General features: G+C 50.5%; 2 protein-coding genes across 2 annotated transcripts; both read right to left on the bottom strand.

Moving 5' to 3' along the window:
- Nucleotides 1–6,043: 6,043 nt before the first annotated feature.
- On the bottom strand, nucleotides 6,044–8,156 carry CHST14 (carbohydrate sulfotransferase 14). Its single transcript, XM_056494118.1, has one exon. The coding sequence runs from the start codon at nucleotides 8,109–8,111 to the stop codon at nucleotides 7,041–7,043; it is 1,071 nt and encodes a 356-aa protein (XP_056350093.1). The 5' UTR covers nucleotides 8,112–8,156; the 3' UTR covers nucleotides 6,044–7,040.
- Nucleotides 8,157–19,134: 10,978 nt separating this feature from the next.
- Nucleotides 19,135–54,055, bottom strand: BAHD1 (bromo adjacent homology domain containing 1). Its single transcript, XM_056494109.1, has 7 exons — nucleotides 53,771–54,055; nucleotides 32,763–34,406; nucleotides 29,296–29,657; nucleotides 27,586–27,745; nucleotides 26,587–26,663; nucleotides 24,518–24,609; nucleotides 19,135–22,335 (listed from the first exon to the last, which is right to left on the bottom strand). Exons 2-7 carry the CDS (start codon nucleotides 34,387–34,389, stop codon nucleotides 22,146–22,148), a joined length of 2,508 nt encoding a protein of 835 aa, XP_056350084.1. The 5' UTR covers nucleotides 34,390–34,406; nucleotides 53,771–54,055; the 3' UTR covers nucleotides 19,135–22,145.
- Between the last annotated feature and the right edge of the window lie 6,489 nt (nucleotides 54,056–60,544).

The following is a 60,544-nucleotide window of genomic DNA, read 5'->3' as shown; positions in this document are numbered from 1 at the left end:
TGCAATTCTGGAAGCAATGCGGGAGATCCAGACATTTCCTGCAGCAGGGATAGAGTCACCCCACAGCCCCTGGCAGCAGAGAAGCTGGGGTGCTGCTCCAGGCAGATCCCCAGGCAGGGGGTGGTTGTCTCCCCCCGGATGCTCCAGCCCTTCTCCCGGCGGGGATGAGCGGGATGAGGCCGAGGCCACGGGCACTAATTCCGTAAATGAGGCGAGCGCTGATTGCCACGCAGGGAAGCGCTGCAGAGCGGCTCTTGGTTGCCATAGGAACTCATCAGCCCCCCCTGGGAAAAGCCAAATTGCGGGATGGAGGCAGCTCCTCTGGCGGTGACAGTGGGGGCTCTGCCTGGTGACACCCTCCCGCTCCAGGAGTGGAACCAGAGCAACCTCAGGAGGTGAAAGATGGCAGTGAAGGTGCCCAAGGCTCCAGGGACACCTTGGAGCCCTTCCTGTGCCTAAAGGGGCTCCAAGAGAGCTGCAGAGGGGCTTGGGACATGGGCCTGGAGGACAAGGGGGAATGGCTTCCACTGCCAGAGCTCAGGATCAGAGATTGGGAAAAAATCCTTTCCTGTGAGGGCGGTGAGGTCCTGGCATGGATTTCCCAGAGAAGCTGTGGCTGCTCCATCCCTGGAAGTGTCCAAGGCCAAGTTGGACAGGGCTTGGAGAGGAATCTGGTCTAGTGGATGGTGTCCCTGCTTAAGGCAGGGGCTGGAATGGGATGGGGAATAAAGGGTCTCTGCAGATTTTACCAGAGCTCTGAAGGGAAAGTCTGCATTGCTGAGACCATGCATGATTCCAAAGTTCTGGACTAGAATCCTCACAGCTCTTTATCTCAAAAATGAGGCCAAAAAAATGATATTGCAATAATCCCACTGAGCTGCTACAAGAGCTGGGTGAAGCAAAGGGGTGAATTTTCAAGATTTACCCCCAAACTCACCCCAAGGCACAGCCTACTGCTTCTCACTCTGCCAGGAACCATGACCTCCTGGGCCACCCTGAGCCTGAAGCAACACCTGGAAATATCCAGGCAGGTTTCCTGACGCTCATTCCTCCTGCATTAACAAGAAGTCTTAATTTCTCCCCTTGCCATGGGGTGTTTCCAGGCTGCCAGCTCCCTCCTTCCACGGAAGACGACACAGTTCCTGGGTCTCCATAATTATTTACATGTGGGCTGCGTTTATTGGCAATTAAATGGTTCGGTGGCTCCGAGACATTAGTCTCCTCTAAACATGTTGTCTGCCAGATTGCTTCCTGCCAGCAGTCCCTGTGGGATGGGGAATTCTGCCGAGCCCTCCGGGGCTGCGTGTGGATGGGAGGGAGCAGCTGGCAGAGCCCCCCCGTTAAAATAAAGCTCTAACGGAGCAGGTTTGGAATCGGGAGCCACGGGGAGGGTGGGGTTGTGTTAAACACTGCCCAAGCAGGCGGGGCTGAGCCCTGGGAGAGCAGAGGGCTGGCAGGGATGGGGTGTGCAGGAGCATCCCAGCCTGGAGCCGTGCAGCGTCCCCACCAAGGCAGCCCAGCCCGGAGGACACCCGCACTTACAAATCTTCAAAGATCCACTGGAACGCTGCAGGGCTCACCCTCGCTAAGGCAAGGCTTGATTAAAGCGATTTTTAACAAGGAATTGTGTGTGCAGCGAGCGGAGGGTGGATTCCCGCAGAGCTGCTGCAGGAAGGAGCCGAGTGCCCGGGGCTCGCAGACTTTGTGTCTCAGCATCCCCCCGGCAGCGCCAGGAATTTGCTGCCGGAGCCAGGCCTGGCTCCAGGGGGCTCTTTGTGAGCGCTCAGCAGGACAGACCCCTCAGCCCTGCCCTGCTCTCAGGGCTCTGCCACAAACCAGATGTTTTCGTGGCTGCCCCAAGTGTCCCCAGCTCCTCATCCCCAGCTGCTGCTTCCTCCAAAGCCCCCAGCCCCCAAAAGCTTCCTGGCCCCCATGATCCCACAGAACACCTTGATTCTGGATGGGGCTTGGAGCAACCTGGTGTCGTGGAAGGTGTCCCTGCCCATGGCAGGAGGCGGGACTGGATGATTTTTAAGGTCTGCTGCCACCAAAATCATTCTGGGATTCTCTCCAAAGGTCAGGCTCGCTGGGCTCTCATCAGCTTAACATGCACTTGGACTTGCTAATGATCAGGAGGTGGGATTGAGGTGTGGGATGAACAAGCAGCATGGGGATCCAGATATTTATATGCATTAACTATGTTTTTACATTTTAAATCTCCAGTCTTTGCTGTTCCCCCTGCCTTTCCAGGGTAGAAATGAGCCTGAACCTTCTCAATTCTGCTCAGCTGCTGGCAGGGGATCTGAGCCTACACCCAGCCATGCTCATTGTGCTTTGCTCCTCACTCTGGCACCTTAAAATGCCTTCAAACAGTGGCAGCTTCCACAGGGATTTCCTCAGGCACCTGTGTGTTGCTGCTGGTTCCCACATACCTGTTTTCCTCCTCACCTGATGCTCCCCAGCAGCAATAAAGAGGATTTTTACTCTGAGCTTGCTCCCAAGCCCCTGGTGCTGTCAGGAGAGCAGAAGGATGTGTTTAGGCCCCAGAGTGCCCTGTTGTTACCATTCCAAGCTCCCACCAGCAAATATCACTCACCAGAGCCACTCACCAGGTGCAGTTTCCACACTGAAGAGCTCTGCAGCTCATGGACAAACCCTGATGGAGATTTATTTTAGTCCCTCTCACAGCTCAGCAAGGATTCTGTGGCTCCTATTAGCACTTTGGAAAGGTATAAATCAAATTCCTCAAGTTTCTTGATTCGAAATCATGTTTAGATTTGCTGAAAGCCAGAGAAGATGCAGTTTATAATTGTGGGTCTGCAAAGGAAAAGGCTTTTGGAGAGTTTAAAATCCAAAGGTGTTTTTGTCCCAGAAGAAAAGGAAGCCACCTTGTCTGTCTTTATAGGCAAGTGGAAAACAGACTTGGAAGATTCCTGGACATGAAGAAGAGGTTGGATACAACTGAGACAGGAGACTCCTGCCTGTTACCTGAGATGGGAATCCAGCTTTGGTTCCAACCCCACTGCATCCTTTGGGATCCTAAATGTGGGGTAGCGCTGCCGAATTTACCAGCACTGGAAGTTCTACAAGCCCTTCCCATCCAGTCGTGACACTTCTGATTTCTCCTCTTTTAACCCCAAGGACGGACTGCCGAGGATAAGGAAAACCATGGGCGCTGGCAGAAGGTGCGTGACCGACAAGGTGCTCCCTCCTCCCTCCCGCTGGCGACGGGCCTGGACATATTTTGCTCACGATGCAACTTCCATTATTTCCATGGCAACCATCCTTTGTCGGGGCTGAAGACTGGAGATTTTTTAACAACTCCCCGTTTGCCAATTCAAGTCCCAGAAGGAAGTGGGGAAGTTCTCATTCACATGCAAAATAGCTGCGATAAAAGCCGAGGGGTGCAGGGAGGGGGCAGCGCTTGGGCACGGCGCTTTCCATCCCAGCCTTCCTCAACTCCTTGGTTTACAGCGGCAAGGAGCCTCATCCAGGGATGTGTCTGACACCCTCTCAAACCCACCCATGGCAGGGGGCTGGAACCTGACGATCTTTAAGGTCCCTTCCAACCCAAACCATTCCAGGATTCTATGAACACCAAAATATCCCGACACACAGTAAACCCCCTGGAGACGCTTTCTTTCGGCTCTTTCAAAATCCTGCCTGCCAGGAAAGGAACATCCCAAGGATGTTCGTGCCCAACGCAGCCCGTGGTGACTCTGGTCCATCAGGAGGGAGGCTGGGAGCCAAGAGGAGCAGAAGCCAGGCTGGTGTGATGCCGTCTGCATCGTCAGAGCAGCCGTCCCTGGCACCGCTCTCTCCCGCCACCATTCCCAAAGCTTTACTGCCACTAGATCCGGGGTCATGGCTACCAGCCAGCTTGGCGACTGGCAGCCTTAATGTGTTTATTTCAACCCCAGTGCCTGGCCAGGAAGTTGGCTATTCCTGCAAAATTCACAGAAGACCCACAGAAAATAAGAGAATACATACACCCTGAGCTGAGCATGGGGACCAAACCTCTTCCCAGAGTCACACTGCCAAAAGCCAACAGCCTGAGGTTTGGGAAAGGTGGAATGAGGCTTTGCAGGTGTAATGTTGGAATTAGTAAAGAAGAGGACACGTGAAGTGAGATTTTTGGAACAGCAAAGGTTCCTAACCTGTCTCGCTCCCTGGTCTGCAGGGGAATACCAAACCAGCTCCAACTTCCAAGAACTGAGGAGGAGAAGCGACAAATGACAAAATATAGTAACATTGTGGTACATTTGAGAGCATCAGAAGGTTTCTGTGTCATGAGGTGGAATTAAACCACTGGGGTGTCTCCACATCCCTGGACAGGGTTCTACAAGGAGAACACGAGAGCAGCGGGGTCAGGGATATGATTTATCAGCATAAAATTGGAATAAGCAAGTGAGGAAAAATCAGGGACAAATCCTGATGCCAAAACATCGGGTTGTTCACTAGGGGAAGTTTGGGACGTTCAGTGCAGAATTGAGGATTAACAAAATAGAATTCAAAAGGGGAGAGACTCCCTTTTGATTCTGCAGGACAACTCCACATGTCCCAAGCAAAGGTGGGAAAAGGAGCTGCCAGACTCAGATGGAACAGATCCAAACCTGTTCATAACTCCATGCTTTCCTCCCTGCTCCTGCAGCCATCACCCCTTTCCCTGTGCTCCAGGGCATGGATGGATCCTGCTCAGCATCTCTCACCCCCAGCGCCTGCTGTCAGTTCTGGAATCTCCTCCTGATTTATTCCACCCTGGAGAAACACCTGACAAAGGAAAGAAATGATACAGCTGCAGAGGGAGCTGACTTGTTTTTCCACTCTACTCATCCAAAGCTGCCATGGAGAATTGTACCATTGGTCACAGATAAAATGAAGCCCAAATAATGGAAACCTGATAGATTCCTCATTTTTGCTGACCTGCAGACAAGCCTCTTCCCAAGCTACAAGGCTCTACCTGAATTAAAATCCTCCTCATGGGGACATACAAGGAGGTGGGAGCCTGTTTGCTTTATTTAAAGAGAAAAGGGTGATCAGTGATGCCCAGAAAAGGAGTGAGAGAGCCAGAGAAAAGCAAAATCCTGTGCACAGTAAATTAGATTAAGGGGACAAGAGACAGAATTTTAATATAGAGAACAGAAGCTGCAGCAGATAAACAAACAAGTAGCAAAAAACTTTAAAACTACTGAGAAATAATCATTTAATTAAAAACCAAATCACCAAACAAACAGGAAATGTTCCCAGAAGCAAAGACAGCAAAGTCTCACCAATTTCTTCCTAGTTAGGCAGACTTGGAGGTCAGGTTTAATTACAGCTCAGCACACCCCCACACGCAGCATCTGTTTTACAAAACAAAATCCGATCTGCAGCCAGATCTGGTGCCTTTGGCTGGAGATCAGATCTCCAGTTCTTCTAGCACTGGGCACCAAAGCCTCTGGGGGGCAGACAGGAATGCTGCTGGTTTCAGAGCGGGCACAACGAGAGATAAGCCAATTTCTGACCCATTTTTGGCCTGGGATTGATGCCTGCAGATTCAGGATGCAGCCAAGAGCTCAAATCCATGAATGTTCCAGTCATTGCCCTCATCCCTGGCCATGACCCCTTCAGCAAAGGTAAAAATCTCTCAGCCCAAACTGTTCTTGGTCACTTACCCCAACACTGGGCTTGGATGCAGCTCCATGCCCTTCTTTCAGAAAAAGTTAAAATCCTGAAGAAAACAGCTAAAAAAGGGGGAAGGAACATTAAGAGAGGAATCCCAGGAAGTTGCCAGCTCCATAACCTGTCCCTACCACTTTGCACCAATTCCACAGCAATTTGTAGCCCATTCTGCTGCTTTTCATCCCATTTCCCCATGTTCTGTTATGCATTCAGCTCTAACATGTCCCTTCTCCAAGTGTTGTTGGTGCTGTGCTGGCAATTAAAACATTAATTAATCACAACAGGAACAACCAATTCATCCCACCTTTGCGTTGTGGCTCAGCATGAGGGGCAGAGGCCGCTCCAAGGACACAAACAATCCCAAGGAAAAGCACTTACAGGCTAATTTGTATAAAAACTTTATTAGAAATGAGGACATAGCCTCCCAGGAACAACATCCTGTGTCACCTCCCAAAATTTTAAGATTTCAGAGACGTAATTAAATACAAGAGCTACAAAAAGGGTGTGCACAGCTATTAAAGGAGGAAGAATCAATCCACAAATTGCCATTGTTTCAAACATGGCTGGAGGAAGGGGTTTTCCACAGTTGTTTCCACGCAGGGACCCACGAGGTTGCAAGCTGGCACGTGGCTATGGGAACTGTTTTCCATCCTGACCGGGATGGACTTTGATCTTATCCTGAGTCTGTATTGCTTCAATTCAGAGAGAAGAGCAGAATGTGATGGCTTGATATTGCATCTGATGCATGAAGTTGGGTAAATAGTTGTACTTCCAAAATCACCCAAAAAAGGGGTATTATCCTATCTCTAGTTATATTTCAATGGTAAATAATAATAATAATAATAAAAATAAAACCCAGAGGTACTACTGACACAGAAGAAATTACCAGCCTCATTTAAGTACCATCTACAATGAGAAAATAAAGGAAAAATGGGGCCTGGTTTACCTTTTTTTTTTTTTTTTTACTTATACCCAAAATCCATCCGGGACCAGTTTAACAATGCCAATTTTTAGTGCATCAACCGCCACGTCACGATCTCAATTCAACCAACGTTTAGTACAAAACCCAGAAAAGGAAGAAAAATACTTAAAATATATAAATTTCTCAGATTCCCTACAGGAGTTCTCCATGTCATGGCATAAAAAAGGCTTTAGAGCAAAACAGAGATACGAAAGCTACTGTGCTCGAGCCAGCAGCGCAGGTACACGGGAAAGTCAGAGAGGTACGAAAAGGATCCTAAGTAGCAAAGGCAGTAGAGAGAATTTCATACAAACAGTGCTTGCCAAGTATAAAATCAGGAAATAATGCATAGAGGAGCGTGCTTCACACAGCAGCACGGGCCGAGGCAGAATTCCCAGCGCCTCCGGCCAGGAGCCGCTCAGTGCCTGCAGAACTCGCTGGTGATGTTGGGCAGGGGGTAGGCGAAGAGGGAGAAGTCCAGGATGTACTTGGGGAGCAGCTCCCTGAGCAGCCGGCGCTGGGTGTTGCACAGGTAGTAGTGCAGCGTCTCGGCCGTCACGGGCTTGTACCAGGCCTGGCGCTCCGGGAAGCGGACGAAGGATGGAGACTGGATGTGCTCCAGCACGTGGCTGGCGTCGGCGTGCAGCCGCTCGTAGGAGCCGATGAAGTCGTACCTGACGGCGCAGGGCTGGCACAGGTTGTAGATGGGCATCCAGTGCTCGTTCATACGCTCCACGTCCTCGTCCAGCAGGTACTGCAGGAATTCCGAGAAGGACACGTCGTCGCCCGCCGAGTTGCCCCCGCTCTTCCGATACCGCCGGACGATCTCCACGCCGTACCTCTGCTGGTACTCCTTGATCTCCCCGAATTTGTTGCGGTAGGCCGAGAGCAGCCTCTCCATCGGGTTCCGCACGAAGATGAACTTGTAGTAGTGCTTCAGGCGGTAGCTGATCTCCTCCGGCTTCATGTCGCCCAGGAACACCAGGTCGCTCTTGTGGTCCATCTTGCCCCGCGCGTCCACGCTCTCCAGAGCCCCGTCCAGCACCTTGAGGATGCGCTTCCAGTTGGAGCAGGCCACCTTGGGCACGTAGCAGTAGAGGAAGCGGTACTTGTCGCTGACCAGGAGGTGCCGGAGCACGGTGCGGCGCTGCCCGGGCGGCAGCTCCCAGACGCTGCGGGGCATGGAGCGCTGCCCGCACAGGGCGCGGATGGTGCGGTTCCGCGTGTCCCGCAGCACCTCCAGCTCCAGCTCCGCCGCCGGGTCCCGCCCGGCCCGCCGCGACAGCCCCGCGGGCGGGTGCAGCGGCGGCGGCCCGACCTGGGCGAGGATGCCGCGCTCGATCATCAGCAGCAGCCCGCTGGAGGCCAGGATGACGCCGAACATCAGCATGGAGGGCAGCAGCGCCGCGCCCGCCGCGCCCCGGGAGCGCGCCCGGCTGCGGCCCGACGGGAGCGCGCGGCGGGGCTCGGCGGGGCCGCGGGGCTGCATGGCCGGGGGCTCCCGGGCCGGGCCGGGGCTGCGGGGGGGTCCGGGCCGGCGGGCGGGGCGGGGCGGGCGCGGTGACGGCGCGGAAGAGGCGGCGGGACCGCCCCGCACTGAGCCCGCCCCGCCCGGGGCCCCGCGGGGGGACGGCGGCGGCTGGGGCGCAGCGCAGCGCCCGTCCGGTGCCGCTCACCCCTGCCGCGGGCAGCGACACCTCCCACGGCCCGGCCTGCTCCAGCCCCGTCCAGCCTGCCTTTGGACACTTCCAGGCATCCAGGGGCAGAATTTCTTCCCAATGTCCCTCCTAACTCTGCCCTCTGGCAGTGGGAAGCTGTCCCTTCCTTTCCTGTCCCCTCCATCTCTTGTCCCGAGTCCCCCTCCAGCTCTCTTGGAGCCCTTTACGCAGCCTTTACTCCAGCCCTTGGAGCACTTGCAAAGGGCTCTAGAGTCACTCTGGAGTTTTCTCCAGACTGAACACCCCCTGGTCTCCCAGCCTGTCTCCAGAGCAAAGCCGCTCCAGCCCTCTAATCATGGAAGCACAGCATTATCCAGGTTGGAAAAGACTCCTCAGACCACTGAGTCCAACCTGTGACTGATTCTCAGCCAGCCCAGAGCACTTAAGTGCCATGTCCAGGCCTTCCTTGAACACCTGCAGGGACGGGAACTCCACCACCTCCCTGCACAGCCCCTTCCCGTGCCTGACAACGTTCTGCAAGAAAAAATTCCTCCTGATGTCCAACTTGACCCTCGCCTGGTGCAGCTTGAGGTCATTTCCTCGCCTGTCCTGTGTGCCCTGTGAGCAGAGCCTGACCCCCACTTGGCTCCACCTTTCTGTCAGGGAGGTGCAGAGAGCAAGAACGTCCTCCTCAGCCTCTTTTTCTCCAGGCTGAGCCCCCAGCTCCTCCTGGTGCTCCTCACACCACTTATTCCCACTGATCATCCCTCTGGAGCCGGTCCAGAGCCATCCATCCACCAGCACCTTGGCATGTTGGGATGTCAGGCAGGCATAGGCCCGAGCAGCACTTCACACGGCTCTCATCCCAAAACACGTTTAGGTGTCATTCCAAACAGCCCACCAGGCTGCTCCGAGGTTCCGGGCGCTGCGCAGTTCACATCCCAGTGTTTCCAGAGCCTTGTGATAACAGATGGTTTCTGCAACACCAGGCCAAACTACCCATAATTAGGCACTGTGCCCCACTTCATTTAGTTCTATAATTCTATAATCCTTGCTCAGGTTTAGCACCTGGAGGAGGAGAAGACACCGGCTACCTGCAGAGCCGAGGAGGCTGTGCCACCACTGGAGAGCCAGAGGGTGGGATTTTCCAACACTTGGCAGGCATTTCCCCCAAACCACCTCTGTGAATGACCCCAGCCACTCACCTGCTGCTTCAGGCCATCCCCTGGATGCCTGGGGCACTAACCCAGCCATCAGGATGCCATTTCCTCACACAGCCCTTTCCCAAATCACTCCACACTGCCATTGTTCTCCGAATTTTCCTTCAATGAGTTTTCCTAGCCTACAACGGGGCCTGGGCTCTTAACCAGCCTTGCAGGGACTCTCTGTCAGGAGCTTTCTTAACATCAAGAGAAAACCAGCTTCCACTTACTTCCCTTTGATCAGGAGCCAAGAGCATTTTGTCGGCCAAGGCAGACAAAGGACTTGGAGCGCAGCACGAGAGCCTGCAGCTAGATTATTGCACATTTCCCAGTTTTATTTGGATGTAAATAGAGCATTAGCTCTAGGAAGAGACCGATATCCAACCCTGCCACCAGCAAAGCTGCACACACAGAGGTGTTATCAGATTCCTGCTCTCATTTCAGAGGGCAGGTCTTGATCTGATCTCAACACCAGCCCAAATTGAAGTCGTGCCAACACATATAATCCATGTCACGGAGACAAAAATCAATCCCTCCTCCTGGGGAAAAAGGCTGATTGCAGCAAACTCCAAAGCAGCCAAGGGGAATTTTTATTTCTTCGAAGGCGTGTTAGTCTGGCACTGCTCATCCCTTTTTGTTCCTATTCCCCACTAATACCTCTAGATCAGGAGCAGTTATACAGGATAGCCCACTGGCTCTGGAAATGCAGAGAAACAGGAAACTGCCCAAGACGTCAGCAGGGCTATTTTCCAAAAGGAACTTGGATTTAAGGACTGGTCTGAAGAGCAAAGACTCTTCAGCCTTTGGGGTGATGCAAATGACGGGGTGGGATGCAAAGTCTCTATAAGAACAGCACAGCCAAGCAAATACACGGTTCAGGGGCTGGTTTGCAGGGCTAAACCCTGTGTCACCAAGGAAAATTAATTGTGGTTACACTCAGTGTGCCTAATTAACACCGAGAGTGAGCAGTAATTTGATTTCCAAAGCAGTTAAAAGCTGCCTCATGTTCAGAATGTGCAAAACTATGGGAATATCTTTCCCAGACAGATCCATCCCTTCCGAAAACAGCAAATAAAATGTCACAGACGAAACCAAGGAAACTTTAGGCTGCTGTGGTTTACCTACAAGTTTATACAATTCATCTGCAGTAATGGAAGGGTCTGGTTCTCTCTTCTGTGGGAGAAGGGAAACCCACACAGCCCTTCCCAGGGAAATGCTCTGCCAGGCCTCAGTGTGATCTACTACCAGGGGCTGGAGCAGCAGTCTCATCCCTTAAATTCCCACTTACAGGTATAAAAAGATTTTTGCACTTCCCAGCCCTCTTCAAAATGCCTCCAAGCCCCAGTAATCACCTTAAGAGCACCACAGCCTCCACCTTGGGCAACTGGAGCAGTAAATGTCTGGGCCTTTTCCTCACTGTTTACTCACACGAGCAGAAAAACAACATTAAAATACACTATTGTTATAACATTACATGATAATATCAACGACATTACATTGAGCCAGTCCCCCAGCAGCATTTATGCACACACAGTTTAAGGAAGGCTGTAGAACTCACCTTGGCTGTCAGAAATCAGGAATGTGTATCAGTGTGACAAGGAAAAAGCCAGTTCCCAGAGGGGATGGAGAGAAAGACTGAGGTACACCCCTGTCCCTCCAGCTTGGGGTGAGGCTGGACACTGATGTCATCACAAATGCCCTGCCAAGGCTCTGCTGGCCTTTGGGGTGAGATCAGATATTTATTTCAGTCTGAAGAACTGCAAAAAGGACAAATGGATGAGGCCTCTGGAAAAGCTGAGCAAGAGAAAGAAGGTTTCTTGAATAAACATTGGTTTGGGCTGATGCCAGCTTCCCAGACAAGAAACAGGATGGTGATTGCAATCAGAGGAGACCCCCTGGATTGGTTTGAGCAGCTCTGGATCAAAAAGTAAAACAAGCAAAGGAGGAGAGATCCAATGCTGTGGCTGTATGTCCAGAGATTATCCCGTAATTTGGTATAATAAAGCCTCTTATCCAAGGGGATAAGCACAGAAGCCGCTCCACAATCAGCTCACTACTGAGGCAGAGTTTCTTATCTCTGGGGAAAAAAGCCTTTTTAAACAAAGTCAAACATTCTGGACGAATACAGTGAGTAATTCCAAACTCAAAGATCACTGTTTTCAAGGAAAACTTCGTGCTGAAGGATCTGGTTATGAGTTCATTGCTGTGCAGCTGGCTGGACTTGCACAGACCTTGGTCTGAGCTCGGTGCCTTAACTTTGAGCTCAGTTCCTTGTGCTGAGCTCTGTTCTGCTCTCTCTGCTCCGCTGGGCACGGCTGTGGACTCACGTCTGGATGGAGCCATCCCGGGAGATCCAGCTCCTTAACACCAGGAGAACGAGCAGGCACCGCTCTTCCCGCCCGGATTGCGGTGCCCGGGGATGGCACGGAACGGGACGGAGCGGGGCTGCGGGGCAGGCAGCCAGCAGGGCTGGCAGACACCGCACGGACGGATGGATGGATGGATGGATGGATGGATGGATGGATGGATGGATGGATGGATGGATGGATACACATCCCCCGGGCAGCGCAGGGCTGTCACACACGCCACACGCTCCAGCTGGGCCGGAGGTCGGAGCCAGGTCAGGAATACCGCAGGCGCCAGCGCAACAGGGACAGCGGCTCAGGCACAGCTCTCCCGGTTATTCTCCCGCTCCCAGATCTCCCCCCTCAAAAATCAGGTTGACATGCAAAGCCCATTGCCAGGCCGAGCGTATCCAATTTTAAGTCGGTAACAACTCCCTTGCTGCACCCTTTATCCTCCCGCTGACCCATCACTGATCCTTCTGAGCCCAGGGCTGCTGGATGCACTCACAGACATCCTCGGAGTGGCAGCCAGCCGGGGTTTTACCACCAGCGCTCGGTACGAACGCACATTAAATCCAACACGGCTCCCAAACCTGTGCCGCAGGAGAGTCTCCGAGTCTCTTAACTCATTCCAGGTCTATCCGCTGCTCTTTACACGGAGTTTCCCGAGGCTCCCAGGCGGCTCCTGCGGGGCTCTAATGAAGTCGTGACTGTGTGTGTGTGAAGTTCCTGCTGGAATTTGTAGGCAATTAATGTTTTTGTGGTTTCACAGGCAGCAGGACAAGGACTGAATCTGTTCCAACACCTCCAAAACCTGCAGCATCTCATCCCCGACACCAGAAATCATTGCCCCCAAGGCAAAAACCCAACAAACAAACAAACAAAGCAGAAAGGGACTGATAAGGACCCATTTGACTGAACCCTGTTTAGGTTTGTAACATTGTGTGCCAGAAGTGATAATGGCCTGTGAAGGACGTGCTTTGCCCCAGGAAAAGGAATACTGGAAACTGATAGTGGATGGGTGCTGGGAAGTTCTGGGGATAAGCTGAACGAGAGTGGGGGATCTGGCTGGAAACATGGACAAATCTATCCTGGAGGGGACAGTCGGACATTGGAGGAACGGTGCCATCTGTGTGGAGTCCAGGCTGGCTGACTCGCAGAATCCCAGCAGCATTTAATTCCATGATCATGAGGTGCAATCCTCTTTTGTGGTACTGGGGAAAACTTCTCAATATTCCAATCTTTCTCTTGTTCTTCTTGGTTTTACATTTGTAACCTGGATTTTATAGGAATGGGAAGTTTTGTGCCTTCAGGCCATCCTAGGCAGCATGTTATTTAAATTGCTGTGAAATCCCTACAAGCTTTTTCCTGAGTATTCCAGAGGCACTTCCCGAGGAAAGTCTGAGGGTTTATCATCAAGCCCACTGTAAATGCCAGTCGGAAATCCTGGGTCAATGAATCACGGCAGCATCATTCCTATTTTATTATTACTGACACACACTCCATTTATTTTTCCATGTGTGCACAGCAGGATCCTACTGGTGCTTTTAATGAATAAATATGCAAAATTAGTCTGAAATTTTCTCTAAATACAGCATTTTTGGAAAGTTATTTCCAGTGTTTTCAAGCCTGAAATGTATCAGCATCAAGGAGGTCCGGAAAATGAGCACTGAAGGGAAGAAAAATGAGGGAGGAAACTCAGGATCTAGGGGAAGGCAAAGAGCAAAGAGTAAGTGAATCCCATTCCTCATGAAAAATTAATTCTTAGAAAAATGAGTTATTATAAAACATGAGCCATTGTTAATTAGATCAAAGAACATAAGTGACTCCAGCAAGAACTCTGGCCTGACATCTGTCCCAACAGGATTAATTTAAAATAAACATCAAGAAGAATGAAATAAATCAGTCTGTTTGTGTCTCCTCTTGCTCTGGACCATGGAAGACTGTTAAAAAAGTGTTGAAAAGGGTTTTTTCTCCCCTCTCTACGAATTAAAAAAAAAGCATTATTTACAGATTTTAGAAGAAAACTAATGAGAAAGTTAAATTACAAGAAAATTTGCTCAAATATTAGGGAAAAAATGGGTTTGGAGCAAGGGGCCTGCCCCTGGAAATGGGGGGCTGCTGCCTGCCTGGATCCCAGTTTCCAGACCCACACATATCTGTGGGGCTGCTTTTGGGACATCATGTTTCTGAGACAGGGAGATCCCTGGAGGAAATCAGTTCCCACAGGGAATCTCAGCTTTCATCTCGCAGGGAGGCGAGAACAAAACTCAACTGTGCTCGTTAATGTGCCATATAATTCCCTTTTTGTAGACTAATTATTTGATGTGCTACGAATCCAATCCCACTCACGGATCTGTGACAGGGAGAAACATCCCCCAGCCTGGGACAGGGAGAAAATCTGATTGCTAAATCACCCTCACTTGGAGCAGTCCAGAGTCTACTCCTTGAGAAATGCATCTCCATGGCCCAGGGCAGCAGAGGATGCTGTTTCCTTTCCAGAAGGAAAAAGAGGGGGAAAAGGGATTAAGTGGAGGTGAGGGAACGTTCTGTGATCTGAGAGCACAAACCACTGCACAGGCTGACTGGGATGTGGTGACCAGGGGCACCTGCTCTGCTCCTTAAATCTGGGTTCAGGGACCACCCAAAAGATGGAGGAGAAACCAGAGCCAGCTTTGTGCAGCTATATACAATCTCTATGTATCAAAAAGAAATAAAAATGAGATGTTTCAGGGACAAAGGAAATCCAGGGAATTTGCTCTGTGCCAGGAGTCAGGCACTGAGGAGCAGAAGAGTTTACCTGTTGCAGAGGAAAGGAGTTTTCTCACTAGCTCTTCCCAGAGAACTTGATTCTTCCAAAACCATGACATTCCCAGTGCAGGAAGCAAAAATGGTCTGGGAACAGTCATAAACTGCTTCCTCGTGGGAAATCTGTCTGCCTTCCTATCCTTTTCTCATTTATGGAGTGCTAAACGCTGCCAGGTGCCATCATCCCTATCCCAGCTTTTATATGGACTTTTACAGTCACTGCATCCCTGCTCAGGCAGCAGCATGGGAATAGCAGCGAGCGCAGCTACAGAAAAAGCTGGATTATTGATGAAGCTATATGATTATTAATTACATTATTTATGAGTGCAGAGAAAACAGAGCAACAAAGCAAATTCCCAACAACCAGGCTCGCTGAGGAGGCTCCCAACCCTGCTTTGCACCATATCCTTTCAAAAATCCCTCTCCACCAGAACAGCTTGTTTGTTGTTCTCTAATACAGCTATTCCGCTGCTCCTTCCGAGAGCGGAAGAATATTCCTGGAGAGGCAGGTTTTTTCCTGTGCTGTTAAATTGATTTGCTTTTAAGAATCACTGGGCGGTCGAACCGCTCTGGCTCCGGCTTGTTTGTGCAGAACACTCTGGAGAGGTTTATAGAGATATTAAAATTAAATATGAAGTCACGGAATAAATGGGGCCTCCATTCAGTGTGCCTTGTAAATCCAGTTTAAATGGTTCCCTTTATTAAATATCCTTTCCTCTTAAAAATGGATTAACTGCTCTCGCCGGAGGCTGTGACGGAGAAGCTGTTGGATCCCTATGGCAACGCCGTGCTCCAGGAGACCCCTCACTCCGTGCCAGCTTCATCCCAGTTCAGGTATCCCCTTTATACCATCCCCAAATTATTAATCATCATCTCTCACTATTAATTACAACCCTGAGGCTGGCACTGAGGGCTGTGCCACAACTTCACTGCCTCGGTGAGTCCCATCCCGTTTGGAATGCATGAATACAGGTTGGATGCTTTTCCCAGCACACCTGGCAGTGCTCACCTGATTCCTCCTCTGTTCCTCTGATTTTTGGGCTCGTTGTTCTCCTTTTGTTCCTGCTTTTGAACTCAGTCTCTCACATTGCCCAGTGCTGCTCCCAACATGCTCTTAATATGTGTTCCAGGCTGGCATTTGGAATTTAAGGAAAATTCAGATACAAAGGGGTGATTTAGCTGGATTTTGGGGTTTTGCAGGAGGCTGAAGCAGTACAGTCCTGGCCAGTCCCCATATGGCCCCTCAGCACAGCTCCTTTCTTGGGGCCAGATAGAAATTACCTTTCTGCCAAGGGGTTTATCACAGGAAAGAGCCTCCAGGAACGTCCAGCTTGATGTTTCCAGAAAAATGTCTCCCTGCACTGCTGCTCCAGGACCTTGAGGTTTTGGGCACAGGGATGCAGCCATGGCAGGAGCAACTGCTGGAGAAGAACACGAAAAGCTCAACCTCATTTTTATCCAGCTTTGAGTGACACAGGCAGTGCAGGAGCCATTCCAAGAGTGGCTCTGCGAGGCTGCGGCTGCTTTCCCGTGGATGGAGCCTGTGCCAATGGAGCTGGGGGCTCCCTGTGCTGCCACTGCAGCATTTGGAGCAGCATAGGGCAGCGAGAGCCAACGCTGGCACGCAGGGATTAGCAAGCAGTTACCATTATCTCCCCTCAAGCCCCCAGCTCGGTGAGCCAAGTGTTTATCCCATATGGATGGGGTGAGAAAGGCACAGTAAAACGGAATTGCCCATGCTCAGGTCCCTGGATCCACCAGGTTAAGGGCACCTGTATCCCTTTTCCCTGGGCTGGCCCTGCCACTGGTGATGGGACAAATCCCACCCCCAGCCCCTGCAGGGCTCCTCCATGGGCAGGGACAGAGCTGGGCAGTGCAGGAGCGCTCTGTCACATCCGTGTGACAGTCCCAACTGCTCCTGCCTCCTGGCTCGCAGGGATTTTGGCATAATTACAGCCCATTACAATTAGCGGCATTAAAGTCGCTGTTAAACACAAGCAGGAGCTCATGGCTTTCACTCCAGGTGGGAAGAGACTTCAGCCAGTCCTGGATGCTGCTCTGGATCTGCTAGGCTGAGACCTGTGGGGAGTGAGGTGAGGAAGCCCCAAGAAGGCTCCCACAGCAGCACCAGGAGAGCAGCTGGCACTTTCCCTGGAAAAAAGAACTACTCAGAAGCAGAACAAAGAGCCAGCATCCCTGAATCTGCAAGACACTGCTGTGCTTCTCAAAGGATTAATTCCGAAAGGTCAGGATGCACTTTTCAACAGCTCCCACCTCTCAGTGTGCTCATCCTGGTGCCCAAATCTTATCCAAAGCCTCTGGAAGTGCTCACAGCCCCAGCAGCTCCTTCCCAGTACCCCAAGTGCCTCCTCCTCCTCCCTGCAATTGCCACAAGGCTTTGTCACCTTCAGACACTGCATATGCAAATGAGGGAAATGGGATACAGCATGTTGGCTCTGCCAGGTACCTGAACCACTGCTGGTCATCAAAACCTGCCAGGGGATGCCCACCTGGCCAAAGCTGGGTGGGATGCCAATGGCCACACACCTATGGGCAGAGAGCCCACGCCTTCCTTAAGCATGGGGGACTCCAAGGACAACCTGTGGCCAAAAGGACTCTGCCACAGTGGCAGCAGAACATTCCTGGCAGCATCAGTCATGATACAAGAGCAGTTTGCTGAATGTCAGATCCAGGAGAGCTGGATACAGCTCTGCGTGCCTCCCTCGGGTAGCAGATTTCAACAGTAAATCCAATTTTGCTTGACATTAATCCCAACTTTTCAGCCCGATACAGATTATCCTTTTGGTGATGGCTCACCACGCAGGAAGAGTGGGGATGGAAAAGCTTTTTCTTGGCTGTCTTTCCAAGGGACCTCTCTGAGGGAGCATCCATACCTGGATAAGCACCTGAGCCAGCAGTGGGTCATGCACAGGGGGAAGGCTTCTGTTGCATTTCTGGCACCCACATCACTGATGGCTCCCAGCAACCAAGCACATTAAATCCAACTGGAAAATCTCAAATTGGTTCTTCAGCAGAAATCCCAGGCCATGAGGTTGGGAATATCATGCTCAGTGACCCCACACCAGCTCACAAATGTACACGTCCCTGGAAGAGCTCTTTCCTCCACTTGGGAGGAAAATTCCCAGATGAATTCACTTCACCACTGTGGTTTCCTTTTTCAGGAATTCTTTCAGTTTGATCTGCTTCTCCAGGTCTGTGCTTCCTGCAGCTCCCTGTGAGAAGCTGTGCTGACAAGGCTGAGAGCAGGAGGCAAAAGGCAAGGATCCTCCAGCAAAATCCCTAATCCTAGGAAGAAATTTAATCAGGGATTTAAGAACAGGTGTGATGCTGGCAGGGCTGCAAGGGGACAGGGACTGAGCAGCCCCAGCTCATTCGATGGGACCATCTCAGAATCTCCTGCTCAAGGTGACCTGGGAGTGAAAGATGCTGCAAATTTTTGGAAGGATGCTGCAAATTTTTGGAAAGATGCAGCAGTGTTCAGTGGATTATCCAAGGGTTATGGGTGCAGTTCTGCCATGCACAGCTCATCTGCATTCAGCCCACATCACATGTGGCCCTCACTCCCTTCCCTATAATGAGGAGCTAAATCCATATCAGAGATTACTCTTTCCTTTACATTCCCAGAACTCATCCCCTTCCTCCCAAGCTGTGCAAAGGGCCACAGCCCGAGGAAGCAGCAGAACATCTCAACATGGAATGGAAATCATGAAAGCCAAGGAGGAGGATGCAGGACAGCTCCAGAGGAGCCATGGCTCAGGACTGTGTGGGAATGGCTGTGTCACCACCCAGGGCCATGGGAGCTGCTCCCACTGAGGATGAGTGTGCAGGAGCCCCTGCAATGCCCTTGCATGTGCCTGTGCCTTTGGCCTCATGCCCCCAGGTCCTGTCATTGGCTGGGAGAATCCCTGAACAGCTCTCACCTGCATGTGGCTGCAGACATTCCCATCAGGTAGTCCTGATCCCATCATCCTGCTCCTCCAGCAGGTTATTTGACTCCTGCCTGCTCTTCTCCCACTTGGAATCCTTCTGGCCACTTGGGATGTCTGTGTAGATGGCTCGGCTATCAGACCTGTCCTCAGGGCGCGTGTGCCACGGCCTTCTGTGTGAAGACACACAGATGGCAGAAGCTGGTGAAGACAGTGGTCCAAGGGAGACACTTCTCCAAAACAACATTCCCAAATGCTTCCTTCAGGGTTCCTAAAGCCTAGCTGAGACAAGATCTGCCACCACCACCTGCCCTGCCTGAACAGCAGACTCAAATATTCCACTGACAGCGGCTGCCAAGAGCAGACTGGAGAAAAGTCAGTCAATCCCTGCCTATCCTGTTGCCACTTGCTCTATTTCCATGGAAAACCCAACAGATCGCTCATCCCACAACCCTGAGCATCCACATCTGCTCCCAGGCATTCCTAACTCCTGCAACCATCAGGTCCAGGCGGGAAGTTCATGCAGGAATGGGAAGAACAGTCCAGCACTGGTTTGTTTTCTAAATCAATACGATTTTTCAAATTTATTTTTTTAAGAATTACTTCTAATATATCTTTCTCACAGAAGGAGGGAATAGGGAATGTTCTCATTCCATCTGTAAACAATGAAATACAGATCTGGGAAACCAGGGAAGAGACACAAAAAAGTGCATTTTACAAAATTATCAACTAAAATATATTTTACATGTATTACGCTTCAATTTAAATTCTACCGACTGCATTTTTCAGTTTCAAAAAATATTTCCATATCTAATAGATTAAAAAAGCAGGAAATCTTTTCATTAGGGATAAGACATTTCAGTCCATTTACATGCTGTTCGCACAACAGCATCAGCAACCACGTGAACCTCAATGTTCATGGCCTGAAGCAGATTCAACATGAGAAAAGTCAGGTTTGTCCTCTCCAGAGCTGGACCGGAGCCCGTTATGGACCCAGGGCAAGGATAATTTCCCTGCCACCTGGAGAGGAGCCAGGACAAGGTGGGAGCAGGGGGAGATGGGGCAGAAGGAGGAATTTTGGTGAGTTACTGTGGTTTCAAGGCTGGGTCTCACACCTGGGCCCAGCTGCAGCAGTGCTCAGGCTCACCCGGCCGGTGGGTCTTGCAGCATTCCATGTCCAAAGCACTGCCAGGGAGAAATGGCCACAGCAGCTCTCCTGCTTCTGGTTCAGGGGCAAAGGAATCCCCATGAAGCAAAACATGTGGATTTAGGGCTTCCCATCACCTTCCACCCACTGTGGGGTGCAGCTGCTGTGCTCCCCTCATGGCCGGGCAGCTGCCATTCCCTCTGTGCCATTGGCAGGAGTAGCTCCACTTCTCCAGCGTCCTCCCTCCCTGCTACAGGGGAAAACCACTTCATATCCTCCCCTAGAAGCACCAGAGACCACGTTCTCCAATGCCTCCTTGCACCCCTTCATCCGAGTGTCCCCAAAGTGCCACCACTTCCCACACAGCCCCACCACGTCATTCCAAGAGACGCCCAGTGCCAAGCGAATTTTTCAGGAGAGATCTGGGCAATCCCTTTGACACCAACAGTATCTTGAGGTATAAGTGAGAGAAGATGCTTCACCTGACAATTCTTGCTTGCACACCTGGGATCTCCCTTCTTGGAGCTGGGTGTTCTCCCTGGGCTATGCAGGTGGCAATAAACAGGAATTTTCCAGCAGGAATCATCCACCAGCTGCAGGGAGATGCCTGCCTGCTGTGGCAGACCTTGTCATCCCCTCAAGCCATCGCCTCCGGACACGTTCCCCTCTTTGGTATGTAGAGCAAATCTCTGGAGAACTCCTGTGTGCCTGAACTATTCCATGTAAGGAATTGGATGCCATGGTTTTCTCTCTAGGCCGGGCAGGTGTGCGGCCACTGGAGCAAGGTGACAATCCCTGCATCCCCAGGCAGTACAGGGAATGCTGCTTCCACTGATGGAACATAAAGCAGAATGGACACTTCCACCATGGAACACAAGTTCAAAAGCCCCAAAAGACTGGGAAAAAGCACATCCCTCGTTTCAATGAGTGGCTCCAGCCAGCAGAAGTGTGGGTGGCACGGGGTCGGTTCTGTTGTACGTTAGTGCAATCTCGGGCTGAGCTCCCAGCCTGGTGCAGTGACTCCCCAGGATGTGACACTGTCCTTTGGTTTGCTTTGGGATTAACTCCAAGTTAGCATTGAGATAAGCTAAGGTCTGTCTGGGATCTAAGGTCTGTCTGGGATCTGTACAGGTAAGGCAAGAGGCAGGACCTGCGGGGCTCACATGGTCCATGCGAACCTTTCCAGATGCTCAGGTCCTTTCAGGAGCCACAAAGCCACTTTGGTGAGCTTGCTCAGACACCGGTATGAATTTGGAGGAGGAAAGGCTGCTGATGGCTTCAACAGCACTCCCAGGATCAGGACAGTCACACGGGGAAGGAATTTTTAAAAAGCCAAAAACACGCAAGAAAAGGGTTTGCCACTTCCCCCTCTGGCTTCTTCCCACTGCAGACACACAGGGATAAGCAGGGTCTGTGAATGACATTACAGGAAACAAACTGGGAAGAGAAAATCCAGGGCCCCCTGAGCCATCAGAGGAAGAGCAACGCTCAGAAGAGAAGAGGAAACATGCTTCTCTCCCCAGCAGAGCCCACTTTGTGAGCTCCAAGCTTCCAAGTGATGTGTGCCGATAAGTGCTGGGCCTTGGGAATGGGGCAATGGGGCTCAGGATCCTGCGGGCTGGGTCAGGACACCTGGGACAGGACCAGCTCTAAAACTGTTACACTGGGGTGTAACCTGCCACCTGGCCAGCTCCCTCTGCTCCACCATGCAGCAGGTTCCAAGCCTCAGCCTAGGTGGTGAATCATGGAGCAGCGAGGTGAGGGGAGGGAAAAGACGAGGGAGAACAGGGGTCACCTCTTCCCTGCTGGAGCAACACCTATCCAAGCATGACACAAGGAAGGCCACTCTGCACCCAGGCAGCTCCCAAAGCTGTATTTTGAAGAAGCTCTCACCATGGGAATCCTCAGAATCTGTCCTGTGGGACCAAGGAGACTCTCCTGTACTCTGCCAAGAACTGGGCTCGGTTCAGGGCCTGAAAACCACCGACTGTCCCAGCCAGACTCAACCAACACTGCACTGCCACGTCCCTCCTGCACCTCTCCGCCATTCCCCCAGCCATGGCTCTGCATTGCTTCTTGGCTTTTATCCCCTGCAAACCCTCCCAATAGATGCAGCTCTACATACATATATAGATATAGATTTACTTCTGCAAATCCCTATATCTATATACATAGATTTATTTTTTTCGTATATATTTTCATTTATGCTTTTAACGAAGTGCTGTGCTTTCAACTGCTGTCTCCCTCCACGGGCTCCGCTCCTCGCGCGCTCCCGAGTCCCGGGACGGAGCGCTGGGCGCTCCCACCTGCAGCAGCACGAGGTGGGTGGGAGTGCACAGGTGTCCCAGGTGCCTGTCCCAGGTGTCCCAGGCTCCGGTGGCGCCCGTTCCCGCCGCGCTCCGACGGAAGGGCTGTGCTACTGCGGGTTCTTCAGGATGCGCCCGTGCCGGAAGTCGTAGACGTGGCGGCAGAGGAAAACCAGCTCGGGGTCCGTGTCCTCGGGCACCTTGCGGTGCGGAGGGGTGGAATACTCCTCCGAGGGAGGAACCAGGATGGTTTTCCTGCCCGGGATCCCTTCCACTCGACGCTTTGCCAAGGCACAAAATCTGTAGGGCAATCACATCGGGAGAGTTATCAGAGGATCCTGGAATGCTTTGGGTTGGAAGGGATATTAAGGCTCATCCGGTCTCACCCCCTGCGATGGGTAGGAACCTTTCACTAGGTTCCACCTTCCACTAGCCCCCATCCAACCAGGCCTTGGACCCTGCCAGGGATGGGGCAGCCACAGCTTCTCTGAGCCAGGGCCTCATCACCCTCATATTTATTCCTAATATCCCATCTATCCCTGCCCTTTGGCAGTGTAAAGCCATTCCCCCTCGTCCTGGCACTCCATGCCCTTGTAAACAGTCTGTCTTTCTCCATTTTTCCTGTAGACTCCCTTGAGGTACTGGAAGGGGTAATGAGGTCATTCCGAAGCCTTCACTTTTTCAGGATGAGCAATCCCTATTCTCTCAGTCTTTCCTCACAGGAGAAGTGCTCCATCCCTCTGATCAACCTGATGGCCTCCTCTGGACTTGCTCCAACAGGTCCGTGTCCTTCCTGTGCTGGGGGCCATGAACTCATTCCCTCTCCTGCTGCCTGTGTCCTGCTGGGAGCCTCAACTGCAGCTGCTGGAGGATAAGGGGAAGGGAAGGAATGTGACAAAGCTTTGTTCAAAGAGAACTCCTGCAGGAAGCAACATAAGTTTGTATTTCCATACTGGGGGATATTGTACAGCACCAAAGATGATAGCAATTAACCACCTTGTTTTTACTGCTCTGGCCTTGTTTTTGTTAGTTAGCCCCTAATAAATGTTTATGCACCAACATTTAGGAAATCAAAGAATTCAGGATGCCCTCAGGGAGCATCTCTCAAAGGTGACCTGACCCACAAGCGCATGAAAAAATTCCTGCCACTAGCTGTTCCAGAAGACTGGGGTGTTAGAATGGAAAGGAACTGCTTTGATCCAAAGCTTGGGGATGGGGGATTTTGTTTGGTTGGCTTTGTTTGGATTGTTATTGTTGGGTTAGGTTGGTATTTTTTTGTTTGTTTGTGGTTTTTGTTTTAGTATTCTCAAAAGAAAGATCAAAATTCAGCTTCTAAAAAGTTTGTACACCAGTTTGTTTTTAGAAATTCCATGAGCAGAGCCCTGGGCAAGGAGCAGGTTGAGGAGGAAGCCTCAGGCATCCCCTCTGTGACAGGACTGCACAGACCACAAGATGCACCCAGCAGAACTGAGGAGATTTAAAGCACTGGTTTGCATTATGGGTCTGTGCCCATTCACTTCCTATTTTCCTTCAGCCCTGTGTATCCATCACAGGATGGCAGGCTGGAATATGGATGCTGGGAAGTTCTTACTGACAAAGCTGCAATTCAGTCAGCAAAAGCTCAACTATAGCAGCCTGAGTCACTGCTCCAAGAGGTGCTACTGCCAAAATCCCATGATCTGGTGTCCAGCACAAACACTGGCACTTGTATCAGCAGGTTTTTGGGTAGTCTGGCACCTGTGTTCCACAAGGGATGAATATATAAGATCTCTTCCTAGCTCACTTAGTTTTTAGCTCCAAGTTCCATGCTTTCCTGCACACCTGTTCCTGTCTTCCTTGAAACCATGTGCAGTATCATACAAGCATCAATATTTGAGAGTCCCTTGAGAGGAGAACAAGAGGCTGGGAAAGGGTTTGGAGCAGCAGGGGCAGCTGAGGAAGCTGGGGGGACTCAGCCTGGAGTAAAGGAGGCTCAGAGGAGACCTTCTGACTCTCCACAACTCCTTGACAGGAGGGGGCAGCCAGAGGCCATCAGGCTCTGCTCCCAGGGAAAAAGGGACAGGATGGGAGGAAGCAGCCTCAAGCTGCACTAGGGGAGGTTTAGGCTGGATATTGGGAAAATTCCTTCAGGGAAAGGGGGGCGTTAGGTCTTGGAACAGGCTGTGGTGGAGTCACCATCCCTGAAGGGATTTAAAAGCTGTGTGGATGTGGCACTTTGGGATATGGGTCAGTGGTGGTGGCCTTGGCAGTTCCAGGGAAACAGCTGGATTTGATGACCCTAAGGGTCTTTTCCAACCCAAACGATTCCATGATCCTACAGAATCCAGACATGTAATGGATCTGGAGTGGGAGAAGCCCCCAGCCTGCAGCAGAGCAAGCCTGCAGGGCTGGGACAGCTGGGCTGGCTGGAAACGGGCAGGGTGAGAGAGGCTGGAGGCTGGGGGAGGTCTGGGAAGTGCAGCAGGTTCAGAGCTCCACCTACCTGCAGTACTCTGCGAAGGTCAGCACGTAGCACTTCTCCTCGATGCAGGCAACGCTGTTCTCGTCCTGGTGCCGCGACGCAAAGATCTCGTTCTGTGCGGGGAGAGGACAGGAGGGGAGGGGAGGGGACAGGAGGGGTGGGGACAGGTCACCCAGCGGCCCCGAGCCCCGGGAGGCACGGCCAGCGCCACACCCTCACCCCCTCACTGCACCTGCACCCACCACCTTAATGGGGAGTCACCAAGCGTGCCCACGGTGAATACTCTTCAGAGCCCGTGTCCCACCCAGGCACCTGCCAAGTGCTCTGTGCACCACATTTTAATTCAGCAACAGCGAGCAAAGCACTGACTCTCCCACCATTTCACCCTGCCCAGCACATTTTGTGATCTCACATCAATTTCCAATGTCACAAAGTTCTTCAGCAGCAAGATCATGGCTGGCTGCACCCCTTGGTCTCCCCTTTCCTCCTGGATTCTCTAACCCATCTTTATATCAAAACTTAAGGAAACCCTTCTTGTCCAATCACTTCCTCTTCTCAATTCAATTAAAAAGGCTGGTTTAGTGAGAGAAGTAGCAACAGCCTTTTTCAAAATCATGGAACAGAATCCTGGAATGGTTTGGGTTGGTAGGGACCTTAAGGATTATCTCATTTCACCCCTGCCATGGTTGCTTCAAGCCCCATCCAACCTGACCTTGAACACATGCAAGGAGGAGCAGCCACAACCTCTATTGGCAAACTTCTCTCCAATTATTCCCAGGGTAATTTAGGGAACTTGGCTCTGCAGCAGGCAGGATTGGTTATACACAGGGTAACCTGGACTGAGCCACTGAGAAGAATTTCAGGTATGGTTAGATCAGCAGAGATGATCTCTGGGAACATGGATGCCCTGCACAAGTCTGGAAGCATTCCCTGCAGGCCCCATTTCTGCTTTGCTGGAAGGGAAAACTCACAAAAGGGTGAACATCTGGGGAGAGGGTTGATCAGGGACACTAGGAATGCCACACCTGCCTTCTGCACCTTGGGGTTCTGGTTTACTCCTTGAATCAAAACTACCTGAGTCACCCTGGCAAGCCTGGCCCAGCCCTCAGCCCAAGCTCTCTCTTGTTTGAAGAATTGTGTAATTTAAGTGGTTTTGCAAAAACCTGGGTTAATTGCTCCTGGCATTCTCCCTGGACTGGATACACTCACCTTCCATTTATAAAGTGCCAAATTTTGGTTTAGAAACTCACCTGTGCCCTGCAAGCAAGGCACTTACAATTCCCTGACTGCTCCCAAGTCCTTTTAATTTAAAAAAGTAATAGAAATTAAGAAAGTGTTTAAAATTGGGTTGAACACAGCAGTGAATTCCTCATTCCCAGTTAAAACCAGCTTGTTCTGTCACCCAACACAAGCCCATGCAAAGCAGAGCAAGGCGTGAAGTCACAGTGATTCACACATTTTTTCTTTAAAAAGCAACTCCATTATCCTGGCACAGCATCCTCAAGTCAAACTTTAGTTCTCATCATAAATCTATGAAGGACAAGGATGATGCATCCACATTTTTTAGTACAAAACTAACACGTTTTTGGAGTTTAAGAAGCAGATTAAGGGATTTATTAAAAGGCAGCACATGACACAGCCACTCCAGTTTCCTGCAAAATGGCAGCAGGAGCTTTTGCATCAGGCTCTGCAGTCCTGTAGGAATTAGAATATGCTTTTGGAAAGGTGTCTGATATTGATTCAGTATAAACTTATTCTTCTTTATTCTTAAGGAAACAGTCAAAATTACTTTTTATTTAATATGTAGAATTTTCTCAGATTAAAGGGAGAAACATCAACACTCAGCAGTTTCTGTTACAGCCTCCATGTAAGGAACTCAGCAGCATTTTTAAAAGCCCAGAGTTTCTCCACAGGACAATAAATCTGGGGGAAAAGCCCAGCTATAGGACACCACCACTCAACACATCTGGCAACAGCTGCATCACAGCCAAGAGTACTCAGCCTGAGGCCACCCAGGAATGGAGGGAGATGTTGGGGCAGCCCTCTCTTCCTGCAGGAGCCCGGGATGCCCGTTCCTGATCCGGACTCACCTGGTGCATGCTGGGGTTGCGGCCTCCCTGAGTGTGCTCTGGTCTGTAATACCACAGGAGGCTCATCATCAGCTCCCCTGCAACAACAGGGATTGAAACAAGTCAAGCCTCAGCCTCCTCCACGTGTTTTCCCACTCATTCCTGGCTTCCTCCTGCTGCTCTATCCCCTTCATTCCCACAGCACTCACGGAGAGGCAGCTGTGGCTGATAAATATTTCATGCTGAACTAGGTGTCCCTTTGTTACAGTAAGAAGCTGCATGGAGTCGGTCATGTTGCTTTTCCACTACACCTTCGCCTTCTTCTGCTCAGGTTACAACTTCCAAAGGAAGCCAGAAATACAGAAATCAAACGTTTCCACCTGAAAAAAGAATCTATCCAGCACACAAGCTGGAAAAGATGCTTGTCCAAAGGTGGGAACTTGCAGCATTGATTCCTAGGTTCAGGGTAGAATTGCTGCTGCACTGACACAACCACAATGGGTCTCACCACACCTCAATTTATGGTCTTTTATACAGAATTTTCGGGGTTTCTTTTCCTCCCTTTTAAGCACGATCTCTACTTTAAAGCATTTGGTTCAGCATCATGGCTCGAGGATTGCCAGTCAGCCACCGGATCTCACCATAAGTTCCCACAATTCCCATTCCCAGCTCTACTGGGGTCCATCAGAGCTGCTGCAGAAGAGCCCTGTTCCCACCAGCTCCCAGACCAGATGTTGGATTGGAGCAAACAGCAGCTCCCCCGATGTTTGAGCAATGAAATAATACAGGAGAGGGCTGCTAAGACAGGCACTTGGCAAATATTACGTGCTTTCACATCCAGGAAGATTTCCATTTATCAGCCCCACATGAGTGATTAAAGAGCATTTCAGTTCCTGGAACAATCCAAATGGAAGCCACGGCACTAATCTTGTCTCCATCACCCTGGTACCCTAACCAGCCTGCTGCTTTCCCTACTTCCCAAGCATCCCTCCCCTACTTCCTGCTCTCCTGGCGCAGTACCTGTCTTGGGGTCCTCCCAGAGGGCGGAGATCTTGGCGACGTAGGGCATGGATTTCTTGCGGGGCCCCGATTTGAGGAGCACGGTGTCCCGCACGCGGATGATCTCCCCGTCCCTCTCCACAGCCTGGTAGCTCTTGCGCACGGCCGGCTCCGGCTCGTTCTGCACACACAGCAGCCAAAACAGCCCCGGTGAGCAGGCAAAGCAGACTTCATGGTTCTCCTCCACACTGCTGGCTGTGAGGAGCAGCTCACCAAGGGGACAGCACATCTCACAAAATCCCTAATTGCTGAAATTGATACTCTTACTTCAAATTAAAACTCGCTCGCTCCTTCCATTCTGCATGCAAAACCACAGGCCTGCTTTTCCTTCCCATTCAAAAGCACCACAAACTAGGTGTGTTTTGAATGCTGTTTCTCTGATACAGACATGGTAAAAAACCAATAAAACATGAAATATTTGACATAAGCAGGGCAGGGAATGGCAGGGAGGCCGTGGCACAAAACCTTCCTTAGCAGGACTGCCAATGATTCCTTTGTACACTCTAATAGTACAAAATAATCACTTTTGGGACTATGAACCAGGGGTTTTTAGTCTGCGTTTGCTCTGAGTTTCATTTCAGAATGCCTGAGCAGGATGGTTTAACCTCCTGCCAGATCTCCCAGGCAGGATTGGAAGCATCTTAAGGAGATTAACGCCTCACTGCTCCTTTGGGGTGTGACAGCCTGAGGGATGGATGCACAAGGCCAGTCTCTAGCCCTGACAGGCTTCATTCTGGCACAGTCCTTGGCACCTGGATACAGTCCTAATGGCTAAAGTTCCAAATCCAGCCCTGGCTGCTACTCTCAGCAGCCCGAGGTTGTGCCACCACACCAAGCAGTGGCACAGATCCTGCATGGACCACAGCCCTCCTTCCTCCTGATATCTACTGCACAGCAATGCCTTGTCCCACCTTCCCAGACACCACGTGGGGCCCATTTCAAGCTCTTATGCTTTAATAAGATGAAGGATATTGCCTTCTCTTGCAATTGAAGTGGACTTGACTGGAGATAATTGAATTCTCTGGCAGGAAATCTCCCATCTTACAGGAACCACTCTCTGCCCCTGAATGCAACAAATGGGAAAGTACAGATAGGAAATCCCTGGAGGAGCAACTGGCTGTGCCACCACACCAAGTTACAAGAGAGGGGATTTTGGGTGCTAGAAAAAATCCCATCTGGGAGCCAGTATACTGCCTCAGTCCTCTGTGCTCTGAGAGATCCTTGGGGAGGCTACAGACACCCTAAGTGAGAGCAACCTTATGAGAGCTGTCTCTAGACCTGCCCCTCATAATTGAGGCTACAACAACCCTCAGCTTCTCAGACAGGTTTGCCCTACCCAGGAGAAAGCAGCCGGAGCACGATCCCTGTAGGATGGACTCCCACGTGCTTCAGGTGCCACCCTTGCACATGCCGGAGCTGGGAGGATCCGTCACCTTTCAGCTGAGGCCAGCACAGGAGCAGCAGGTTCTCCTCCCCTCCCAAACCACACCGTGCAAGGTAACACCAGGCACACAGGCAGCAGAGCCAGCAGTGCCTCTGCTCCCATGGGAATTTCACCGAAACAGCACCGAGTGACCATCTCCAGCTGGAATCGAGTCCCACAGCTCCCAAGCCCTCACGGCTGGAGGTGCAGAGGCAGCTGTCCCCCAGCCCCAGGACTCAGACACCTACCACGACGTAGACAGCCTTCTCGCAGGCCGTGCCCACGGGGATCCAGCCGTTGGTGGCTCTGCGCCGGCTGATCCGCTGCTGCTTGGGGTGGGAATGGCCCCCGGCCGCTTTGCTGTTGGAGGCGTGCAGGCAGCCCGGAGTGTTCCGCAGCCCCGACTTGGAGCCGCTGGGAGGCTTGGAGCTCTGAGGACATTCTCGGGCCATGGTCTGAGGGTCAGAGTTGGGGGTCTGCAGGTGAGGAACGGGCTCTGCAGCCGGTGGCACGCTGGGCACAGGACATCCTGAGAGCGGGTGGGCAGGCGACGCGGGGTGTCCTGCCACCGGGATTGTGAGGTTCAGCTGGTCCAGAGACTTGCAGCCTTCTGAGGGAAGAGAAGAAATGAGTCACAGATCTCATCCGGAACATAAAGTGACTGCACAGCCGGGACTGTCCCACACCATGGCCGCTTTTGCCCGAAATCCCCTTTATTGCATTATAGCTGTAAAGACTCTCCAGGCTGTAATTTCATTTTGCACTGTCACTTGATTGTAAAAGCAAAGCCATTTCCGAGTCTGCGTGTTCCAGTGCTCCACCGATGACACTGCACCACAACAAACCCATCTGAATCCCAAGTAATGCCAGCCAGGAATACACACAAGGCTGGCCAGTGTCCAAAGCAGTTCCAGCCTGTCAATATGTATAAAAGAAATAAAAGGCTTATCGAAACAATGGGAAGGATTAAATCACACCGCCAAAAGCAGCCAGCTTCTTTCAAAAAGCCAAATTCTACTAATCAGGGAAAATTGAGAAGATTCTCCAAATTAAGTCAGGAAAGATGAAACAAGGTGGAACACAACCACAAGATGCTGCACCCTCAGCAAAACTGTGTCCCTGCAGCAGACACAGGAACCTCAGCAGGTTGGAATTTGGCTGACGCTGCCTCTCAGAGCATCCCAGAAATTCCTTGCTCCGCTCAGGAGTCACAAACAAGCCTCAACCCAGGTCAATGGAAAAACCAGTTGTAATTACGCCCCATCAGCAGGAAAAGAGTTCCTGGACCAATATATGATGCAGCCCTGTTCCCTAAACCTGAGACTGTGCTTTTGGGGGTGACCAAAGGACAGCTCCACTCAGGCTCCAGGAGATGCCTCACAACAGAGTGTACAAATCTGAAGGGAAAATTCCATCAGCTCCAGCCAAAGAACTGCTTGGGACCCCTTGCAGAGACGGGAAATCGTTCATTCCTGCCTCCCACCTTACCCTCCCTTAGGGCTGCAGCCAAGCCACTGTGGAGCTGAGGGTGCAAGGGATGCTACAGATCATCATCATCGATCAATAAATCAATTAATTGATTTAACTTGAATCAATCCCGAGTATCAAATGCCACAGGAACCCCCAAGAGTGCCCAGACATCAGGCTGCAAGCACTGGAAGGCACAGGACAAACGGAGCAAGGAATCACCTCTCAGGTATTCTGCTTACAAAAGCAGCTTTTAAGCTTGAGCTAGAGGAGGATGAAGCTTCACAAAAATATCTCCTGAACATCAGAGACCTGCTGCAGAGCTGTTCTTGGTGGCACCCCTGGGACTCCTTCCCTGGTCACACACACTTCCAGCCTCTCCAATGGCACTGGCACTAAAGGAGCTCTCACAACCTGTCCCAGCTCCTTCTTCTCCACTCTTCTTCCACACTGATCAACCACCACCCAAGATCACAGCCCAGTCCCTGGATTTGTACCACACAGGCACAGATATTTCCCTATAAACACCTAGAAGGCAACAAATCAGACAGATGTAACACACAACATTCAACATATCAGGCTGGATCCCTCTCTGATGGGAGGCTGCTGCTTGCAGACAAAGTTCTCCTTCAGTTCACTAAAATGCCCTACCCTAGGGAAGGAAAATACTTCAGAGGTGCATAATTATATTAAAATCAATCCCTAAGCCTAAGCCCATCAATATTCTCTGAGACCTCCTTATATGCTTCAATCCACAAATCAAAATCTCAATGATTCCGGTGTTACAGGTCTTTTTTAAATCCAAGTTGCTCCCAGGAAGGAAATCACAGCAAGGGAGATCTCAGTAGCGGGGTGACACACTAGCAAATACCCACTCCTGGAACTGCTGCTGCCCTTGCCAGCACCAGGAGGAATCATTGAATCTACAGGGAGGGTTGAGCTCTGGAAAATACTCTGTCTGCACTGCCTGCATCCTTCTGGCTGCACAAAATCAGAGGCACCAGCGTGCAAAAGCCGAGGAACAAAGTAGACTGGTATGACCTCAGGGCACTACACAGAAACTGTCAGGCAAGAACACACTGCTGAGCTGGTTGTCTTGTGAGCATTCCACTTTCAAGAGCTCTGAAGGCACCAGCGAGCCCTGTCTGGCTGCTGCCGTAGGAAGCAGCACCATGACAGCGGGGATATTTCGGGAAAACAGAAATTACACTTCAACCAAACGCTCCTGAGTTACAGCAGCTTCCTACAACGGAAGATGACAAAGCCTTGCTTGAACCAAAACTCCATCCACCTACCTGAAAATCTGTTCTCAGTGAGAAAGTCATGCCAGCTCTTGGCTGGAACACGTGGTTAGTGGAAAGATCCCATGCTGGCACTCCCAGCAGCTGGAAAGCAGCCTCCTCTACGGACCAACTGTTTGCAGCACTGTCCAGCCTGATGGCTTTACACACAGTACTGGTGTCTGATAACCCCCACACAGCACTCCACTTTTAAATATTTAAAAGGGTATTTTTCAGTGGCAGAAGCAAAGCTCCAAGATAAAGCAGGAAGTCTGAAAAGCAGGCGGGGACAGAGGAGAGCCAGGCAGGTAATGACGTCTCTATACCCCCTCACCCCTCCTCATTCCAGTGCTTCATTGTCAGACACGGAAAGCAAAGACAGGATCAAGAATTCCCAAACTAAAAGTGCACCGAGCACTCAGACCACCACAGCGAAACTCCCTGTGCAGCCCTGCCAGCTCTCATCGATCCACAGAATCCAAAAAGTCTGCAGCCTTCACAAGAGTCTAACAGCAGAGGCAATTCCCGCTTCTCCACAGGCTCTGTGAGGATGCCTCAGCCCCAGAGCCAGGTTTTGGGACAGAGGAGCAACTCATCCCGGTGTGCTCCCGACCCTGCGCTCGGAGCGGCACAGCGGGATGGCGTGCAGGAACTGAACCCTGCTCGTTTTACACAGATCAAAGCTCAGCCTTAGCTCCAGCGTGACAAGCCGTGAGTCAACTTCTCACTGCCCAAATCCTTTCACCGATTCCCTGCTTTCCACACCAATGAGACCTTTCAGTGGGAAAAACCCTCCGGGCTAAAAACGGGGGAAGGGGAGGTGGAAGGCGGATCCCTTCCAAGCCGCAGCTCGGCTGTGGAGCTGAGAACCGCTCGGAGAGGGAACCTCCAGGCAAGCAGGCACCGCGCCGAGCCACCCTCTTCTCCCAGGAATGCCGGCCGGGATTTGCGTGCACTTTGGCCCTTACCTGCTGCAAAAGGCATTTTGTAGGGGTAGCTGCTCCGTCCGGCGTGCACGCTGCCGATCCTGCCCTCGGGCACATGCACCACGCCGCAGACGCTGTAGCTGCTCACGGCCGCTCCCTCCCCGCAGCAGTACGGAGAGCTGCACCAGTGCAGGGGCTGGAGATGAGCACCTGATGGCAAGGAACCGGAAGATACCAGGAGCCCCTCGCAGGTGGCAGCCTGCGACAGCTCGTCCTTGGGATAAACGGAGCAGGGGGAATAGCCACTGTATCCACTTTGGCCATAATAAACATAAAACCCGTTCAACGGAGTCAGATCTGAGGATTCATAGAGACATCCACAATCCGCGTGATTCCCGGGCACAGGCAAGGGAGGGAACTGCTGCACGGGAAAGGAAGGCTGATGAAATTCCTGTTTGGGGGTTGGGGATTTCTCTCCGGGTCTTCCATACTCCGGCTTCATGGAAGCTTGACCTCCCATGAGCAAAGGCAGTCTGTGGTAGAAGCCCTCCGTGCTGGCATAGGAGCCAGACAGCGACTCATAGGGGACGGGCTCTGTCGTCCCATAGAGCCTAGAAGAGTCCCGCTGCTCCCCTTTCCCAAACGTGCCCAGGGTCTGGCCTTGCCAGCCGTGCTGCCCATCCATTTTTAAGCTAGCCACTTCCTTCTTGGATTTGACACAGTTCTTCCGTCCAGCTTTGGCCCATTTGAGCGTAGATTTCGAACAGTGGTTCTCAGACTTGCCCTCTCCGTCCGATTTACTCCTCTGTTTCAGGGGCTGGTCTTTCTCGTGGGTCAGCTTCAGGAAGGCCACGGCGTTCAGGCTGGCCAGTCTCTTTGGGGTGGGATGGTAGGAGATGGCACCATCCTCCCTCTTTGCCCCATCATCAAAGACCTCATCCAGCGAATGCTCGCAGCTATTGCATTTCTGACTGGGTTCATGCCGGTTCTTTCCTTTCCCCGTTTTCACAGCTGGTTTTTCCAGGGCAGGCCAGCTGTCACCGGCTTTGCACTGCAGGCCCTTGAGGGTGCAGTCCCCAGCAGCCTTTCCCGAGTCCCTGCGGAAGCGCCTGCCGGCTAACAAGCCATCGTCCCGTTCGAACAGCAGGTTGTTCACCGCCTCCGCGTTCAGTGAGGCCAGCCGGCGCTTCCTGGGCTCCGAGGGAGCAGGATCAAAGTCCTGCTCCGGCCCAGGATAACTTACTGTGCACTTCTCCCCGGATGACTCACTCTTGCCCGCTCCCACAGGCTGAACTTGTTCCGAGAACAAAGCAGATCCCAAACCCTCAACCCAGCTGGGAAGATGCTTTTTTTTACAGCTCGGGGTCTGTTTGGACAGAGAGCCAGCCACATCCTCCAGCCTGGTGAGCAGCACCTTGCAGGTCTTTTTGCTCACCGAGGGGAGCAGCCGCCTCCGCAGCGGGTACGTCTTTCGCACTTCACGCAAACTCTTGCTCTTGTTATTCCCTACAAACCCGCTGGGACAGTTCGGAGCCTCCGAGGCATCTCCGTCCCGCTGCTCTGCGTTGGCCCTGTCCATCCTCCTGCTGCCTGTTGGCGACGAGGCCTGGCCAGCAGAACCAGCTGGATGTTTCAGAAGGAAAAGTTGTTTTTTCCGGGCATGCGTCATAGGATCAATGTCCAATCCTGGGAACGAACGGGAGAAAACATCTATTAATATCGCTGAGAGGGTCCCATCTCCTCACAAAGCACCGACTGCCAATTAGGAAATATTTGGTGAAGCTTGTTTCTATACAGCAGAGTCTATTTGGGTGATGGCCAGTTAAGCCAAATAAGAGACAGGATGCAATTAGATGTGGTTTAATATTAAGCCATGGAATACGACAGTAATTAAAAGCAAGGTGGTGATGGCAAATGCCACAGCAGCTGGGGAAAGCCGGGCCCGGACTGAGAGCTGTTCACCCAGCTCCCTCTTCCACTGATGCTGTTCCTAACACCTTACAAATTCCCATCAAAATTCCAAAGTCTGAAGGCTGGTCCAGGGCACAGAGCAGAAATAACCCCTGGTCTGTGACTGCCTGCATGTTGATACATGATAGGTTGTTCCAGTATCATTTTCTGAGACAATTAAGCAAAAGAAAAACAAAAAGTCCACCTACTCAGGTGAAAAGAAAACTTGGGCTATTAAGCAGAGGCCTGCCAACATTAATAAATTAAATACATGCAAATCCCTGTGCAGGTTGGAACCTGGCTGCCCACTGCTCTTGTCATTCCTTCTAGTTGTGTTTTATAAAAGTTGTGGGCATTGAACACCAAATCACAATGGGCAGAGAGGCCCTAAAGATACATTCATCTTTAGGAAAAAGAAGCCTGGGCTTCCTGAGTTATCCAGCACCCAATTTTTAATTAAGGAATTCTGCAGTCTGTGGGAGCACATGTTAGCATAAGCTAGGTCCAAGGCTGAGACAGGATATGGCTGGGTGATACTAACCTATAGATATTAAAAATGTCAGTGTAAATGAGTGATAGTGGAATATATTTAATGAAGTCTGTCTCTGAGCATCAGAAATAGCAGCAAAGGACAATTACTTTCATTCAATGGTATTTACAAAATAGTCCAATTCCATTTATTGGCAGCAAAGAGCTGATCTTTTTATCAGCATCCACATAGGACAGGTTTGCTCTTCCCTGCAATCAGGATTCGGGCTGTAACTCCCCTCAATTGACACTGGTCTGCCACTTTTGAGGCTTTTAATTAAAGCTCCTACTGCTTTGGCAGTGATTAGAACAAAGCTCCCGAATTACAAGAACTGTTCATTTGATATGGTTTAATCAAGCTGATAATTAGATTATCTATTTGAAATAAGCCCGATGTGTTTTAATTGCCTTACTTATATATGCATTAACTAAGGGAAATTCAGGAATTGAAACCCACTGGGGTTTGCACAGTGCTTTTCTAGATGTCATGCTCTTGGCAATGTGTTTTGGGGTGACTGAGTCCCTCCACCCGGTTAAACAGGGTATATCCATCCCATGGTTGGTGCCTCAGGAGGAGAGCTTGGTGGGGAACAAGCATTTATATATGTCCACATTTTTCTTATTGGAAAATCATGCTCTGCGAATTAGGATGATCAAGTCAGACAGAACTTCCTCCAGAACTGAATTCTTCTGCACTAGAGGCTAAACTGACCACATGCAATCTCTGGAGTTTGGAAGGGGACTACAATTTAAAAAATGGATCAGGCAGAGCAGGATTTGGCAGAGGCAGAACAGGTATCCTGCAGAACGTGCCCTGGGGAGGACAACTCTTCCCAGGCTATATGTACCAGTGGTTTCCTTGCAGCTTTCATCCTATTTTCTACTGTCCCCACTGAGAGACTAAGCCTCTGGCAGAGGTGAAAATCCCAAAATAAAAAGCCATATTTTGCCTTACCCAGCATCTGGCATCTTGCTCTTCTCAGGTTTCCACAGGCAGAAGCCTGACCTGGCCTGGCACCATACATCCTGGAGGGCTCGTGCTTAAATAAGATGGAATAACTGCTAAAAACTGGGTGCTGTAGGTGTGACTGTTCATGCCATAGATGCTTTAAACTTAGGAAAAGCCTGGGAGGGACTGAGGGAAGGGAGTGTAAGAGAACTGGAATTGTTCAGCCTGGAAAAGCTTTGAGGTGACATAATTGTCCATTCCAGTAGCTGAAGGGGCTACAGGAAAGTTGGAGAGGGGCTTTGAATAAGGGCCTGGAGTGACAGGACAAAGGGGAATGGCTCCACCCTGACAGAGGGCTGGGTTAGACGGCATATTAGGAATAAATTCCCTGTGAGGGTGATGAGACCTTGGAACAGGTTGCAGGGGGTCCAAGGCCAGGTTGGATGGGGCTTGGAGCAACCTTGGATAGTGGAAGTTGTCCCTGCAGGGGGTGGAACTGTTTGAGCTTTCAGATCCCTTCCAATCCAAACAATTCCAGGATTCTATGATTCATTGCCAGCACCTATGGAACAAAATCTATCCTTAGCATGCTGGACTAGTCAGAGGTTTTTCCACACCTCTGCAATCACCTGCACTGCATGGAATGCTTTGTGAGGAGGATGCTCCTGCTCTCAGCTCACCTGGGATCCAGCAATCCCTCCTCTTCCCTCAGCACAACACAGAGACAGAGCTTTTGAACACAGCTCAAAACTCAGCCCTCCGACAGGCAAATGCATCATTCCTCAAAATCAGAGTCCTGCCGAGCTTCCTTCCAGCAAGTATTGTGCTCCTGCCAGCTGGGAAGGGAGAGTGGCAGAGCTCTTCATCCTCTCTCCTCCACCTTTGTATTGCTTCACAAAGCACAGAAAAGCTGCCTGTGCCCAGAAGTCTCCAAGAAAGTGTGAGACAACGTGAAGAACTGGAAGTGAAGATACTTAAATCAGAACCACCCATTTATTGCTCATGGCTGAAGAACAGGACTAATGGTGAGAAAACATTGAGATGCTGGAAATTAAAGCTCCAAGCAGCTCAGTCTATCCAGCTGCATACAGAGCCCACCAAGCATTTTCAAGCTAGTTGGAATTGCTGCTTCCTTATCATACAATTACAGAATGGTTTGAATTGGAAGGGATTTTAAAGCTCATCCCATTCCAACTCCCTGCCTTGGGCTTCTTCTACTGGCCCAGGTAACTCCTTCCACTGGCCCAAGTTGCTCCAAATCCCGTCCAACCTGGCCTTGAGCATTTCCAGGGATGGGGCATCCACAGCTGTTCTGGGCAAAGCTCCTCTGGCAACTCCTTTCTCAAACCAGACTAGTTCTGAAAAACCATCTTGCCAGCTGCTGAACCCAAACCAGATCAGAATAAAGAAAAATTAAACCCACTTCTAGTTTCATGCTGGAATAAAACCATTACCCAAACAGCAAACTCAGGAGAGAGCTGATGCCTCATTAGCAGGAAAAGAAGCAAGTGTGATAACAGCTGCATGCTCTGTAATCATGCAGCTGCAGCATCTGTCTCTCCCTCTCCAGCACTTGATTGCAAGTGAAATTAGAAGAAACTAGTCTGGGACTACCCCTTCAAGCCCCATTTCCTCTCCAGAGCTTCACTACAGAGACGCGCGCATTCCAAGAGACGATGCCAAAAGCACAGAAATTAAAGCCTTTAAAGCTCCTAATCCATTTGGCACTTCAATAACACACAAAGAGTTACGACAACACCAATCCTCCTCTCCACACACGGCACTGCTCCGATGACTCTCAGCCCCATCTACTTGAATGCTGTCTATCCATTTCCATTGGAACAGCTTATGCTGTGACAACAGCCCTACAACTGTGAGTATCTGGAGGATTGGCTCCTTTCTCCCTGCTGCTTTTGCAGGCGAGTAATTCCCAGTGCTCCAAGGAACGTGCTGCATGAAAGAAGCCTTGCAGGAGCTATGGGAAATCAGGTTAAATTGTAGCAGCATCAGGTATCCCAGGCTGAGTTCCTTGAATACCACACACATCCCATGAGTGGAAACATCACCTCCCTCTTAAACATTCAGAAAATCTGTAGCTGTTGGAAGCTGCAATTTGTCTTCCCAGGGTCCAGTCCTGATTCTTCTCCTGAGACCTATTGAAAGCTCCATCATCCACATCCTCTGGAGGAAACTGTTTACACAGAGCTCATTAGGCTGCAGCAAGGGCTGGTTTCTCTCACTCATCAGCTTAGCTCTGACCATTGTACCAGAGCAGGGTTAAATGGGATACTGGGAAGAAATTCTTCCCTGTGAGGGTGCTCAGGCACAGGCACAGGTTGCCCAGAGAAGCTGTGGCTGCCCCTGGATCCCTGGCAGTGTCCAAGGCCAGGCTGGATGGGGCTTGGAGCAATCTGAAATAGTGGAAGGTGTCCCTGGCCATGGCAGGGGGATGGATCTTTAAGATCCCTTCCAATTCAAACCATTTTGTGATTCTATGATTCACTGCCAGCAGCTCCCGAAAGCCATGTGGACATGCAGCCTCCACAGCTTCTAAAAGGCTTATAAAAAGGGATGTGGGGCAGCTCTGGCACAGCCAAGAGGATCTCTGGGAGCTGTCCTGGACTGGGCTCTGCTTCACTCCCTGCTCCAACGCCCATAATTATCCCCCCATTGCGAAAGCCTGTGTGTGCTCCAGCCACCCGGCTGGGAGTTTCACAGCCCGTGTGTGGCCGTGATAAATCACAGACAACTGCAGTGAGAGCCTGAGGCTTCACACCCCGAGTGCCCAGTGTGAACCCGGCTGGGCACAGGCTGGACCCGGAGCGGGAGCTGGGAACAGCCGCGAGGAGCTCCCCGGCTCGCTCCTTGGGAAGGTCTGGCTCAGCCTTGGTTATCTGCTTTCAGATCTTGCCTAGTGGCAGTGCTCTGTCTGGGGAAGCCAAAATTACATTTCTCTGGCTGTTCTCATACTCTCCGCAGCCTCAGCAAGCAGCATTCTCGGGAAAGAGGGAAAAATAGGGGAAAAAGAAGAGGTGGGTAAAAAGAAGGGGAAAAGAAACGGGGAGGTGAAAAGAAACAGTAGGTGAAAAAGCAGGGAGGAGATAAGGGGACAAGCAGTAAAACACCAGTGGAAGTGAACAATGTACAAGCGTGGGGGAGAGTCACAGGATATTTCCTCAAAATCAACAACAGGGCAGGTTGTTTGGATAATTAATGCACACCGGGAAAAGCGCATTCCTTCTCGGAAAGGCACTGGCTTTCCTTTCCCCTTTACCGATGGTAGGAAGCTGCAACACTGTGTCAGGTGTCAGGAGCAAAACAGGCAGGAAATTATGAAGTGAAAAACAAATTTGGGGACTGATAAGTGACCTCAGTGACTCCAACATCAGGCACCAAACCTCGATCAAATTTGGAGCCCCAAAACTCTGGGGTCTGATACTTACTTGCATTAAAGCAAACCCCAAGTTCCTGAAAGCAAAGCCTTCACTGAGTACCCGTGATCAACACTGGCAAAACCACTTCCTACAGCCTTGAAGAGCTGTAGATTTCCAACCCAAGAGTTATCACAAGCCTTTTGCTTGTGACCCCAACATAAAGCAGTGTTGTTCTGTGTGTCTGTGGGAAGCTCTGGGGCTTCTTCTGCTCTTCACAGCTTTCCAAATCCCACCAAAATTGGCTCGAGTGGGTTCAGAGCTCAAAAGGCAACGGCACAGCCGCAGTTCCATACTCTCTGCAGAAAGGATGCAAAAGCTGTGCTTACCCACAAGCAAAGGTATCCATGCCTCCCCAAAACTCCAAAGCCAGGAAAAGCTGCAGTCAGAGACCAGTTTCTGTGCCCTTAGTTTGCTCAGAAATGGATAATACAACTACCTTCCTACTCTCAAGAGGGGATGTATTTTCTTCACCTTTCAACAAGTTAGGGAGGGATGCACCAGGAGGAAAAGGAAACTTGGAACTAATGGATTCTAGAGTGTGATAGAGCACATGGCAATTCCCAAACAGCATCCATCACTCCCACAGGAGCCTCCCAGCCACAACAGCAACCATGGAGAACCACAGATAAGCAGCCTTAAGCATGCCGCTGCAAAGAAAGCCCAGGTAGGGCAAAGGAATTCCCTGGCATTTGCAGGTAAGTTCAAGGATGTGGGGGTGGAAATGAAGCTGAGCTTGTCTCCAGGTTGACAATTTGATGGGAAGAGATGCTTTGACACTTGACTTTTGCTGCATCACTCCCTAGTGAACTAGTTACTAAGGTTTCCTTTTAATGAAGGCATTCAGAGTCCAGAGATTAGGCAAGAGAAACATGGGAAAGGATGGGAGGTGTACACTTGGAAAAACGGGAAGGCTGAAGCTTACACAGATATTGCAATCCTGAAACACCCCAGGGAACAGCAGCAGCAAGAAGGGAGTTTTAAAAAGAGCAGGTAGTGCCAGGATAAGGGGGAATGGCTTCCCACTGCCAGAGTGCAAGGTTAGACAGGATATTGGGAGGAAATTCTTCCCTGTGAGGACGGGGAGGCCCTGGCACAGGTTGCCCAGAACAGCTGTGGCTGCTCCATCCCTGGCAGTGTCCAAGGTCAGCCTGGACAGAGCTTGAAGCAACCTGGGACAGTGGAAGGTGTCCCTGCCTGTAGCAGGGTGTGGAACAAGATGATCCTTAAGATCCCTTCCAACCCAAATCATTCTGGGATTCTCTGACTCTATAAAACACCAGATCTATTAAATATCACTCATTTACACAAAATTGCCTGTTACAACTCTAAGTAGGTTCTATACAAAGCTGCCATGTGACAGCTACGCCAACAACACCCTAAAACATGCCTATAAGTAGTCTGAAAAACCAAGTCAAAAATATACCGGGACAGCTTTCGCAGCCGTGTTTATAGAAAGAGCACAAGCTTTGCCAATCAAGGTTTTAAAAAAAATAACCCACACAAGCCCTGCTCATCTGATTTTTCATACATGCAAAATGCAAACTCGATTCCTTGGCGGCAGAAGGCTGAGTCTGGTAAAATATCAATCATATGTCACTTTGCTCAGATAGCTCTGGCACCCTTCCTGTTCCATGGACAAAATGGAATAACAAATTATTCCCAAGGCTTCCTTTTGAAGAACAAGGTGCAAGTTTTTTCCATAGTAAATATTAAAGATCTTCTATATATTATAATCACACCCTTCCACTACTGCTTTAGGAGCTTTCTTCAAGCTGCTGAGCTTAAATAATTCAAGCTGAGCCGTGATTCCGTGTTCCACACGTGAGGCTGCAAACTGTGCTGCCTGTGGGAATTTCAAGGGCAGGTGCATCCGTGCCAGCTCCTCTCCATGTCACCAAGCTGTCACTGCCATCCTATCTCTGGATCCGGATTTCCCTTCTCCTCCCTCCGGTACGTCTCTCCCACAAAGGTCTCCATTCACTCTCTCCTGACTGGGAACAGCCAGCACAGCACCCTCAGCATCCAAAGACAACACATTCCTACTCCACAAGTTCAAAACTGGCTTTAGGGGAGATAAAAGAAATGCAAGAAATTCAGAGAAGGGCAAGGCATTCCTTCAACGTGACATTTAACTAAATGCTTGATTTAAACTTTTTTTTTTTTTTTTTTTTTTCCCTTTTAAATAATCTTCATCTTATTTCCTCACCTCTCTGTCCCTCAAAACTGCCTATGCCCCACCTCTGTGTCCAAATCCTTGGCACTATGGCTCCAGGTATGGACTCTAGGAATTATCATCTCTGAGGAGTGCAAAAGACAGCCTAAACTTGAAAATTTAACAGACATGCATGTTTATAATCTCGACTTAAATTTGCAGAAGCTTTAAAACCAAGCAGGCAAAACAAAGCTCTGTTAAATAACAAGTCCATGGAGGATTTTCTAGGATTATTGTGTCCTGACTCATCTCCAGTTGAAATACACTGACCAGAACTACCTCTTCAGACTAAAACTGCCACCTGAATTATTTTCAGTTCTAGAATAAATACTTCAGACAGTATCATCTTGCATTTGGAAATACCTTTTCTTCTACATGGTTTAAAAAGTAGTAGCACACCACCCTCAGCTGAGTTGCAAGTTGTCCATAGAGCAAAACAGCTCTCTGGGGTTTCCTTCATCAAAGGTTTTGATTCCTCTTTCTATTCAAAGTTTAACAGACATTTCAAAAGAAAACAGACTTTCTACTTCTTTATTCTCACTTTCTGATCATCACTTTAAATACCAGCATTAACCTCACATGTTCCCAGCTGAGGACAAAGGTGACAGAGGATGAGTTATGCTGAGCATTTTTCCATTTGAGAGTTTCAGTCTCAATCCAAAACTCAAGTCAAAGAAAGATTTTACAGAACTCTTGCATTCCCACTGCAATTCCTGGAACCAAACCCTCTCCTTCCCTGATATCTTGTAAACCACAGTGCTGCACTGAATCCTGAGCAGAGGTTAAATCTGGAGCCAGCTGGATTTCAACTAGAATCAGAGAATCTAAATTTTCCCTGTGAGGGTGGTGAGGCCCTGGCACAGGTTGGTGGAAGGTGTCCCTGCCCATGGCAGGGAGTGGAAATGGATCAGCTTTAAGGTCCCTTCCCACCCAAAACATTCTGGCATTCCGTGAATCATAAATGGTTTGGGAACTTCTGGAATAAAAGTCCAGATGTAGCTTGAAAATACACAATTCTTTTTCCTTCAAAAAATACGGGACCAATCGCCACCACAAATAGAGGCATATATTCACACATCTTCTGGTGACATGGTTTTAGCCAAGGCAGAACTGCCAAGCCTAGCTAAACCTGCTTTAAACCTTTCCTCCCTCTCATTAGTGTCAGAGACAGTATTTACAAATCAGTAACCACAAGGTAAGTGAAGTTCTACTTAAAATTTCTCAACTCAACTGGTTTCATGTATTAGGTCAGTCCGAGGAAATGCAGAGCTGCTGAAAGGAGCTGCAACAGCTGAAGCCTCCAAGGAGAACAAGTTCCTTAATTCCAAGGATGTTAGCAGAGAAATAATTTAAATGTGGATCAAACTGGATCATTTAAGCCCAGGAAGCAGGAGACTCAGTGTTGCCAAAGGTCCCGGGCTGAGCCAGAGGAGTGTTTCTAGGAACCAGCAGCTGGCACAGATCAGAAATCTGGTGAGAGAAAACTCAAGCAGGAGCTTGATGTTGTAACATGTTAAAACCCTAGGAACCACAAGCCAAACACAGGCAATTCAGCCACTTTAGACAAGGAGAAGCCCAGTTTGCTGGAACGCTGCTTCCATGAGAGCCCGTTTAACTCCCATTAGGAGCTGCCCCAGCTCTTTCATCCCTTAGCCACATCGTTAGAGGTGTCTTTAAACACACACCTCTGCTTGTGCCCCGGGTTTGATCAGTCAAGGCAACAAACACCACCTTTAAATGACTGGACAGGGTTTGCAGCCCGTGCTGGGAGTGATCTGGTTTATATGCACTCATTAAAGTGCATTTATCGACCCACATGGGTGTGACGCCGCTTTGCCGTTCGGAAAGGCAGCAATTAAACACACTCAGCTCTCCAAGCCAGGACTAGGATCACACCTTTTCAATAAGCTGGGCCATGCAGACTCCATCACACCAAAATATCACTTGGATTTCACTGCACCTTGCACAGCCAGGAGGAAAATAGACTTAAGAGCATCAGGAATGGTTAAGAACAATGACTAAGACACACCCTTGGTTGCAAGAGCTCCCAGTTGAATTCTGGGGGTATGCTGAACACTTCTGTTCTCCCACCAGTGCAGGTCACCATGGAGCCAGTGGGAACTCCAGAGGATAAACCATCAGCTCTCTGGCAAAGGAGCCTAATTACAACTTCCTCTGGGGAACCACAAAGCTTTTAAACAGTGCAGCCTAGTTTTATGGAAATGCCACAGGTGCCTCTGACTAATTTTCAGGAAGGTCCCTTGAAGTCAGGCTGTAGCTTCAAAACATCCAGGTGTGCTGAGTAGCAGGGAGAAGAGTCCTACAAGTACTGTTCTGCCAAATGATGCTCTGATACTGCAAAACCACCCATTCTTCCTCCAGCCTCAAGGAGAATATTCATGACAGGGAAGAAAACAGCAAAACTTCTGAGGAACTCCTAGCACTGACAAGTGAAGAAACAAAAAAATAATCAGAATTATCCCCTCCATTATCAGCTACAGGATTTGAGAACACTGATTGCACATTGATGCAATGCATGGATCAGAGGGATGGGGAAGGGAAAGCCGCCCTCATCCATCCCAGTCACCAGCACAGGAGCACAAGGGTTCAGAGCGCCAGGCTCCAAGGAATGGGGTACAAGAAGACAACATGTGAAGCCAGAGCAGGGGAAATGCGACTGGAGAGGCGATCCCAGAGGGATTCCTGAGCTGCAGGAGCTGCCAGCTGAAGCAGAGCCAAAGTGGCAGCGGGAGACGCTCGCAGCTACCGGCCGGTCGAATGTCGGCAGAGCTGGTAGGAAGTTTCCAGGAGCTGCTGGAAGATCCAAGCAAGCTGCAGCAAGCTCTGCTTTCCCAGGCTGTGCCCAGCATGGAAGGGTAAAGAGCTGATAAGGAGGAATGTGCTGCAAAGCCCCACCGGGCAGCCAGAACCCCCCTGCTATCCCACAGCTCCGCCCAAGGACAATGCCCAGTGCCTGTGCCCAGCACACAGCTCCCCTCGGCCAGTTTTGCTGCTGGCAGTCCAAATCTCGGGAGATTTGATCCAAAGAGGATCTGATGCTGGACAACAGCTGCAAAGAGCTCAGAGCTGAGGAGTTTCTGCCTCAGATTGCAGTTACAGTGCACAAGGAGAGATGTATCCACGCAGGATATCCCCAGACACCAGAATTTCAGCTCCAGCTATTTGTCACAGTAAAACATTCTAAGGCAGTAGCATTCTTCAAACTAAAATGACAGATAATATCCCATTTTCCAGCTCCAAAGCTAGCTCCTCACTCCTCATTTCAATAACTAAGATAAACATTTTATTTAACAGCTGTATTAACATGTAGAAACACACTTTGCTTCAGAAAGCCAGGCAGGCTTACAGCTTTTATGCAACATTTAAACTCTCAGTTCAAGATGAATTCCTGGAAATGGGGCGGGGGAACCCTCATTTCTTCTGAACAGAAACCAAGCAGAAAGTCTGTGTTTGAGTCTCCAGCTCTGCTGCTTCCCACCCTGCTTACAACTTTGCCACACACGTGGGAGCAACAGCAGAGCTGAGTGACACTTCCTAGAGAATGCCACAATTTCTGTCAGGTCCCTGCTGTGATTGACACGGGGTCTGCAAAAGGAACAGACCCCAAATTACCTCTGGTGCCTCCTGCTCAGTGTCATGTCACAGCGAGCTGGGGTGTGCCTGGAAGTTCTCACACCTCTGGTGGAGGATGAGCCCTTGGGGAGCCACAGCACCTGCAGCTCATCTGAGGAATCAGGAGCAAATATCCAGATATTCAGTGACTTTCCTGCTCCCCAGGCAAGGCCTGTCACAGTTTTTCCCCTTTAAACACAAGTACACAAGTGTGCAGCATTAAGGTGTTTTATCCTGGAATGATTTGGGTTGGCAGTGACCATCCCATTCCAACTCTCATCTGCAGGGACACCTTCCACTAGCCTAGGCTGCTCTAAGACTTGTGCAACATGGCTCTTTTAACTTGACCAGGACACTGGTGTTAAATTTATCTAAATGCTTTCCATTTATATTTTCATGGGGGTGTAAATACACATATGAAGATTCCTTTGGGCTCATTCACAGCTTGCTTTGTTCAGCTGAGGGCTGGATAGGCTTTTATATGGCTGCATGAGCTCTCTAGCCTGAGAGAAAGAAAATCAGCACCTCACTTCCCAAACCCATGATTTCAAGCTTTGCGAGCGGCTCCCCAGGACAGTGGTGGAGTCACCATTCCTAGAGATGTCTAAGGAATGACTGGATGTGGCACTCCATGCTCTGGTCTGGTTGACAAGGCAGTGATCAGCCACAGATAGAACTCGGTGATCTTTTCCAACCTAAATGATTCTGGGATCTACATAAGAAACTGCAGTGTGGACTGAGGCCTCACAGAAGCACCTGAAGCCACTTTCCTTTCTTATTTTTAAATTCACTATGTTTGTTCTACACATAACACAGGCTACTCCAAGAACAACCATCTGACCCTCAAGGCCTCCAGACACTGCTCTATATAGGGTTATTACAGTGAAGTGGGGTTTAATTATATTTAAATAGTGAAAAGTCAAAGCACTGCTGCTGCACTAGCCTCCCTGCCCCTCCATGATCCATTTCTCCCCACTGCCTCCCATGGTTTCCTTGGAAACATATGCAAGCTTAAATTGGATTGACATTCACTTAGTGGACAGATGGAGTTTGGAACAGCCCAGCGCCTGAAATTCAAGGCCGAGCCTTGGGATATGTCACATTATCAATACAAAAAACAGCCCCTGAGCTTTGTGGGAAGGGTAAGGATCACCTAATTATTCAGTAACGAGCTCTGAGGTGGCATCTCAGGAAGGTCAGCGCTCACCCATTGTTCCTGATGAAAGCAGCGGGCCGAGCACGCGACCAGTTTTGTTGGGAGGGAAGGATTTAATTTTTGTTAAGCGCTGAGAAAACAGGGGAGTTCTTAAGCTCATTAGTGGTTTCAAGCAGGAGAACTGCTGCAGATCACACGTGGGCCGAGCACAGACAGCGATGCTCCATCCACATGTCATTAAGCCACTTGCATCCGAAACTTCAACCCTAGGCTGGAGTTATTCCTGGTAACTGATCCTGACCCACAGACACTGAGAGGGACAGGGTCTGTATCATTCCTTTACAGCACCAGAGGTGTTAGAATTGCACTTTCAGCAAACCTGGCAATTTATTCTCAAGTGGGAATTATTCCCTGGGTCCTCTTACACTATATGAGAAGAAACAGAACGGTGAAGAAATGAAAATAGCTTTTTTTTTGTTTGTTTGTTTGTTTTTGTTTTTTTTTGTTGCTAAACATTGCTTCCCAACCACATTGTCTATCCTAACAGGATTGGAAAGGATTCACCTCTTTTTAACCAAAACACAAGGAGGACAGTAGAAATCCCAAATAACTACATCCCTAGAGATCCCTGAGGAAATCCAGCGTCTAGGAAGAATAAGATGACAGAGCTCTTGGGAAGGAAAAGAGGAGCAGCCAGCAGGCATTGCATATTCCCCCTCAGCAGGTGCTCTGCCCACCACATGCTTGGTTATTGCAGGGGCCATCTCCAGGTAGTCACCACCTCCAGGAATTAGGGATATGCCACAGAGTCAGGGTTACCAAGTAATTTTTAAGGAATAAATGTCCAAAATGCCTGGTTCGTTTCTGTTGCCTGTGCCATTTGCTGAAACATAAGGAATTCTCGGGTTGGGATTTACCTGTCCAACTCAGGATTTCTATACCTGTTCTGACACCTGGCATGTAGCCAGGATTTTGAGAGAATCTCTTTTTTCTCTGTCTACATGTGATTATAGCTGCCAAATCCTTTTCCTTTACTATCCTGCTCAGCTTGGAGAGAGCTGCTCTGTCTCCTCACTATGAGCCATCCTCAACCTTGAATCCTTCCACTGACTTTGGCTGAGCTGAACAAAGGAACAAACCCAAACATGCCTCTTGCATATGTTTTCTTATGAGTTTTTCTTTCATTAAAAACAAACCTCCTGCTGCCCACTACTTCCCTGCACTTTCCTGCTTTCTCTCTTTCCAAACCATTCATATTTATCAAAATGTGATTATCACAGCTTAATCCTCATTGCTTGCATTCCCCTCGGTGCCTCTCCATCCTCCCTCAGCAGAGACCTCGATGGTCCTCTCCACCCCGCCTCAAATCCTGCTTTTTTTACAGAATTCCCAACCCCGAGCCAGTGAGAACACTCAACCTGCCGAGTGCCCTAACGGAGCGCGCGCTCCCGATGGGATTTCAGGGATCCGTTTCCAGTGCAGATGCTCAGTTTGCCGAACTTGCCCGGCGAGGATGCTCCCAGCTCCAGCAGCATCCGCCTGCAGCCGCTCGGCCACGCTCCCTGCGGCGCCTGCTCCCTCCTGCCGCCAGAACTCAGCTCAGCCATCCTCCCCTCGCATCCCAGGACTCCCCATATCCCTCCTCCGCTGCCGATTTAAGCCTATTCCAGGTATTCCGCGGGCTCTCAGGGACACAATGAAGACGAGCACCAGATAATGCTGTGCTGCGGGAAGGCTGGCTGAAGCTCCCGATTTTCCCTGCTTCCCACAGGCCACAGGCAGGAACAATAGAAGGCCAGGCACGGTGCAAGTAGGAAGCAATGCCTGGGATCTCGATGCTTCCCTACACTGAGATTTTATTTCAAGGATGATAATTCAGACACCGAAAAATCAGCTGCCAGCAAAGCAGTTTTATTCCAATCAATGCGAGGAAAATGCATGCTTTTTATTTCTAAGAGCCTCGTAAATAATTTGAAATATTGAGATATTAGAGGCAGCTTCTAAAAGCCAAAATCTCTCATTAAAAAAAAAAAAAAAAAAAAAAAAAATCAAGGCTTCTGAGCTGCAGAGTTTCAAAGCTGAGCGTGAGAAAGCCCTTCAAAAATTGCTGGAAGAACAATGGGTGCCAGTGAGCACTGCTGTGATGTGCCTTACAAAGAGGGAAAACCTAAAAACCATCGTTTTCTTTAGTCATACCTTTGTTTAGGAGAACTGGGACACGAGGAATGCAGCACCCGGCAGCACGGAGCCCAGGCATCATCTTATCCCTGAGCACCACACGTTTAACACAAATCCCACCCGCTCCCCACGTGCCTTTTCCTATCCACAACAGGGCAGTGCCCAGGGAATCCAGCAGGAGAAAAATCCCACCTGGGCTGCATCCCTGCCGGGGAAGGACACATGGATCCCAAAGCCTCTCTGCTCCCAGCAGCTGTGCCGTCCCATGGGATGAGCTGACACCCTGCACGTGTGACAGCAAACACCCCCCAAAAACCCTGCGCTGCCAGGTCTCCGAAAGCACTGGGGATTTTAAACGGGGCAGGAAGGAGAATGACAAACCACGGGATTCCAAGCGGCCCCTCAGACAAGGTCCAGCCAAACACCTCTACCGAAAACACACCTCTAACCTAAGTGAGAGCCGCTAAAAGAGGTGATAAAAGCGGCATTCCCGGCCGTGCCACGTGGGAAAAGCGCAGCGGCAGGGCCCTGAGCACGGCGCGCTCCCGGGGACTGACACACATTCCCTCCCCATTTAATGGTGTTTATTTAGCTGCACGCCACCGGCACACGGCTCACGCCCCAGGGGGGACTGCCCGGTGCCACCAGGCTCTCGGAGCGTTACATCGCTCATTCCCACACGCTTTCATTTAAGGAAAGACACATCCATGCGTTTCCCCAAGCAGCAAGAACACAGCACTGCCAAGTGTGAGCATCGCTCACAAATCAGGCCAATATCAACAGCGTCCCTTGAATTATTTTTGTCCCATGTGGAGTTAATAACCATTCACCCTCTATGGAAGATGTCCTGAAATTTAATGTATATCAAGAATTAGCAGATTGAAGGGAAAACAACTGCTCCTCCAGGGCAGCCATCCTCATTTTCAGCTACTTTTCTCCAGAAGCAGAGCAGCACTGCCATCCCCACTGAGGGGTTTCCACTATGATTTTACTCAAATTATTCCTTGGAAATTATAAATTGTAATTTTGAGAGCCCAGAGATTTCACAAAGAGGTTCAGGTTCAGTTCCCTCAGCTGACTGCACTTCTTATATCCTGCTAGCTCTCCATACTCTGATTTTATAGGGGTTTCACCCACATGGTCAGAGAAAAAATAACATGGAACAGATCAATTAAACTCCAACGGCACAAAGATTGACAGGGTCCAAATGAGTTGATTTTAAACCAGATTTATATTTATTTTTCTTAATGATACCCTTGGTTTCTTTTTTTAGTAACTTCAGTCCCTCATTTCACTTAATTGCATGATAAAGTTTTCCAGTGTCTTGTTCTTCTAATGGAAGGGGGGTTTATTCACAAAAAATATTACTGTAACTTTACTTTATTTATAAGAAAGCTCCATGCTGAAATAGCAAATCTGGGCAATAACTGGACAAAGCTATGGTACTGTCCCATACAATCTCGTTTCTTTCTGTCTTTTAATAAATGAAACCTTTTAATAAATAAAATTTAAATGTGTTTTCCCCATTTCAAGGATATCAGGTGCTGAGAGCAACAATCTGGCCATGAATTTGAATATTTTCTGCCATTAAATCCGTGTCTTTGGTCTCAGTAAAAGAGGAGCTGGACAGGTGTGATCATGGCTGAAAGACCCAAAGCCTCCAGTCCTCATGTGGAAGCACAAAGAACAACTCCTTCCGAGCATCCTCCACAAAACATCCCTCCAAAACTGCAACACCTTCGAGCCTTCACACTTGGAGAACAGCCCAAGACAGCCCAAGTCTGCAGCTGGGAATATAACCAGCTCACCTATGAGCTGCTGGAAACAGGCACATAAATACATCATGAGTTCAAGCAGGAGAGCAAACCAGACGGTCAGAGCCCTCAGATGGGGAAATCCCACGGGATCACAGCCCAGCCACCCCAGCCCCTGCCAGCTCACAGCTTGTGTTTGAAGCTATTTTCAGATTTATGACTTCTTTGGGCTGCTTATTTTCGTTCCTTTTTTTTTTTTATTTTTTTATTTTTTATTTTCCAATCATCTGAACACTGCTGCATTTATTACTACCAACATGAGAGCTGTGACTTAGTTCAGCTGGTTGGGTGCGACGCCAAGGTTGTTCCGCCACTGCTTCCACAAGTTGTATCCCTGTGGTTAACTGAGATCCCAGAATCAATGAGCTTGGAAAAGAACTCCGAGATGATCGAGTTCAACCTGTGACCAACCACCACCTTGTCACCTAGCCCAGAGCACTGAGTGCCACACCCAGTTCCTCCCTGAACACCTGCAGGGATGGGCATTCCACCACCTCCCTGGGCAGCCTCTTCCAGTGCCTGACAACCCTTCATGTGAAGAAATCCCTCCTGATGTCCAAACAGGGACAAATAACCAGGAGACAGAGCAAAAAAAGCCTCACACAGCTCCTTTTGGATGTGATATTTGCACATCTGAGCACACCTTCCTGTTCTGGCAGAGCCAGATCTCATCATTCATTCATTTGCTTGTGATCTGAACACGATGCCAAGCAGCGAGAATGCCTTTGCCTACCACTCCTAATTATTTTTCAATTGTTTACTTTGGACAGATTTGCTGCTAAGGGCTGATTTTCAGTGCTGCAGCAGCATTAGAAAAGCTTTTGCTGAAGGGTGGATTTCCCCCCAAATCACGGGCAGGCGCTCCCTAAATCGGATCTCCAGAGACTGGAGCAGCACACGTGTCCCACAGAGAGTCACACAACAGCGATTAACACCACCACAGCAAACAAAATTAACCAGCATCACCTAAAGCACAAGTTCTGCCTCAACAGGAGGAAGAGCTTTCCATTGAGGGTGGCAGAGCACAGGAACAGGCTGCTCAGGCTATCTCCCTCTCTGGAGACATTGCAAACCCACCTGGACACATTTCTGTGCCACCTGCTCTAGATGGGGGTGGTCTCCAGAGGCCCATCCAACCCTAACTGTCCCATGATACTGGTTAAAAAGCCAAATAAACACTAAGAGTGGAGACAGAAAGGTGATGCAGACAAACTGGCAAGAAGGACAGAGCACCGACATTTAACTGAATGATTCAGCTGGATGAGAAGACGTCAGTGGCCTCCAAAATAACACTTCTGCATCAAGACACAAGGGTGTGACTGTTTTACCCCCAAACCCCATGTTTCTAAGTCATATGTTATTGTTCTGTGAAACTGTCACCATCAACTCCCAGCAAACAAAGCATCCAGAAAGGATCCACTTGCACAAAGTTCAGGGAATTATTTTCCCCCGCTTGCCTTGGTGTTTTCCAGCTGATTTTACACCTATCAGTACTACTACACTTCCCTGCTCTGCTCAACAAGAGCAGCTGGAAAGCAGTTGGAAATGCTGCACTGAGTTCACAAGGAAAACAAACAGAAATCAATGTTTAAATCCAAAATGTCCTGGTAAATCACGCTAATGCATGATTTCCTATCACCAGCAAACATTTAGACAGTTCCAGCTGAAGCTTGGGAATGATTCAGGTAGCCAGGACATGACAAACGTGAAGGATGGCTCAGGATGAATATGTGAGCAGGATATTTCTGTTAAAGCGATCAGCAGCGTGCTGGTATTTAAATCACATTAAGATTTCAAAAGCATCAGTCTATCACGCAGCTCGTGTCACTCTTTCTCACAACCACGAGGACCAGAAGCCTTAAAATAAAACCCCGAGCCCCCCAGAATACCACAGAGCCCCTCAGTGTGGAGAAAGCACTCGCTAATTGTGGCGAACTGATGGACAGATCAATTAACCAGGCAAGCGAAAGCCCGGCAAAGCCTCTCGCTTTGAGGTTCGCCTGCTCCTGACAATGATGACTTCAGATGGAGAGCGAGCACGAGGGGCAGCTGGATTCTTTAAAACAAAACACAACCAGAACCTCTTTCAGATAAGCATTTCGTGGAAAGAGAGAGGGGAGGGGGAGAGGCAAACAGAATAGATCCCAAATGCTCGTATTTTTTAAGTTTCCACGGCTGCTCTTGTGAAAGAGAGAGGGTTCCTGTGTGTCCCTGTGCCGGGGCAGGGAAAGGGACATCGGGGTGCGGGTATCCCCGTGTTGGGGCTGGCTGTCGAGCAGCAGCCCGGGGAGCACTTGCTAGCCTTCCCGAGATCTGCCCAGTCACATGTGCTGGCTCCTGCGCCTTGTAGAAGCAGCTGGAAAAGAGGGAGCCAGCAGAGCTGCCTCCATTAGGAGCCACCGCTACACAAAAGGAGAAGAGGAAACAAGCCGTCGGCCACCGGAGCAGCCGGCAGGAAAGGAGAGATGTCCACAGCCACGGGGAGCGCACGGCAAGTGGGAAAAACCGCGATGGAAACGAAAACTGCTCTGCTGTCCCCCAAAGAGGCTCGATGGCACCTGCCTGACAGGGACACGGGGCTCGCAGCCCGCCCGGCATCGCAGCCGGCAAACCATCGGGAACTCGACGGACTGAGCCGCCCGGCCCTCAGGGGAGGGGCTCATCGCCCCGCTCGGCCGTGGGGAGCCCCGAAACACCAGCCCCCGGCCAGCCCGTCCTGTGCCAACTCCCGGCCGGGCAGCGCCGGGTCAGCTCCGACCGATCCGGAGCGGCCGAGGACAGCGGCGGCTTTCCCTGGGAATCGCCGCCGATCCGGCGATGCCGAGGCGAGCAGCCCCTGGGGCAAGGAGCCCCCCGGGGCCCCGAGCCCCGCAACTCCCCCGGGCCCCGCCGGCCCGGCCCCGCCGCCTTTGTGCTGCCCGAGCGGCGGGCGCGGGGGAGCCCGGGGGGGTTCGGCGGGGCCGATCCGGCCTCGCACCGCTGGGACCTCGCGGGGTAACGGCGGCCCGGCCCGGCCCACCCGCCGCCGAGCCCGCCGTGCCCTCCCGGCGCTTGCCCGCCGCCGCGGGAAGTTCCCGGTGGCCCCGCGTACCCCCCGCCCCCCAAACCCCGGGGCGGCGGCACCTGCTCCCGGCCCGGCGGAGTTCCTGGGGGCGGAGGGACGAGCCGGCGCCGCGGGGACCGCGCGTGGACTCACCGGGAGGCTGCCGCAGGCCCCGGGGGGGAGAAATCCAGCGGCGGGAGCGCCGCGAGTCCCGAGCTCCGCGCTGCTGCTGCGTCAGCGCCGCCGCCTCCTCGGCTGCGGGATGGGGACGAGGCGCCACCGCCGCCGCCCGCCCCTGGCCGCGGGGCGTCGCGGAGCGGGCGGGCGGAGGCCGGAGCGGGCGGCGGAGGGGCCGGGAGGGGCGGAGGAGGGGGCGGAGGAGGGACCGGAGGAGGGACCGGGGGCGCCGCCGCCGCCGCCGCCGCGAACTCCCCGCAAGCCGCGAGCGCCTCCGGCCTCCTTCCTGCTTCCTCGTCCGCAGCCAATCGCCGCCCGCCGCCGCCGCTCGCCCCGCCGCGCCGGCCAATCACGGCCGCCTCTCCCCGCCGCCGCCGGCCAATAGCCGCCGCGCCCGCCCCCGCCCCGAGCCCCCCTCGGCGCCCCCCCACTCCCCTCACGGAGCCCCCCACGCTGCCGCCCCCCGCCCGTGCCGCGGGATAACCGGGAAAACCGGGATAACCGCCCCGCCGGAGCGCCGGGGGAGCCCTCCATGGCCGCGATTCCCTCACAGGACGGGGGCGTGAGGCGGCCCCTCGCGCCTGTCAGGGGCCCCCCCGCGGGTCCCTCAGAAGCGCCCGGGGCGCCCTCACACCCCGCGGGCGTGCCCGGCGCGTCCCGGGGGCAGTCACACTTAAACCGAGCCCTGCATCCAAACTCTGGGAAAGTTGGTAGTCCCAGGGGTCCGGCGGGAGCTCCGCTGAGAGCTGCCGGAGAGGAGAGGCAAAAGGCAGAGCGGGTTTGAGCGCCCATCACTCCCACCCCGAGATGGGCGCTGGAAAGGCCACGGGCACCCTCCGTGTGGTCGCTGTCCCTGAGCAGCCCTGTGAGTCAGTGCCAGGGGAATATCCCGCTGCATTTTAGCGGGGAAAGGCCAACAGGCAATTCTCGGGTGTCCCAGTGCTTCCCCACAGAACCTCTCCTCGCTGGGACACTCAGGTGTCCGTGGCTTCCACGGTCTTACCAACAGCTGAGACATGGCAGCAATGACAGCATCTGGAAAATTCCATGTTTTCCTGGAAAAATGAGTTTAAAGCCCTAAAGCAGACCAACAAGCCGCGGAAGTTATTTGATCAGTATCTTTAGCAGTTCCGCAGTCCCCAGCACTGAAGCCTCTCCATCAGTTACAGAATGGGGTCTTTCCACGGAATTATGGAATCTCCTGAGTTGGATCCACAGGAGTGGAGCCCCACTCCTAGTCCTGCACAGGACAGCCCCAAAATCTCACCATGTGCCTGAGAGCATAGTCTAAACACTTCATGAGCTCTCTCAGGCTTGGAGCTGTGACCTCTTCCCTGGGGAGCCTGTTACAGTACCAAATTTGTCCTATTTCTTTTAAATTTGAGAAACAGCTGGGAAGGAACTGGCACATGGAACAAGCAACCCATGGGGCTCCAGGAGATAAATACACACACAATGAGGGCGAGACCCTGATGATCTGCTTGAAATTTTCAACTAAACTGCAGGAGACCTAAGAGCCTGAAATACTTCCTGCCTTGTTCCAGTGGTCCACAGGGATCTTGCAAATAAGAGCAGGATCAAGCACTGGTATGATTATTGTAGGATCCAGATGTTACACAGGAGAAGCTTGAGAGGAAATTCAGCTATTTGGAGACACTGATTCCTGAAACAAATACCAGTCCTTGGTGATGGAGCAGGGAAAAAGAAATAACCTTAACAGCTACATCCCTGGAAGCCCTCGAGGTACAGTAGGGCAACTCTCCTCAAAAGCTCTCTGATATTGTTTACAAGTTGGACTTGGATGATCCTTGTGCATCCTTTCCACTTCAGGATATTCTGTGATTACCCTATTTCACTGCAACCCTTTGGATGAGACTTTTCCAGGCTCTATTTAATGCAGCTGCACATCACCAAGAGCTACAAAGGTTCTGTCTCCTAAGACCAGAGCTGCTTGCCACCTGAAAAGTGAAGGCAGCTCATAGTGCTGCCAAATTGTTCCCTAAAAATGATATTTTATTGGAGTTCTTCCTTCTGCTGTGAGCCACAGGAACAGGAGGGAAATCGCAGTACTCTGAGATCAGAATTCAATTTTGGCACACTTACTCCAGTTGTTAGATGTGTTCAAGTGACTTCCAAAATCTACCACCTCAGACTCCCATAGCTAAACAGAATGCTATTTGAGCAGCAATAGTGAAGAACTCCAAGGTCCTGAAACCCCCTTGAGTTCTACAACTCAAGCAGTAAAATAACAGTGTCACAGTGTTCCAGAGGGAAATGCCTGGGCAAAATTCATGCTGAAGTTTGATGACAAATATAAATTAACAGCTGCTTTTTGAGGAAAGTGGAGATGAGGCCACCTTCGCTCTTCCAGATGTTTGGAACAGGAGAACATCTGGACAATGGACAGGTTGAGGATGGGGAACTGTGTGCTCCAGAGCTGCACAAGAGTGTGAAGAACAACGGAGCCATCTGCAGAGCTCCCTCTCTTTTGAGATACTAATTTATTCTGAAGTGGGGCCTTTCCTCGTCCCTTTCTCAGAGGGATGAGGGGGAAAAATGGGAAGCTAATTGCTGATTCCAGAACAATATGTCTGTGTGTCTGCCAGGCTCCAGCCTCTGTCGGGTGGTGACACTGCCAAAACTCAGCATTTGGGCTTTTTCTCCCCTTATTAACTGGGAAGAACAAACTACCAAAGTCCCAGTACGAGATCTTCGTACCCCAAATTCCAGCCTGTTTTTTGGGAAAGGGACAATATCCAGGGCTATAGACTGCCAGAACAGCAGCACAACAAGGATCTTTGTCCCCAGTTCACAATTTGGGCTGTGGCAGCACCTTGCTAAGGTTGTGCCTGTTGGTAAAAGCCCCATGGCTGTGGGAGAGCTGGGCCAGGAACCAGAAGGGATTAAGAGATTGTCCTTCATTGCACCCCTCACCTCCAGGTACTGGGGTGGGACAGACACACACAGCTGAGCCAGCACTAAAGGAAAAGAAGGAAAAGGAGGATTTCACTGTTAACACAGGGAAAACAGGGAATAGGATCTTTGCATTTTCTGACTCTGAGTTTCAGGAGTAAAAACTTTAGTTGTCCCACAAGAGAATGGGGAAAAGCCCCAGCATCTCACTGCAGGTCAGGCTGGGAGAAGGGTGTTTGCACTGCACACTCAGAGCTCTCTGACTTTCTGGAACAACTGTGGTGAGTTTTAAAAAGTCACAGGATATCCAAGAGGAAAAATCCCCCAGCAGTACTGCAAGGACAGAGAAATGGAACCTGGAGTTTTGGTGTCCATGATGGCAGAAGGCTGGCTTATCCAAGTGGGGATGCAGTGCATCCCTGGGAACACCAGAGCTTCCTGCACAGCCACAAACCCATGGAGAGCTTCCCTTCCACCAGCAGCTTGCAAACAGGCAAGGAAGCTTAAGCAACAGCCTTAATCCGAGTAAGCTCACACACTAAGAGCAGCAGTGTGGAGGATCCTGCACCGACTGGTTCCTCAGCTGGGCCTCAGGGAAGGACTTGGCTGCAGGGAAGAGCCCGGCACATCTGTGAGGGGGAGGATGGCCAGCCCCACCTTCCCAAAAAGCCTCGTGGCCACAGATGGGGATAAACCCATCCTTGGGTCTTTATGTGTCCCCTGTCTGGCTGCAGTGACAGGGCTGGGTTAAAAAGTCTTTAATTCAGCACATCTCAGCTGCATTCCATGGGGATCCTGCCTTTTCCAGGCATATCCCTCACCAAGAAACATTCCCAAATCCAGCTGTGTGATCCCATCCCCCCTGATGTCTGCAGAAAAGGTGCTGGTGCTGCACTGGCTTACTGGCAGAGATGGGTTTTGGTGGTCCCCTCATTTCCTTCCCCCTTCCAGGGTTAACCCAGTAACTGCAAAAGGCCAAATGAATCCCTGGTGGAGCTCCATGGATTGACTTGGAATTCTATTACACCAAAAAAGCAAATTGGCTGTGAGTGTTCAGGTCTGCAGCAAACCAGCTGTGGTTACAGAGGCAGCTTCCTCTGAGATTTCTGTTTAAACACCAGCATTTGTTCGTTTTTAGCTGCATGAAAGATTCCCCTTTTCCCATCAGAAGAAACCAGAAGGGATTCAGACTGGAGGAGAGGGCTCTGCCAGCACAGAGCTGTTACACAGGATGTCATTACCTACCTGGAAAAATCCAGATTACTATATTGGTGTCTCAGGGAATCATCTGCAGCTTTTTGGTGCCATTGCTGCTACAAAGGTTTAGTTTATAATTTATTTTAATTTATTTTAATTTTAGAAAAATTGATGCTGTTTATACAGGGTATTGTCTATGAAGCAGCAGTGCCAAGGAAGTTCAGCAAATGAAAGGGGATTGCTGTGTTCTACTTCTTATTTCACCTCTCATCTTAACAGTTTAGAGTGCTTTAGTAAGGAATATATAATAGATGTATATAATTTATTGATGGAGGGAAAAAACAGAGGGACATTAACAATAGCTCAGTGGGGACCAACACAGTCAGGAAATGAGACTAGATTAAATTAAAGCAGAAAATCACAGGACTAAGAGTAAAGAACATCCCTGAGTGTTGCGGTGGATCGGGGTGAATGTGTGTACTTCAGTACATTGCAAAACCAGGATTAAAAGCAAGGGCTGTGCTTTATGAGCTGGGCTGTGGCAGGGAGCGACAAACTCGCATGCACAGGAAGGATAAATGTCCTGCCTTGTGTTCCCAAGGTAGCCATTCTTTTATGAAGTGTGATTCACAAAACCAAGGAGGCTGAGGGGATCGCAATGCAAAACACATGTCCCAGAAAGTCAGGATGGGAAGGCAAGTAGCAATTATGGGACCATCTGTGGTCCCCATGCTGTGGGATGGGCTGTGGCAGAACCAGCACCAGTCCTTCACTCCTCTGTGGATTGTTGGGCTGGGGCAAACACTTCAGCTGTGGTCTGCTTGGAAAAATCAGTGGGAAAAAACCCATGGCTGCTTGTGCAACTCCTTGCACAGAATTAATACAGGAAAAACCTAATAAGAAATCTCAAAGGCACCACTCAGGCAATCTGTATTTCCAGAGAAACAGCTGCATCAGCAGGAAATCTTCATCTCTCTTTTGTGTCCCTCAGGTGGGTGGGAGCTCGTGCCAGCACACAAACATGGGGACAGGGACATTCTTCAGTGGGGGAGATGTCTGCTCCTTCACACTCCTGCCAGCACAGGGACACAGGGACACTCCTGATTTCCTATGTGAAAAGGAAACATCACTCCTGGATGCTTTACTGTTTCCTTGTCCCCAGTCTCCCAAAGATGTCCAATACCCTGAGGCCCACCCAGAGTCCCATTCAGAGATGTTTTCAGCCCTGAGGGTTGTTTTCCTTATTTTTCTTATTTTCAGCAGCTGGAGGCAAGATCAGCACAAGGAGGAACTTATATCTCTGTTGGATTTTTGTGGGACATCAGGAAAAGCTCCAAAATCTTCATTAAGACAGTAACAATATCTCAGTACTGGGGGACCACACACACACACACACACAGACACACACACACACACCTGTTAATCCTCTGCCTCATCCCAGGGGTTGGGGTGTGAACTTGGGCTCAATATTCACAGTCTGAAGCTGCTGCATCTCCATTCCTTTTGGCCATACATCAGGCACCTGGTGGGAAGGTTTGGAATTCCCCTGTGCAAATCTCCCTCTTAGGAACATGGTTTAGTGGTGGCCTTGCAAGTGCCGGGGGAATGGTTGGACTCTATGGTCTTAAAGGTCTTTTCCAACCTAAACGATTCCATGATTCTATGATAATCCTATTAGCATTAACATGGGCTGTGTGGCTAAATCCCCACATTCTGCACAGAAATTGAATCCCTGAGGGGTTGGCTTAAAATAACAAATACTCAGAAAGGGAGAGGTGGGAGCAAAGGAGGGTTTGTCTGGTGATGGTGTCTCCTATACGAAGTAAATCAAGCAGCTCTCAGGGATTTGGAGCTGCTGTGGAGAGTCACCTGGATTGGGGATAGATCTGGAGGATTTGCAATTGGCTGGGGAAAACGCTGTGCCCTGGATGGGCAGCACCTCCTTAATTTAATTTCCTGCATCTTTCCTCACTGTTGTTTGATAGCAGTGAGAGAGAAAAAGAAAAAGAAAAAAGGAAGGGTCAGCACACCATTGCCTCCAGACTTTGAAACACAGGATGGGTTTTGAGGGACAGGACTGTCAGGATCGTCGAGAAAGTGCTGGTGATGTGGGGAGAGCACAGAAAAACGCTGATGCAGAGACACCATAGCAGGGGAGGAACAGTCATGCTCAAAAAGCTGGAAAACAGGCAGAGCTACCACAGCCATTGATGCTGAGGTCTTGTGCCACGTGTCCAATGGTAGGATCTTCCCATGGGATGGAATGAGGAATGACAAGGATCACTTGGACAATGGGGAAGGTGCTGCAGAGGAGGATGTGGGCCCCATGGCTGTGGGTTGCCACAGCCCTGGGCTCAGCCACAAGCTTATCCCAATGTCCTGGCTGCTGCAGCCCTTGCAAAAATAGTCATTAACCCAAATATCCTCATTAGATTCTTACATGAGGACTTGTAGTCCACTAAAGTGTTCCTGCAGTGTGAAGATTTCTGCTCTTTTGAGACACAAAGGTGCCTGGAGTAAAGGGAACTTTAATTCAGGAGACCCTGGACGATAGTGATCACTCTTGTGGTCACATTTAATGGCCAGTTTATTCCTCAGAAATGTCCATGAAGTGAATGGTGGCACAGCCTTGCTCATGTC

This window comes from Oenanthe melanoleuca, chromosome 5 (assembly GCF_029582105.1).
Source record: "Oenanthe melanoleuca isolate GR-GAL-2019-014 chromosome 5, OMel1.0, whole genome shotgun sequence".
In the NCBI taxonomy this organism is placed as follows: domain Eukaryota; kingdom Metazoa; phylum Chordata; class Aves; order Passeriformes; family Muscicapidae; genus Oenanthe; species Oenanthe melanoleuca.
The sequence above is the reverse complement of the archived record's forward strand: the minus strand, read 5'-3'. Positions and strand labels throughout refer to the sequence as shown.

Bases quoted from the DNA above. Each gene is read 5' to 3' on its own strand.
- CHST14 (XM_056494118.1), bottom strand. From the start codon at position 8,111: ATGCAGCCCCGCGGCCCCGCCGAGCCCCGCCGCGCGCTCCCGTCGGGC.
- BAHD1 (XM_056494109.1), bottom strand. From the start codon at position 34,389: ATGACGCATGCCCGGAAAAAACAACTTTTCCTTCTGAAACATCCAGCT. The intron at 26,664-27,585 runs GTACTGCGCCAG...CTGTTGTTGCAG, and splicing joins CTGGGAGGACCCCAAGACAG to GGGAGCTGATGATGAGCCTC. The intron at 24,610-26,586 runs GTGAGTCCGGAT...CTCCCCGCACAG, and splicing joins GCAACCCCAGCATGCACCAG to AACGAGATCTTTGCGTCGCG.